Source organism: Bos taurus, chromosome 21 (assembly GCF_002263795.3).
Source record: "Bos taurus isolate L1 Dominette 01449 registration number 42190680 breed Hereford chromosome 21, ARS-UCD2.0, whole genome shotgun sequence".
Classification (NCBI taxonomy): domain Eukaryota; kingdom Metazoa; phylum Chordata; class Mammalia; order Artiodactyla; family Bovidae; genus Bos; species Bos taurus.
The window spans coordinates 25581446-25653534 of NC_037348.1; the positions used below are offsets into that span (position 1 = coordinate 25581446).

The 72089-nt window shown below is 45.0% G+C and overlaps 1 protein-coding gene across 1 annotated transcript; it reads left to right on the forward strand.

Annotated features, from left to right (window-relative positions):
- The first annotated feature begins 8387 nt into the window (after nucleotides 1-8387).
- MINAR1 (membrane integral NOTCH2 associated receptor 1) lies at nucleotides 8388-45627 on the forward strand. Its single transcript, XM_015459232.3, has 4 exons — nucleotides 8388-8608; nucleotides 31849-34208; nucleotides 36131-36385; nucleotides 41379-45627. The coding sequence occupies exons 2-4, from the start codon at nucleotides 31908-31910 to the stop codon at nucleotides 41574-41576; spliced, it is 2754 nt and encodes a 917-aa protein (XP_015314718.1). The 5' UTR covers nucleotides 8388-8608; nucleotides 31849-31907; the 3' UTR covers nucleotides 41577-45627.
- Nucleotides 45628-72089: the final 26462 nt, after the last annotated feature.

A 72089-nucleotide genomic window follows, 5' to 3' on the forward strand; every position in this document is an offset into this window, starting at 1 on the left:
AATGGACATGAGTTTGAGCAAGCTCTGGGAGTTGGTGATGGACAGGGAGGCCTGGCATGCTGCAGTTCATGGGGTCACAAAGAGTCGGACACAACTGAGCAACTAAACTGAACTGAACTGAAATCTGCACAGTGGAATATTATGCAACCATAAAACAGAATAAGAGGACTGTATGCAAATCAATATGTATCTCAAAATAAAGTTTGCTTTTAAGAAAGAAGGCAGGTTTATAGATGGTGATATAGACTGATCCCCCAAATATCTTTTTCATGATGAAAAAAATTAATGTATAAAGTAACATGTATAGAATATTCAGTTCAGTTCAGTCACTCAGTCGTGTCCAACTCTTTGCAACCCCATGGGCTGCAGCATGCCAAGCTTCCCTGTCCATCACCAACTCCCGGAGCTTGCTCAAATTCATGTCCATCGAGTTGATGATGCCACCTATGCCTTCATTCTTTCCCAGCATCAGGGTCTTTTCCAGTATGTCAGTTCTTCGCATCAGGTGGCCAAAGTATTGGAGTTTCAGCTTCAACATCAGTCCTTCCAACGAATATTCAGGATTTCCTTTAGGATTGGCTGGTTTGATCTCCTTGCAGTCCACGGGACTCTCAAGAGTCTTCTCAAACACTGCAGTTCAAAAGCATCAATTCTTCTGTGCTCAGCTTTCTTTATAGTCCAACTCTCATATCCATACATGACTACTGGAAAAACCATAGCTTTGACTAGACAGACCTTTGTTGGCAAAGTAATGTCTCTACTTTTTAATATGCTGTCTAGGTTGGTCATGGTTTTTCTTTCAAGGAGCAAGCGTCTTTTAATTTCATGGCCTCAGTCACCATCTGTAGTGATTTTGGAGCCCAAGAAAATAGTCTGTCACTGCTTCCATTGTTTCCCATCTATTTGCCATGAAGTCATGGGACTGGTTGCCATGATTTTTGTTTTTTGAATTTTGAGCTTTGAGCCAGCATTTTCACTATCCTCTTTCACTTTCATCAAGAGACTCTTCAGTTCCTCTTCACTTTCTGCTATAAGGGTGGTGTCATCTGCATATCTAAGGTTATTGATATTTCTCCTGGCAATCTTGATTCCAGCTTGTGCTTCATCCAGCCTGGCATTTCGCATGATGTACTCTGCATAGAAGTTAAACAAGCAAGGTGACAATATACAGCCTTGACGAACTCCTTTCCCAATTTGGAACCAGTCTGTTGTTCCATGTCCAGTTCTAACTGTTGCTTCTTGACCTGCATACAGATTTCTCAGGAGGCAGGTAAGGTGGTCTGGTATTCCCATCTATTGAAGAATTTTCCAGTTTGTTGTGATCTATACAGTCAAAGGCTTTGGCATAGTCAATAAAGCAGAAGTAGATGTTTTTCTGGAATTCTCTTGCTTTTTCTATGATTCAATGGATGTTGGCAATTTGATTTCTGGTTCCTCTGGCTTTTCTAAAACCAGCTTGAACATCTGGAAGTTCATGGTTCATGTACTATTGAAGCCTGGCTTGGAGAATTTTGAGCATTACTTTGCTAGCAAGTGAGATAAGTGCAATTGTGTGGTAGTTTGAACATTCTTTGGCATTGCCCTTCTTTGGGATTGAAATGAAAACTGACCTTTTCCAGTCCTGTGACCACTGCTGAGCTTTCCAAATTTGCTGGCATATTGAGTGCAGCACTTTCACAGCACCATCTTTTAGGATTTGAAATAGCTCAACTGGAATTCCATCACCATAGATACTGATATAGACTGATCCCCCAAATATCTTGTTGATGATGAAAAGAATTAACATATAAAGTAACATGTATAGAATGTTACTATTGTGTAAAAAAACAAAAGGGGGCACTACTTTTATTTTCATAGTCTATCTTTGAAGGGACAAGTAAGAAACTAGTGAGACAGCGATCTCCAGACAGGGTAACAGGTTGGTATACTGTATATTTTGAATATTGCATAATTTTTCCCTGTTGTGTGTATTACTTATTTAAAACAATAATTAAGCTTATTTACCAATAAACAAATAATTAAGTTTATTTACCAATAAACAAAGTACCACTCCCATGACTGCTTGATTGCCTTGCCACCTTGGTGTTCCCATGCCATTCTGCACTCACTGATCACTCTGAGCTGTAAGGACTTCTTGGCATCTGCCTCTCCCAGTGGACAGTGAGACTTCTGAGGGCTGGATGTCACTCGTGTGTGCTCAGTCACTCAGTAGTGTCTGACTCTTTGTGACCGCATGGACTGTAGCCCTCCATGTTCCTCTGTCCATGGGATTCTCCAGGCAAGAATACTGGAGTGGGTACCATTTCCTCCTCCAGGAGGTCTTCCTGACCCAGGGATTGAACCTCGTCTCCTTCATCTCTTGCCTTGGCAGGCAGATTCTTTACCCACTGAACCATTTGGGAAGCCCATATATTACTCATCTCAGTATAAATAATCAAAACATCGGTTCTAGAGTTAGACTGCCTGGGCTCACATTCCTGGTCCAACTCTGTGACCTTAGGGAAGGAACTGAACCTCTATGTGCCTCCATTTTCCATCTTTAAAATGCAAATAATAGTATTAGCCATCTTATAGGATTCTGGTAAGGATTATGTAAGGTAAGTCTCAGAACTGATCCTTGGAATGTAACAAGTTCCAACTGACTGACAGGTCTTGGTGACATCTCTGCATTCAGGTGCCACTAACAGAGGGCCTGGCACATGGTAGCACTCAGCATTTTCAAGTAATAAATAGATGCATACCCACTCACCTCCCTACCATGACCCAGTGCTAACAAAGCTGTCTTTCTTTTTGCTTAGCCAGTAGATAATTCTGGATGATTCAACTTGTCCAGCAATCTGACATCTCTGACATGATAAAGGAGATGGTTATTTCAGTAGAACTTGGATGCATGCCCATTTGTGCCAACCCTAAAAATATTTTTGTTTATCTCAGGGATCCAGATAACTCCAGGAAAATAATGGAATCTCAGAATGAGGCTTAGTTACCAGACTTTCAGTTAGAGATGCCAGGCTTTATCTGCTCACAAAATAGCATCTGAAACGCCAGCAACCCAAGTCTAGCATAAATGGATTTTTCTTAAGTACTCTTCTCCATCGAGTTTCCCTTCATTGAACTCCTCTTTGTCAGGAAATATTATTTGGGTTCGCTGAATTGAAATCCAATTTCTTTTTGAAGTTCAGTCTAGTGGAGAAAATGTTAGGTCAGCATTAGAGAATTCCTCCTCGCCGGATGACCTTGGTGAAGTCATTTCATTCATTCATAGTGCTGTGGCTTTGTTCTCCTGTCTGTTGAGTCATGATAAGACAATAAACATATAAACCAAACCCATGCTCCCTGATATCATGAGAATATTGGGAGGTTAACGTCGAGCTCGGGCTGGGAGCTGCCTGGATAAAACATGGTGGAAATACAGAGCTGATTCTACAAACAGGCTGAGCACCTACTTGGGCTTGGATTTAGGGGTTTAAAAATGAAGGAGATTCATGTTAAATAAGTTTTTCAAGAACACCTAAATCATTTGACAAATATTTACTGAGCCCCAAGCTATGTTTCAGACTTCTCAGGGGGCTCAGTGGTAAAGAACCCATCTGGCAATGCAGGAGATTCAGAAGACATGGGTTCGATCCCTGGTTCAGAAAGATCCCCTGGAAAAGGAAATGGCAACCCATGCCAGTATTCTTGTCTTGAGAATCCCAAGGACAGAGGAGCCTGGCAGGCTACAGTCCATGGGGTCCCAAAGAGTCAGACACAACTGAGTAACTAAGCAACAACAACAACAAAGCTATATTTCAGGCACTGTTTTAGTGCTTGGGATACATCCGTGATTAGAATCCACAAAAATGCATTCTTCTGCTTTCCAAGACACTTGGATGCTGTTGAATAATTGGGTGCTGTTGAAATAGAAAAAAGGCCTAGTTCTTTCTCTCTGGGAGGATTCGTGTTTCAATTCTCATCTTCTAACTTAAGCAATAACATCTATGGATTGTCTAAATTTTATTGTGTAATTGCAGTCTCAGAAAAGACTCATGCTTTTCCTGTAACAATGCATGTGGCTATTATGTATCTTGTTCCTGCAAATCAATAGGCAATTAGGAGGCTCTGTGTCCCCTAGACTGCCATGCCCAAAAGTTATTGATTTTCCCACTCACCTTTGTACCAGGGTACCTTGTCTCTCCCCTCTCCCATATCACACATGAACTGAAAAAAAAAAAAAAGGACAAATCTCCTTTTCCCTTTACACCACCTTCCTCCCTTGGTCCTGGAAGCCTCACTCATCAGGAGGTTGATGCTAGTAGCTAGGATGGTGCTCAGGGACTCCCCTCAGTGCACCCCAGCATCTTTGCAAGCGTCTCATGGACCAGCTGAGGAAACCAAGGATCAGAGACTGCAAGTGCCTTTGTGTTAAAACTATATCATTTGTGTATCCAGCTTCATGACTCATCTCATCCTTCTCGGGGCTTGCACATCTATAATCACATGAATCAATTCCTTATACTAAATCTCATTATGGTTCAGTGGTAAAGAATCCACCTGCCAATGAAGGAGACTCAGGAGATGCAGGTTTGATCCCTGGGTCAGGAAGATCCCCTGGAGAAGGAAATGGTAACCCACACCAGTATTCTTGCCTGGAAAATTCCATGGATAGAGGAGCCTGGTGGGTGACAGTCCATGGGGTCACAAAGAGTCAGGCATGACTGAGCATATACCATGACCAATACTGTATACATCCTATTGGTCTATTTCTCTAGAGAACACTGACTAATTTCCAACCGGGCTTGGAAAATGCCCTGAGGGAAATCAGGGGTGGGGTGAATTTGGAGTCCGTCAGGGGCCCTGCTATTCCCAGTATTGGACTCAGGCCATTGCACCCTAGATGTCACAACCCCAAAGGGTGGCACAATTTAAAGACTGTCACCAGCTTCTTTTCACCATTGCTGGCTTCAGTTTCACAGCTTCAGGCAAGAGCGCTGGGCTGGCCAAGCTTTGACCCTATCTGCAGGGGGTCCGCAAGGAGAGAGGGTATCGAAGTTTCACAAAGTATTGATTTCCTCCAAGATAGGAAGAGAATTCAGGATCTGAGCAGACAAGAAAATAAACAAATGTTCTTTGTGCCTTGTGGGCTTCCCTGGTGGCTCAGACAGTGGGGAAGGGCCCCTGGAGGAGGAAGTGGTAACCCACTCTAGTTTTCTTGCCTGGAGATTCCCATGGACAGAGGAGTGTGGCAGGCTACAGTCCATGCAGTTGCAAAGAATCAGGCATGAATGAAGGAATAATACACATACTTTGTGCCTGGCAAACATCCCACCGCAACAGCTTCTGCTTGGAAAAGGCCAAGTGCAAAGCTGAAGAGTGGAACCCGAGGGTTCATATCTGATTGGGGTGTGTCCAGCCAAGGGCCCGGCCTTCAGAAGATGACCTTGGTGCTGATAGACTCACCTTGGTCTAAACAGGCCCCTGGTCTGCAGGATATTTGAGTAGCAACCCAGGGACGGGGAAGCCTGGTGGGCTGCCATCTATGGGGTCACAGAGTAGGACACAACTGAAGTGACTTAGCAGCGGCAGCAGCAGCCACTGTGAGGATCCGGGGAGAATTCACAAGACCTCAGTCCCCGTTTCAGATGTGTTTCTGATTCACATCTCCTTCCAGGCCTCATTTCATGACTGGCAAGCTGCTGACCCCAGTCTCTACCCATGTAACTCACAGGAAAGGAATTGGGGTTCGGAGTTGTTCTGTACCCCACTCCCACCTCCAATTTGTATTATAAACCTATGACTGTACCTGAAACCCCTGCCACTGCTGGAAGTTCACTGGGAACAGATATTGTCAGAAAGAGAAAAACAAATGTCATATATTAACTTATATATGTGGAATCTAGAAAAATGGTACAGATGAACCTATTTTCAGGGTAGAAATTGAGACACAGTCTATGGCCCACCTGAACACTCTCAATCTCATCTGATCTCGAATGCTAAGCAAGGTCGGGCCTAGTTAGTACTTGGATGAGAGAAAGAGAGACAGATGCAGAGAACAAATGTATGGATATTAAGGTGAGGAAGAAGGGAAGTGGGATGTATTGGGAGATTGGGATTGACATATATATGCTATTGATTCTGTGTATAATAATGAGAACCTGTGTATAATTAATGAGAACCTACTGTACAACACAGGGAACTCTACTCAATGCTCTGTGGTGACCTGAGTGGGAAGAAAGTCCAAAAAAGAGGGGATATATGTATATATATGGCTGATCCACTTTATTGTACAGCAGAAACTAACACAACATTATAAAGCAACTATGCAAGTGAAAGTGTTAGTTGCTCAGTTGTGTCTGACTCTTTGTGACCCCATGGACTGTAGCCCACCAGGCTCCTCTGTCCAAGCGATTCTCCAGGTAAGAATACTGGACTGGGTTGCCATTTTCTCCTCCAGGGGATCTTGCCCACCCAGGAACTGAAACTGCGTCTCCTGCACTGGCAGGCTGATTCTAAAGAATTCTAATTCTAAAGAAACGGAAGCCCCCTCCAATATTTTTTCTGGGAAATCCCATGGACAGAGGAGCCTGGCAGGCTGGCTACAAGTCCACGGGGTGACAGTAGTCAGATACAACTTAGCAACTAAATCATATATATACAACAATGTTGTGTTAGTTTCTGCTGTACAACCAAGTGAATCAGCCATATGTATACATTTATCCCCTCTTTTTTGGACTTTCTTCCCATTCAGGTCACCACAGAGAGTTCCCTGTGCTATATAGTAGGTTCTCATTGGTTATCTATATATATGTATATATTTTTGCTTAAGTCTCAAATAATTATCCTTTGAACTCTAGGGTCACTGAGGATTCTGGGAGGCTCAGGGTCACTTAAGCTATCACTGAACTTCTTAGTCGACACCCTTTACACTAAGGAACAAGTGGATGATAAAACTCGGGCAGGGAGGAGCTCTGAAAACACCAAGCAGTCAACAGTTACCATCCCGATCAGGCATTATTTAAAGTATCCATTTATTAGCAGGTTCACTTTTAGAGCGCTGTCACCAATTGCATCCAGGCAGCGCGTGAAGGAAGGCTGAGTCGGCTCCTCGTTGCCCCCGGGGCCGGCGCTCAGACCACAGGTAGCAGACGCCTGAGGTGGTACCCTGGCTGCGCTCCGGGAAAAGCCGCCCGCCGACTGCAGCCCTAGGAGGGGGCTCTGTCCCTACCTAGGCGCGCTCCGCAGCAGTTCTGTTCCGCGACTCGGTAGCGGGCTTGGCTTTCCTTCTGCAATGGGATCCTTGATTCTGAAACTACACTCTCTCTGCGCTATTCTGGCCGAGCGTACCGAAAGTGTGTTCGTGGGCGCTTCCCCACCGCAGGGCCAGGATCTGTAGAGATGGTGGCACCAGAGCCAGCTGCAGCGCTTCAGCCCCACCGCAGCGCGCGGGAGGAACTCGCGACAGGCCTCCAGTTCTGAAGGCTGTATCCAATTTGACTTTTGGAAACCCACCCTGGCTAGTTTCACTGGGCTTGGCGTTTGTGTGTGTGTGTGTGTGTGTGTGTGTGTGTGTGTGTGTGTGTGTGTGTGTGTGTGTGTGTGTGTGTGTGTGTGTGTGTTTGGGGAAGGGGTGGTCATGTGATCGCCAGTCGCTCCAATCTGGGTACCAATTAAGCTCAGACCAGCCAAGAGGGAAAATCAATGAGCGAAGTGACCACTCTGCCCTGGTCTTGCAAAGGATTGCGGAACTGGAGGCCGGGGAAGGGCGAGCCGAGTGCACCCGGGGAAGAGGCGAGGCGAGGACGCCGTTCGCCGCCCCGGCTCGGCCGCTGGGGGCCGCAGTCACCTTCAGCATAGGGGAGCGGGGAGACGCGAATCCCGGCGGTGGCTTCGGCCGCCGGGCTCCCTCCAGCGCGCAGCCTCTGCTCGCTCTTCCCCAGCGCTGCAGCTGCGACTCGGGACCGAGCGGACGTCGCCTTCTCCGAGCTCTGCTGGGGCCCCCATCCTGCCCTCCGCGGTCGCAGCTTCCAGCCAGGCAGCCCCTCGGCGCGTCCGCCGCGCCCCTCCCGGGCCCGCCCCCTCCGTCCCCCGGGGGCGCGCAGTCGCCGCCAGTGCGCCCTGCCTGCCAGCGCGCCCCGGGCGGGCGATGATGGGGAAGCCGAGCCCAGCTCTTTGCCGCCTAGGGCTTCACGGCCCGCGCAGCTCACCGCCCGCCAGCCCGTGACGCGGCGCCGCCGGCAGAGACACAAAGACCGCGGCTGGGGCCGCCCAGGGGGCGAGGCCGCGTCCCAGAGCCGCAGCCAGCCCGAGCGCCATGAGAGCCGGTGCCGGCCGCCGGCTGCCCGGGAAAAGCCCGAGCGGCCGCCTCCCCCGCGGTGCGCTGGCCCCGGCTGCAGCCCTGTGGGCGCAGCGCAGGTGAGGGCAGAGCCCGACCCGGGGCGCCGAGGCCACGGCCGCCCCAGACCCCGGGGTGCCGCCGCGAGTGCGGATCCCGGGGTGCCCGAAAGGAGGCGGGGACCGGCGGGCTCCGGAGCCTTCCCCGGGCGCGGCGACTGAGATCTGGCGGACCACGGCGGGAAAGAAGTGGGAGCCTGCAGGCCCGCGTGGGCCCGGCGCCGGTGGAGCCTCGGAGGTAACTTCGGAGAGCCAGCGACTGGCGGGGGGCGGGAGCGCACGCGTGCTCGTGTGTACCGGTGCGAGGTGTGTGCGCCGTGTGCTCGTGGCTCGCCGCACACGCGCGCGGGATGTGAAGTCCCGGGCCGCGGGCACCCCTCCCCGCCTCCCCTCGGCTGCCTGCGGGGTGCCGCGCTGGGGGCTGTGATGGGAAAGGTGTGTCTGTGGTGTTGGGCTTGACCAGACCTGGTGGAGAGATCAGGGGTTCAGGAAGAGAGTCGACGCGAGAGGACCATGCGGTTTGGGTCAAGTTTTCATGGCTGAAAATTGAATCTGGTATCTTGAGGGTTAAATAGTCCAGCACTAATGTACAAAAAGCCCGACACATCAGAGGCTCCAGGTACCCACCCGAGCCGGACCGACCAGTGGATCCAATTCTTAAATTGAGATTTTCGGTCATGTCGACGTGGGATGGGATCGTTGGTTTTCCCGAGGAGATAAGATTGTTCAACTTCACCTGCCAGACGACACAGAAGCCAGGCCTGGCGGGCGGGGAGCGCGCGCTCACACGCGGCCGCCGCCGTCTAACTCGTACGCCTGCAGCATTCCTTGCCTGTTGGTCCTCTGAACGCGAGCGTTCCTCCGGGCTGACACATCCAGCCATCCAGCCAGAGTGATTGTTAGTCCACTCTCCCCAGTGTGTCGGGAGCTCCCTGTGTTTGAGCAGCTTCACTGTAACAGTGCCCACTCCAGCACCGTTGTGCTGGAAGACTGTAGCAATGTTCGACTGTTGTGTGCACGCTAGGAAGATGGTTGGTTCAGGAGCGCTTTTCAGGGGAAATTAAGGATCCTGTGGGGAAGACCTGAGCTGGGGGATCGAGAGTCTCTGCGATAAACAATAAAGATTTATCTCAGAGGTTTCCAAACCATTTCTCTTGAGGAAGTGGTGGTTTCCAGAGAGAGAGCAGAGTCCGTGCTTCTGCCCTCATGGCTGTGATGGGGACGGGCGGGTCCATAAGCTGCTCTCAGACAACTGGCAACTCTTGATGCCATGCATAAGACCTCAAGCTGTCACCACCGCCTCGCCCAGATGGAGATGTTTGGTTAATGACCCTTTTTTCCAGTCCTGTGACCACCACCATCCCTGATCAGGATGCTCTGCAGGTAGAAACTGGCAGGCTGCTGTGACCACAGTATATCTGTAGGAATGGCACCCTCACAGCAGTATTTTGAGGACAGTTGAGATAAGAGAAGGACGTTAAAGAGAATGGGGTGCCTGATACTCTGATGCTGTAGGGAGAGTTGGACACCCCCCTTTTAGGGGCATCAGAGGAAGGAGGTGCAGGAGAGAGAAGGAGGGACCTTGCAGAATGAACAGATTGAGAGATTTTCTTAACTGGAAGGAAAACCTTGACTGTCTAGTAAAAAGAGTCTGATTTTTACTGTACTTGTCTGAGAGGCTTGTATAATTCTGAGACTATGTGCAAATAAATTGCCAGGCAAATAACAGATCAAACAGTGTATTTGCATTTCTGATGAGTTTGGTGAGGAAGTGTTGTATAGCACTTAATACTTGGAAGACAGACAGAGGTTTCTTTGTCAGTGATGTGTTCTTTTTGAATTTTACAAATATAATATTCTACACCACCCCCCACCCTCCACTCTAGCCAATGCCAGAGGCAAAATTGATGTGGTTTTCCAGCTTCCAAAAGCCTTTGCCGCTTATTAACTCTCTGATACTCTCTCTGAAACATTCAGTCGCTCCTGCGAGGTTAAGATGTCTGTCCTCTCTGTCCACTGCACACAGAACGGGTCTCAGGCCAGCAGTTCTCACTCAGGAGCCCCCAGATAAGTCCTTTCTTAGATCCTGAAAAATGTGAAGCAGAAAGCAGTGTTGCAGCTATGGCTTGGTGCCTGCTGAGCTGGGACTTGATGACCAGGAGAAGAAAGGGGAAGGCCCTACTATCTGCTTCTGCCAGGTGGTGATGTGTGTTCTCAAAGTAGCCGGGAAAGATTCCAGGTTCCCCTGTGTCTGTGCCACTAAAGCCCACTGATTAGCTTTCCCCATTGACATGGGGAACTTAGCTGCAGACTTGGTATAAATTGAAAAATAAGGGGGTGGGGGTGGGTATGGAGTTTAGAGACAGGCAGAGGCAGTTGGCAGGCAGCCTCTGGCATGCATCTAACTCATGATATGACCTCAGTAAGTTACTTAAGTTTTCTGCGTGTTTCTATAAAATGAGAGAGTATCAGACTGGACCATCTATTTTTCTTTTGGACTGTGCTGGGTCTTCACTGCTGCGCTGGCTTTCTTTAGTTGTGGTGAGCAAGGGCTGCTCTTCGGTGCAGTACACAGGCTCCTCATTGCAGTGGCTTCTCTTATTGTGGAGCAAGGGCTCTAGGGGGAGTGGGCTTCAATATTTGCTGCACATGATCTCAGTAGCTGTGGCTCCTGGGCTCTAGAGCACGGGCTCAGTAGTTGTGACACATGGCCTTAGTTGCTCTGCAGCATATGTGATCTTCCCAGATCAGGGATCAAGCTCGCTTCTCCTGCATTAGCAGGTGGATTCTTTACCACTGAGCCACCAGGGAAGCCCCAGAAGGTAGGTTCTTAACCACTGGACCACCAGTGGCTAATGGTCCCATAGACCATTAGTTTTTTTCCCCTCTTCTAAGAGTAGAACTCTTTAAGTTGAATCTTATATGAAAGTTAAGTACATGAAACAGATTATAGATGAAAGACTGACATGACAGCCTGTTCACTTCCCAAGGTAATTTCTAAAGCACTCTCTTGGAACCCCTAACAGCTCCAAGAATACAGTTTGAGAACCCCTAGAAGGCTTCTTTCTAGAATGTGCATATCCCCCCTCTGAGTGTTGGAAATGAAATACTGTGGTTCCCTGTTATTGTCGTTCAGTCGCTCAGTCATGTCCAACTTTTTGTGACCTATGAACTGCAGCATGCCATGTTTCCTTGTCCTTCACCATCGGAGTTTGCTCAAGTTCATGTCCACTGAGTCAGTGATGCTATCTAACCATCTCATCCTCTGTTGCCCCATTCTCCTTTTGTTTTCAATCTTTCCCAGCATCAGGATCTTTTCCAGTGAGTTGGCTCTTCGCATCAGGTGACCAAATATTGGAGCTTAAGATGCTTTTGAACTGTGGTGTTGGAGAAGACTCTTGAGAGTCCCTTGGACTGCAAGGAGATCCAACCAGTCCATTCTGAAGGAGATCAGCCCTGGGATTTCTTTGGAAGGAATGATGCTAAAGCTGAAACTCCAGTACTTTGTCCACCTCATGCAAAGAGTTGACTCATTGGAAAAGACTCTGATGCTGGGAGGGATTGGGGGCAGGAGGAGAAGGGGACGACAGAGGATGAGATGGCTGGATGGCATCACTGACTCGATGGACGTGAGTCTGAGTGAACTCCGGGAGTTGGTGATGGACAGGGAGGCCTGGCATGCTGCGATTCATGGGTTCGCAAAGAGTCGGACACGACTGAGCGACTGATCTGATCTGAAGCTTTACCATCAGTCCTTTCAATGAATATTCAAGGTTGATTTCCTTTAGGATTGACTGGTTTGATTTCCTTGCTGTCCAAGGGATCCTCAAGAATCTTCTATAGCACCCCAATTTGAAAGCATCAATTCTTTGGTCTGAGCCTTCTTTATAGTCCATCTCTCACATCTGTACATGACTACTGGAAAACTGGAGCTTTGACCATATAGACCTTTGTCAGTAAAGTGATGTCTTTGCTTTTTAATATGCTCTCTAGGTTTGTCATAGTTTTCCTTCCAAGGAGCAAGCATCTTTTAATTTCACAGCTGCAGTCACTGTCCACAGTGATTTTGGAGACAAGAAAATAAAATCTGTCACCTTTCCCACTTTTTCCCCATCTATTTGCCATGTAGTGATGGGACTGGTTGTCATTTTCATTTTTTCAGTGTTGAATTTTAAGCTAGATTTTTCACTTCCCTCTTTTATCCTCATCTAGAGTCTCTTTAGTTGCTCTTTGCTTTTTGCCATGAGAGTGGTATCATCTCCATATCTGAGGTTCATATTCCTCCCATCAATCTTGATTCCAGCTTGTGACTCAACCAGCCTAGTATTTCATATGAGGTAGTTGCATAGAAGTAAGCAGGGAGACAATATACATCCTTGATGTACTCCTTTCCCAATTTGGAACCAGCCCATTGTTCCATGACCAGTTCTACCTGTTGCTTCTTGACTTGCATACAGGTTTCTCAGGAAGCAGGTAAGGTGGTATGGTATTCCCGTCTTTTTGAGAATTTTCCGCAGTTTGTTGTGGTCCACACAGTCAAAGGCTTTCTTGTAGTCAATGAAGCAGAAGTAGATGTTTTTCTGGAATTCCTTTGCTTTCTCCATGATCCAGTGAATGTTGGCAATTTGATCTCTGGTTCCTCTGCCTTTTCTAAGCCCAGCTTCTGGCCTCCTAATTCCATGTCATTGACATGTCACCCACCTTTCCTGATCCTGGTAGCTGATCCTCTTTGATGTCTAGTTAACCCCCTACAATGTGGACTCCTGAAAGACCATGTCCTCTTCAGCCTGAAAGCTCCTGAAATCTAGCACTGTACCTGGCAGGGAATTAGGTACTCAGTAAATGCTTACTGAGTGAATGAGACAACAAAGGAGTAAAGTTATTTTGACTCAACAGGAGCTAATGGATGGAACCACTACAGTGTACGTTGTAGGACAGGGACTTTGGTTTATTTGTTGTTGTTGTTTAATCACTAAATCCTGTCCAACTCTTTTGTGACTCCATGGTTTGTAGCCCACCAGGCTCCTCTGTCCATGGGATTTTCCAGGCAAGAGTACTAGAGTGGGTTGCCATTTCCTTCTCCAGGGAAATGTGGTTGTATATCAGTGCCTAGAACATGGCCTGGCACAGGCAGATTTTGGCTCATTGCAAGAAAAACCTTTAAATTGGTTAAAGTTGGGAACTGATTGCTCCAAGAGGTCATCAGCACCATGTGTGTGATGGTTATTCTTCTGCTAATAAAGATTCTCACTCTCCCTCCTTCTGGGAAAGTGGTGGATTTCAATTCCCTGAAATTGTTATTTATTTTACCTTTTAAATTAATTTTTTATTGGGGTGTAGTTGCTTTACAATGTCATGTTAGTTTCTGCTGTACAGCAAAATGAATCAGCTATACCTACACATATATCCCCTCCCTTTTGGACTTCCTTCCCATTCAGGTTCTGTGCATGCGTGTGCTCAGTCGTGTCTGACCCTTTGAGACCCCTGGACTGTAGCCTGCTAGACTCCTCTGTCCATGGAATTCTCCAGGCGAGAATATTTGAGTGGGTTACCATTTCCTCCTCCCTTGTCACCAAGGTCTTGAGCCTTGTTTGGCTGGGAGCTTTCAGAGTTTTGGCAGGTGCCTCACTTTTGGTTCTTCCTTCTCTTCTGCTCCAGTGACAAAGCTCCATGGGAGTTCCCTGGAAGTCCAGTGGTTAGGACTTGGAGTTCTCACTGCTGTGGCCCTGGATTCTACCCCTGGTCAAGGAACTAGCATCCTGCAAACATTTCAGGGCCTGCCCCTCAGCCTGGGTCCTAGGCTGAAGGTGGCAAGGAGCAGAACCCCTGGCTGACTCACACTGGTCACATCTGTGGATAAGAGATAAACTATTGGGGTTTTAAACTCTTGGAATCCAGGGATAGTCTTGCTACAGCATAACCTAGTCTGTCCTGATGGATGCAGCATGTAAAAGAGCTTAAGACAACACTGGTGTGTGATCAGAGCACATTGGGATCGAGTGTTATCCTCAAAGGCTAGAGGTTGCTGAGACAGAGCTTCATGAAGATTTGAACCTTGGTGTGGTTCCCACATTGAGGTGTGTAGCTGTCATTTTTGCTAGCTGGAGTGTTCCTTTGCTGATATACCCAGGCCAGTCTTTCAGAGAAGGACCCATGGTTAACCAAGGCTTCCTGGGTGGCTCAGTGGTAAAGAACCCACCTGCCAATACAGGAGACCTGAGTTCGATCCCTGGGTCAGAAAGATCCCTGCAGGAGGAAATGGAAACCCACTCCAGTATTCTGGCATGTTCAGTCAGTGGGGTCCCAGAGAGCTGGACACAACTGAGCACACATGCAAAAGCATGATAACCAGAGGCCTAATGCATAAGACACAAAGTGCTGGCTTAATAGTTTAGTGCAAATAAAGTGAATCTGATAAATGTGCTCACTGATCAGGGAGAAATGCCCATTAGAAGCTATTTTGTGAGCTTGGAGTGAAATGTAGGGGAGTCAGTGGAATGGCTGGTGTCCTATGGCTGGGACACGCAGGGATCCTCCCAGACGAGGGATTGAAACCGTGTCTCCTGCATTGGCAGGCGGATTCTTCACCACTGAGCCACCAGGGAAGCCCTGATGTTTCCTTCTTTATCCAAGTTTGAAAACTACTTGCTGAATGCACTCCATACACAAAGACACACAGATACGACCCCCCCGCCCCCCGCCATTTAATATCATCCTTAGCACGTGACTTGTCCAGCATGAATACTGTGTGATTTTTCTGGGGCTCTGTTGCCCGTGTTCTCAAGTGGGAACTTTCCTGGCAGCCTTTTTGACTGGCTTGGCCTGTGAGAACAGAGCACTATGGACGCTCCCAGCCTGCAGCCCTCCGCCTCCCCTCTGCTATGCATGTCTTCCTTGGTGTTCCTCTGTCTGCTGTGATCTTTCTTCCTGCCTCTTCCCTCGGGTCCTGGAGAGCAGTTCTGACTCCCAGAGGCTGATGTGCTGTGATGACCACGCTGTGGCCTCTGCAACATCACTGGGATTTTGAGAAAGAAAAATTTTAAGCAGGATGCTAAACATGCCTGTTTTATGGTTACTTAAGGAGACTTCAAGTAAACAGCTGAGAAAACAAACCAAAAGTCAGTAGGGATTCATGGGAATGTGAAGGGCTCTGGACCCTCCTGGAAGCCTGGAGAGTTGACAGCAGCCGTGAGAGGCCAGCTGAGACTCAGCAATGCAGCCTGTTTCTGGAGCTGGGGTTGAAGAGAATGCAGAGTCGTTTATCATTGTGGGTGCAGGATGGAGAGCAGGTATTGAGTGGGTGGGAGTGAATGGGGAGGGTAGTGAGTGGGTGGGGGTGGGGTGGGTAGTGAGTGAGCAGGAGTGCATGGGGGTGGGTAGTGAGTGGAGATGGACACTGAGTGCCCTGGGTGGTGGGCTCTCTCCCGCTCTGTCCGACGGCCATGGGCGCACTCTCTGCGCTGTGCTGTGATAGACCAGTGCTAGTCTGCACTTCCCTCTGATCCCTGAGCCCAGAAGGAGCGGGACAGTATCTTGTTCCCGTCTTGGCCATGGCCGGCAAGGAGCTGGCACGGAGCTGGGCAGTGCAGTAGCGCTGTTGTGTGAAGCAGGGACTGGGTGTCACTTCGGATGATTCAGAAGGCTCTCTGTGGGGCCGGGAAAGCCTGGCTCCAGAGCTGCTGCGTGATGGAAGAGTGGAATGATTCAGTGTCCCATCACCTCCGTGTGAGTCAACACTACGGCGTGGCCACCGGAAAGAGGCTCAGCTTAAGGACGGCATGGGGAAGGAGGAGGGGACTTGCGCTGTTTTCTGTACTTCAGTGTAAGTAGGCTTAGCTGGAGGAGCTCGTGAGCAGATTGAAGATTATTAAAAGTATCAGGGTCATCACTGCTAGGATACATCTAGTCCAGCATTCCCAAGCCACTGTCAGTGCCTCGAGGGTACCAGAGGCTCTTGGGGATCTTTATACAAGTAAATTTCAGGTTTTGCCCCACTCTGCCCGATCAGAATGTCTGGGCTCCAGTTTATTCTCCACATTTACAAGTGCTGTTTGGAGTTGCTAGAGGAAGGGGAAGATCCGAGTCAGAGACCACATCCCCATCCACAGGAAGAATTCCGGGAGTCGCAGCCAGGTCCCGGATGGCTGAAGGACCTGGGCTGGACCAGTTCTTTGTCTTGGGTGCCCAGGCAGGCATGGGTCAGGGTTGCTGTGAGCTCAAAAAATGTGGGGTAGGGACATGACAATGTGGCCTTCCATGTGTCCAGGATTTTAGGATAAATTCCAGGATTACAGTACAAGAGAGTCCTTATCAACATCACCAGTTATCTTTATCCTCAGCTGCTGGTCAACAGAGGGTTCTACCTGATAGGCTGGGCAAACCAGATCTTGTTTTATCAACTAGAGCAAAGCATTTGTCTTCCAAGAAGGACTGCCAGCTGTGTCTACTCTAAATATGAGAAAGTGAAGAGGACAGACCATCCTTCTTACTGCATGTGCGCTGGTTGTCAGGGGTTCAGGCCCTTTGCTAAAGAGGTTAGCCTTCACCCCACCCCCTGGATGGCCATGTCCTAATACCCAGGAACCTGTGAATATATGACCTGTCCTTTGCAGATGTGATTAAGTTCAGATCTTGAGATGGGGAGATTATGCTGGATGATCGAGGGGTTCAGAGCAAACACAAGAGCCTACAGATGGGGAAGAGGATTCAGAAGAGTTAGTGAAGGAGGCGTGGCCACTGGAGTAGAGCTCAAAATGATGTAATTGCTGGCTTTGAAGATGGACACAGGGGCCATGAGTCAGGGACTGTGGGCAGCTTCCCGGAGCTGAAAAATGCAAGGAAACAGATTGTCCCCTAGAGGAGCCTCTGGAAGGAATTCAGCCCTTGCTAATACCTGGATTAAAAAGTCCATTTGGACTTTAAGACTGTAAATCTGTATGGTTCTAAGCCACTATATTTATGGTATTTGTTATAGCAGCAATAAGAAGATCCCATATACGGGACTTCCCAGGTGGTGCTAGTGGTAAAGAACCCACCTGCGATTGCAGGAGACGTAAAAGACATGGGTTTGATCCCTGGGTTGGGAAGATCCACCAGAGAAGACAATGGCCCCCCGCTCTAGTCTTCTTGCCTGGAGAATCCATAGACAGAGGAGCCTGATGGGCTAAGTCCATAGGGTCGCAAAGAATCAGATATGACTAAAGCGATTTAGCACATAGGACAGCAATAAGAAACTATTAATAATACAGCACAACCTCTGAGATGATGAGTATTTGCCACCTAAGTGTCGAGAGGCAACAGAATGTTGCAGACCCAGCGGCATAACTTTGACTTCTTCCGGTGGTAGTGGACTTTCTGGGCAATCTGATCAGATCTACACCTTGGTCAGTGTTTCTTGACTCCTAAAACTCTTCCCTCTCGGGGTTTCCCTGGTGGTCCAGTGGCTAAGACTCTGTGCTCCCAAAGCAAGAGGCCTGGGTTCAATCCCTGGTCAGGGACCTAGATCCCATGTGTTCCAGCTAAGACCTGGTACAGCCAAATAAACAAATAAATATTTAAAAAAAAAACCTGTATCCTTTCTAAAATGAATCCATGAAACCCAAAGTTTCCTCTTAGACTGCAGTTTTGGAAACACAGTGATAAAATTTCAACATTGTCCCCACAGTGCGTATAGTCCCTGAGACCACATAGCTATACCCAGTTATGAGATGACCACATGCAGGATCTAGAATATGCATTTACATTTATCACTGAAATGAAAACAAACAGTTAAATTAAAACAAAGTAGAAAAATGACATACCATTTCCCCCCCCCCGGCCCCCCGCAAATGTTATATATAGGAAAATACATGCAAAGAGGTTTGGAGAAAGTTTCCTAAATGAGAAATGAACCAGAGAGTTGTTTGTTTTTAATTTTTGGCTATACTGGGTCTTCACTGCTGTGCTCTGGCTTCCTCTAATTGCACCAAGTAGGGTTACTCTCTAGTTGTTGTGTTTGGGCTTCTCATTGTGGTGGCTTACGGGCTTTAGAGCATGAGGGCTTTAGTAGTTGTGCATGCCTTTAGTCCAGAGAAGGCAATGGCACCCCACTCCAGTACTCTTGCCTGGAAAATCCCATGGACGGAGGAGCCTGGTAGGCTGCAGTCCATGGGTTCGCAAAGAGTCAAACAAGACTGAGCGACTTCACTTTCACTTTTCACTTTCATGCATTGGAGAAGGAAATGGCAACCCACTCCAGTATTCTTGCCTGGAGAATCCCAGGGACAGGGGAGCCTGGTGAGCTGCCGTCTATGGGGTCGCACAGAGTCGGACAGGACTGAAGTGACTTAGCAGCAGCAGCAGCAGCAGCAGCATGCCTTTAGTCGCCCTGAGGCGTGTGGAATCTTCCCAGACCAGGGATTGAACCCATGTACCCTGCATTGGCAGGCAGATGCTTCACCACTGGACCACAGGAAAGCCCAAACCAGAGGGTTCTTATCCTGTTTCCTGTCAGGAAACATTGTGACTTCCCCTCAGTGATATTTGTCTGTCCCTCTCCATCCCAACAGTCATCATCTGGTCTAGGACCTCATCTCTTCCTAGGAAGTCAAAGGTTAGGAGGGAGGCTGACAGAGGGATGGTTTTAGGTGGAGAGAGGAGAAGTTGAGGGAGCTCCCAGGTCTCATTATTATTTCACTCTAAAATGAAATGTGAGAGGTGTCTGCTCTATTTTGGGGGGACATTTTGATAAAGATCATAGTCACCTTAGAGATAGATATTGTATCATTGACAGTAAAGTAATAAATATTGTTTATTTGCACGTCATAATGTATAAAATGCCTTCCTGGCCAACCAAACACACCAATCATGCTTCAACCTCAGGACCTTTGCACTCACTGTTTGCTCTGCCTGGGACACTTGACTTCCTCTTCATGAAAGGCAGCTAGGCATGTGGTTGGCTCTGTTACCTACTTGGGGACTCCATTTAGATGCAATCTCTCCCCTGAGGACCTCTCTGAACATCTTTTAAACAATTGCAGTCCCTACCCCTGGTCCCCTACTTTCTAAAGTGAAGTGAAGTCGCTCAGTCGTGTCCGACTCTTTGCGACCCCGTGGACTGTAGCCTACCAGGCTTCTCCGTCCATGGGATTCTCCAGGCAAGAATACTGGAGTGGGTTACCATTTCCTTCTCCAGGGATCTTCCCAACCCAGGGATTGAACCCGGATCTCTGGCATTGGAGGCACACACTTTAACCTCTGAGCCACCAGGGAAGCACCTACTTTCTAAACCCTCCTCTATTTTCCTCCATAGCATTTTCTACCATCTAATATACTATTCATTTTATTTGTCTATTTTGCTTATTATATGTCTCCTCACTAGCATATAAGCTCATGAGGGTAGTTTGGTTTGTTTTTTTTTTAATCTGCTTGAATAGCCTGCTATATTTCCAATAGTTATAGAAATAAAACCATGCCTGACACATGCCATTTATAAGATTTTTGAATGAAATCATGAATGTCTCCTTTGACCGTGTTAGAAATCCCAGGAAGAGGAATTGATATCTTCCTTTTCTAGCTGAGAACACCAAAGATCGGAGGTAATAATTTACTTCCCCAGGTTCCCCTTGCTGGGATTTCCTGCAAATCCTTGTTTCATTATTTTTTTATTAGAAAATCACATATTCAAAGCATTTAAGTAATACAGACCTAAAACAAAGGGAAGAAAAAAGCACCAAGGGATCATTTTTAATAACATTTTGGTATATAAGGTGTGCATATAGACAATTTTATATCATATTACAGTATGCCATTTACTGGCACACTTTTTAGCTTAAGAATACATCATTAAAAATTAAACATATCAATACATTTATTTCTTCAACATGGCTTATAGTGGCTGCATGATATTTCATCATGTTGAAGCACTACAGTTTTATATAACCAATCGTTAGCTACAAAGGTTATTGCTGATATTTCTCTTATTATAAGCAACATTAAAGAGAATGTATTTGTAGCACTTTTTTTACACGTATTTGACTGTTGCCTTGAGATAAGTACTTAGAAGTCTGGATTTATTTAAAGGATATGTGTGCTTCAGGTTTTATGCAGATTACTTCCTGTAATGATCACACAAATTTCCTATCTCTCCTTCTTTCATAATGCCTAGGAGTGCTCACTTTTCCACATTCTCCCCAACAGTGGTATGAGTCTTCTTAACCCATATCAGTTCAGCAGGCAAAACAAAACAAAAAAAGCCATAGTGTTTTGGTGCTTCTCCACCTTAGAAAGAAAATATCATTTTCCTTTTCTTTACATGTATACATCCTAAGGCAGTCAAACCCATGTGGTTTTAGTTTGCTTTCTTTGATTATCATGAAAGTGAAAGTCGCTTGGTGTGTCCAACTCTTTGTGACCCCGTAGACTATAGAGTCCCTGGAATTCTCTAGGCCAGAATACTGGAGTGGCTAGCCTTTCCCTTCTTCAGGGGATCTTCCCAACCCAGGGATAGAACCCAAGTCTCCCACATTGCAGGAGGATTCTTTACCAGCTGAGCCACAAAGAATTTGTTTATTATAATTCTTTATATATTTATATAATATATAAATTATATATAATTTATATTTACAGAAATTATATATATAAATTATGTAGTAAATTATATAATTGTTTCTTATAATGTTGCCCATTTTTTCCTTTGCCTTTCTCTCTTTGAATATTGTCTCTGGGACAGTTCATTCTTTCTTACTGATATTTAGAGTTTTCTATGATATGCAAAAAATTTTTGCACTCTATTTTTTTTTCAATTTCTGTGATGTTTATTGACATGGTAAGTCATTTTCATGTATCCACATTGATCAATCTATTTTATCATGGTTTTGGAATGTTGTGTGAAAATATCTTTTCCAAACCTCACCTGAGTCCTGACTCAGATTTTATTCTTTTCATTTAATCTGTTATTTATTTTTGTATATGGCAAGGAATGAATGCTAACTTAATTTTTTACAGTTGGTTAACCAATGTTTTTAATAATACTTAACTATTGACACATTTTACTGAATAAACCATTATTTTCTCACTGACTTAAAATGCCACCTTCATCATGGAATGAATCCTTAGCTACATTTGTGTATGCCTTTTGTTGGGAAGATCCCCTGGAGAAGGAAATGGCAACCCACTCCAGTACTCTTGCCTGGAGAATCCCATGGACCAAGGAGCCTGGTGGGCTATAGTCCATGGGGTTGCAAAGAGTTGGACACGACTGAGCAACTTCCCTTTGTTTCTTTCCTGTCTTTTTATCTTGCTTCATTGATTTATCTGTCAAATTATGGTTATAGGAGCTTTATAGGAAACTTTAGAATTTGTCCATCCAAATAGATCCAGAATTCTTAATTAATTAAAATAAAGCAAGTAACTATTCAGTGTTCCTTCTAAGACACAGACTTCTCACTGTAAAAATTCAAAAACAGCAAAACATAGTAACAAAAACCGGTTAATTAGTAGTTACCTTTTACAGCCTTATTTATGAAATTTTCTGCTCCATTTTGACAGGAGGTCTAAGTGGGAACTTATTTTTCCAGTTTTTAAAATTGACTTTCTTTTTAAATTAGTACCTGTTTTTAAAAATGCAGAAACGTACAGACAGTAACCCAAGAGACATCCATGTACCATTGAGATTAAATAGGCATTAACATTTTGTCATCTTTGCTTGTGTGCTAGTTTTTTTTTAAAGAATCTGTGGTAGTTCAAGATCTACTTGTTCATCCTTTTGTTTAATTGCCAGCTATTCACCCCACTGGAGAAGGCAGATTCCTTCTCTAGGGTTATGGATATGGGCACCTGACATCTGACTCTGGACAGAGAAGATTGACAGCAGCTTATTTTTTTATTTTTTGTATTTATTTATTTTTGGCCACACTTCACACATGTGGGATCTTAGTTCCCCTAGGAGGGATTGAATCCATGCCTTTTGCATTAGAAGCACAGAGTCTTAATCCTGTGCTTTCATGATCCCATGAAAGTTCTGACAGCAGCTTAATTTTTTTCTTTAAATTTATTTATTTTTAATTGAAGGATAATTGCTTTACAATATTGTGTTGGTTTCTGAGTCACCCATAGGTACACATTTGTCCCCTCCCTCTTGAACCTCCCTCCTACCTCCCACCCCTTCCCACCCCTCTGTGCTTAGTTACTCAGTTGTGTCCAATTCTTTGTGACCCCATGGACTGTGCCCACCAGGCTCCTCTGTCCATGGGATTCTCTAGGCAAGAATACTGGAGTGGGTAGTCATTCCCTTCTCCAGGGGATCTTCCTGATCCAGGGATCAAACCTGGGTCTCCTGCATTGTAGGCAGATTCTCTACCATCTGAGCCACCAGGGAAGCCCTTTACATATGGCAGTGTATATATTTCCATGCTACTCTCTCCATTCATCCCACCTTCTCCTTCCTTACCCAACCTGTGTCCATAAGTCTGTTCTCTACCAACAGCAGCTCATTAACCACATAGTTCATAGTCTAGGGGGAGGACGCAACACATCATTCAGGGTCACACAGGGATTGACTCAAGAGCAGAGTGAATTCGCATGGTCTGTTGAGGGCAGGCTTCATAGTAACAAAGGGCTGAGGGGACCCCTGGATTCCATGGGAGGCTGTGATTGGCTTATTTGAATATCCTTGGCTTGCAGGGTACCAACACTTGCTGCTTGGGGAAAAGTAGAAACTGCCAGATCCCCTTGACGAGGAGAGATCCTATCTGGGAGCAGAGTGGGGAGAGGAACTTGTGACTAGATCCTTAAAGGCCCTCCAGGTGTCACCAGATGTCAGGACAGCTCTTAACACTGAGATTTAATTTTAGACCTTAAACTGCATTTTTCCTTCCCCTTCTTTCTCTCCAAAGGAAACCCTCTGCTAAACATGGTATGAATCATTTCCATATATGTTTGTGTACCTTCCTTTTTATATAAAATGTTAGTTGCTCTGTCATGTCCTTCTTTTTAGGGACCCCATTGACTGTAGCCCACCAGGCTCCTCTGTCCATGGGATTCTCCAGGCAAGAATACTGGAGTGGGTTGCCATTCCTTTCTCCATGGGATCTTCCTGCACCAGGAATTAAACCCAGGTCTCCTGCGTTGCAGGCAGATTCTTTACCGTCTGAGCCACTAGGGAATCCCTTGTTTAACTTGAACCTTACCACTATTGCCAAATTGCTTAATGTTCACCAGACACTAATACATATAACCTCTTGATGAAAGTGAAAGAGGAGAGTGAAAAAGTTGGCTTAAAGCTCAACATTCAGAAAACGAAGATCATGGCATCTGGTCCCATCACTTCATGGGAAATAGATGGGGAAACAGTGGAAACAGTGTCAGACTTTATTTTTTTGGGCTCCAAAATCACTGCAGATGGTGACTGCAGCCATGAAATTAAAAGACGCTTACTCCTTGGAAGGAAAGTTATGACCAACCTAGATAGCATATTGAAAAGCAGAGACGTTACTTTGCCAACAAAGGTCCGTCTAGTCAAGGCTATGGTTTTTCCAGTGGTCATGTATGGATGTGAGAGTTGGACTGTGAAGAAAGCTGAGTGCTGAAGAATTGATGCTTTTGAACTGTGGTGTTGGAGAAGACTCTTGAGAGTCCCTTGGACTGCAAGGACATCCAACCAGTCCATTCTGAAGGAGATCAGCCCTGGGATTTCTTTGGAAGGAATGAGGCTAAAGCTGAAACTCCAGTACTTTGGCCACCTCATGCGAAGAGTTGACTCATTGGAAAAGACTCTGATGCTGGGAGGGATTGGGGGCAGGAGGAGAAGGGGACGACAGAGGATGAGATGGCTGGATGGCATCACTGACTCGATGGACGTGAGTCTGAGTGAACTCCGGGAGTTGGTGATGGACAGGGAGGCCTGGCATGCTGTGATTCACGGGGTCACAAAGAGTCGGACACGATTGAGAAACTGAACTGAACTGAATACATATAACAAGAGGTAAATACTATTAACATTCCCCTTTTATAGCCGAGGAAACTGAGACAAAGAGAATTTGTTCAAGTCACACAGCTAGTAAGTGGAAGAGCTTTAATTTGAACTTGAGCAATTGAGCTCCAGAGCCTATGACCTTTAACTATTATGCCAATCTGCCCGTAAAAGCTACCAACTATATTCTGATTTGGTTTTGACTGATATTTTCTTATCCCATTGGCATACTTGCATCCTTCCTGTGACAGCATTTAGGTATGCCTGTTATAGGTAGCATTTGACTGCAGTTGTTTGTTTGTTTGTTTGTTTTAATTTTAAAAAATCCACTTTGAGAGTCACAGTCTCTTAACCAGTAAATTTTCATACTGTTCATACTGTTCACAGGGTTCTCAAGGCAAGAATACTGAAGGGGTTTGCCATCCCCTTATCCAGTGGACCACTTTTTTGTCAGGAAAAGGACCACGTTTCACTGGGAAAGATTGAGGGCAGGAGGAGAAGGGGAAAACAGAGGATGAGATGGTTAGGTGGCATTACTGACTTAATGAAAATGAGTTTGAGCAAATTCTGGGAGATGGTGAAGGACAGGGAATATTGGCATTTGCAGTCCCTAGGGTCACAAAGCAACCTAGTGACTTAGCAACTGAACAACAACAACAAAACCAGTAAATTTAGCATGTTTACATTTATTCTGTATGATGTATTTGGAAACATTTCTGCCATCTTATTTGTAATTTTTACTTGCCCTCATTAGCAGTTTTGTGGAGGAAAACTGCCATGAAGGGAGAAAGGGGCCTTCTTTCAGTTAGAAATTTATTGCAGGTGACACAAGGGAGGTAGAAATTCCCATCCATAAATTTTAGATTCCTAGATGAATGCCTTCTTTTAATAGTTTCATTGAATCCAGAGTTTCACTGAATCACAGTAGCATCCATCATCCTGGGGAAAAAAAAATACAAAAATCCAAAACAACAAGCCAGGCCAATACCCAGATGCTGCAGAGAAATTCTCTCTGTCGTGCTTTTCATGAGCGTAAAGTGAGGACACTGTGCCCACACTGCATCTTGGCACATTATTTCAGTGTTAGAAAGATCAATATATCATTGCATCTTGGAAAACATTAATAAGAACACCTTATAACCAAGTTTCGCTCATCCAGCTCAAGGTTTGTATCATTAGTCCTCATCAGACTTTTGGAGTGGTTGGCAAAAGGGAAGATGAAAGCTTTAAGGGAGTTGGTGGAGATGAAATTCAGAGAGCTTGTCTTCTGTCCGAAGATTCATGTGGCTGTTCTGCAAGTTATAGTCCTAAATCATGTCCTTTTCTTCTTCTCTGTTTTGATCAACATCTGATGTCAACACTTTGAGCAGTTACAAATGCATAAGATTATGAAAAGGTGGACATTCATTTGAGCCTGGTAGACTGGACAGCTGCATTAGTCAAGCTGGAGCACAACATAAGAATCACACATGGCATCATGAGGGAGTGGGGAAAAGTCCAGAATCTGGTTCCAGCCCTTTCTGAAGCTGTAGATGTGTAGTGGAAATAGCCATGTGTCTGGAGATGGAAAAGCCTGGAGTTCTTCTCCTGGCTGTGTGTATACAGGAGGAGTTGCAGACAAGAGAATGTGGGCCCCAGTCTGTGCATCCCGTGAGCAAATGCTCATCTGAGCTGCAGGTCCGGCCCTTCTGGCACTGTCGCTGCTCCCAGCTTCCACTGCCCACAGAATCAAGTCCAGACACCTAGCCCAGATTGAGCATCCTGCCTTCTCTGGATGCTCCCCTGCTTATCCTGACCACATAGACAGACTCTACCATGTCACCCCTTCATGCCTCTGCCCTCTGCCTTGGAATCTTCCCTCTGTCTCCTTCCTCCAGACCATCACACACCCTCCCCTCTCCAGTCTTCAAGGCCATTGCCGATGGTGCCTCCTTGGGAAAACGCCTTTCCCAGTGGCTGCGACTCATCTCACTCTCCCGAGGTCCCCAGCCTCTGGTTTCTGCTTCTCTGAGGCCTGACAGTTTCTACACAGACACTTGTGAAAATGGCAAGGTGTCAGGAGCCCTGTGACCTGGGGCTGATTATGCCACTAGCTCTCCATGTAGTTTTGAAAAATGATGGTTGCTTGCTAAGTTGCTTCAGTCGTGTCCGACTCTGTGCGACCCCATAGACGGCAGCCCACCAGGCTCCCCCGTCCCTGGGATTCTCCAGGCAAGAACACTGGAGTGGATTGCCATTTCCTTCTCCAATGCATGAAAATGAAAAGCGAAGTCGCTCAGTCATGTCCGACTCTTCGTGACCGCACGGACTGAAGCCTACCAGGCTCCTCTGCCCATGGGATTTTCCAGGCAAGAGTACTAGAGTGGGGTGCCATTGCCTTCTCCGGAAAAATGATGATGCTCAGCCCTATTTTCCAGTCTGTAAGGGGGAGGGGCTTGGCCTGGGGCTCACCGTGGTCCCTTGCTCAGTGTACATACTATTGCTCAGATGACTTGTATGTATGAATGTGTGTGAATGCATGAATGTGTCTCTGTGTGTGTCTCTGGGTGTGAACATGTGTGAGTATGTGAGTGTGTCTGTGAGTATATGTATCTATGTGAATGTGAGTGTATGAGTGTGTCTCTGTGTGTCAACATGTATGATTGTATGAGTGTATCTGTATGAATGTGTGTTGAGTGTCTTGGGTGTGTGTCTCTGTGTGAATGTGTGTGAGTATATGGGTGTGTCTGTGTGAATGTGTGTCTATTAGCATATGTCTCTGTGTGTGAACATGTATGAGAGTGTCTGTATGAATGTGTGTGAGTGTATGAATGTGTCTGTGTATCTCTGTGTGTGAACATGTATGAGTGTGTGTGTGAGTGTATGAGTCTGTCTGTGTGTGTCTCTATGTGTATGTCTCCGTGTGCACACACATGTGCACCTGTGCACCTTCCACGGCAGATTCGCTTAGCCCCCGGAGATCTTGGGCTGATATTTCCTCCTTGCTCTGTCATTGCTAAGAGAAGCATCAAAGATCCAGCATTCAGCAAATTTGGCTTCAGACCTGGCATTTCCTTCTCCCTCTGGCCTCATTTCCGTCATCCTCCCGCACAGGTGTCTGAGTGGTGGTGCTGCACTCTCCAGGCTGCTGTGGACATTCTGTGTGAAGCCCCAGCACATAGTAGGTGGTCTGGCTGCAGTACCCGTCCTGCTCAGCACCCCACCACCACCAATTCACTTCTGTCCCTTGGCAGTGATGCTTTCCCTCCTCCTGGCACAAGACAGAGCCTGCTACTCTGCCCATAGCATCCTCAGCCCAGGCTGTGGTCCATTTGGGCCCCAGGCAGCTCACATTCCCTCCCCTCTCTTCAGTTTCCTCATCTGCTAAATGGGAGCACTCTTTCCACACCGCAGAGCTGTTTTGTGACCTGAGGAGGTAGCTGCCAGGGACTGTGTGCTGCAAGCCAGATCCTATTGCACTGTCACAGAGCCTAGAAAATGTTTTTCCATTGGCCTCTCTTTTGCTCCTTATTCCTCTCTGGCATTCATTGGCACATTGTAGAAAATCTACATGGGTTTCTCTGTGGTGATTAATCATCTTAAGCACACAGCAGGCATGTGTCCATTGGCACAGGGGCACCTGCCTACCCTGCCAGCCGTTCATAATCCCCTAAATTTCAGTCTTAATAGAAAACAAGTCAGGTTTAGACAGATCCCACTTATGTTGCCTTTATTCACTTCAGGAGATGCTGGGGCTTGATTTTCCAAGTTCTTATTTGACCTGGGATTAGTAAAATTTTCACCACAGAAAGTAGAATAGAAAGTTGAGACAGTCTCGCAGGAAAGTGGGGTCTTGGGTTTGGGGGAGGTCCATGGGGTTGGACTGCAAGTCCAGCTCTGAGGATCCTTGCTCCCGCTTGCTACTTGCAGGGCTCTGAACTTGTTTGCTGGTCTGTCAGAAACTGATAGTGAAAGAAGCCTCCTAAGACTGTTACAAGAATTCTAGAAATCTTTGAAATAATTCTAGAATTTCTGAAAGTGCTTTGTGTCCCCTGTATATAAAATCTGATGTGCCTGAGTTGTAATTGCTCTTCCCTCAGTATTTATATTCATTTGTCCTCTGCTCAAGTTTCTGTGCTTGTTTTCTTGAAGACTGAGCTTGGCAGGTTGTCCCCACCTGGAACAAACCAGAACATCCTGACACACAGCACTCTCATCAGACGAAGTGGGCAGATGGGGCAGGGAAGGAGAGCTGTGTGGGAAGATGGGGGTTTCCCTGTGACTTGTTCTGGGCAGGAGCAGAGCCTCTCAGGGCTCAGCTACCTTTTCCATACAAGAAAATCCAGGCCACTCATCTCTGCATGTCCCTGCAGACGTTCATGGAGAGAGGGTATAGATTCTCATTGGGAGCACTGCCTTCAGGATGGAGAGAGAACCCGTGGTCCAGAGCAGCTGAAAGTTAACCCCTATAAAAAACACTGTTCCCCTAGAAAACAGGCTCTGTGTGTGTGCTCTCAGTTGTGTCCCACTCTTTGTGACCCCGTGGACTGTAACCCATCAGGCTCCTCTGTCCGTGGGATTTCCCAGGCAGGAATACTGGAGTGGGTTGCCGTTTCCTTCTCCAGGGAATCTTCCTGACCCAGGGATTGAATCCATGTCTCTTGCCTCTCCTGCACTGGCAGGTGGATTCTTTATCACTAGCGCCACTTGGGAAGCTCTGTGGCTGTGTATGGGCCAAGTCAACTTGACAATCTATAAGTCAGTCGTCAAAATGCCTTTGCTAAGTAGTGACTGGCAAGGTTCCCATGTGTAATTTGATATTTCCTTATAAATCTCAGAAATTGGGTCCAAATTTATCCATGAGAAGTTCACTTTCTCTTGTAATGCTTTGTTAAGCTTTTGGCTTGATGTTTTTCATTTTTCCATCCGAGTTCATTAATGGAGATTTTTCTTTCCACTTCAAAATAAGATTAATTATTGTTTGTATGTGTGTGTCCTAAATCGCTTCAGCCATGTCTGACTCTTTGCAACCCTATGGACTGTAGCTCTCCAGGCTCCTCTGTCCATGGGATTTTCCAGGCAAGAATACTGGGGTGGGTTGCCATGCCCTCGTATAGGGAATCTTCCTGACCCAGGGATCGAACCCGCGTCTCTTAACGTCTCCTGTGTTGATTTGGTGATGGCAAAAGATAATGTGTGGTCATGGTAGGAATTTTGGAAAAGAAGGAAAATAATGAAGAAAATATTAATGTTACCTATAAAAAATAAGAACTGTCATTGAATGGGAAGGGATATGAGGGACTTTGGGGGCAATGGGAACATTCTAGATCTTATAGAGGTTTTGCTTTTAACACGGGCACACACATTTGTTACAACTTCAGCAAATACACACAAATTTTGTACATGTCATTGTATGTAAATCTTATTAATAAAAGAGAAACTGTAAACAATTATTGGACTTAGGTTAATTATAGGCACAGTGAAATCTTTAGGAGGAGGTGCACAAATGTTTGCAATTTGTTTTGAAGTGCATTTAAAAAAATAAGATGGCTTCATGAAGGGTAGATGGATAGATAAGTGATAAAGCAAATATAGTAAAATGTTAATGGTGGAATCCAGATGGTGGTTATATGAGTGTTCACTGTAAAATTCTTTCAACTTCCCTGTATGTTTGAAAATTTGCATAATAAAATATTGAGAAACAAAGATGACTAATTCAGAATGAAAATCTATATTTGCAATCCAAAGGTAACAGCCATTAACATTTTAGTGTATATTATTTTCTTTCAGTTTCATTTCCAAGAAGATATAATTTTATATAATTAAGATCTTACTATAGATACAGATTCATTTTTACATTTTCACTCAGAATGTCATTCCTCAGTTTTCTTTTGTCATCAAAAGTCTCCAATGTGTAATTTTATAATTAAGATGTAATTTACATAAGTAAAATTCACACGTTTTAGCACACAGTTCTGTGAGTTTTGACAAATGCAGAGAGACATGTAACCACCACTCCAATCGAGATGTGAAAGAGCTCCATCATCCAGGATGGAGTTTTGTCTACACCTTGCCATTTCGCCTACACCTAGCTTCACATCCAGTGTCTGGCAACCACGGATCTGTTTTTCAGAATATAATAAAAATGGAACCGTATAATAAGAGGGGCTTCCCTGGTGGCTCAGTTGGTAAAGAATCTGCCTGTAGTGAAGGAGGTTCGGGTTCAATCCCGGAGTCAGGAAGATCCCCTGGAGGAGGAAATGGCAACCCACTCCAGTATCCTTGCCTGGGAAATCCCATGGACAGAGGAGCCTGGCAGGCTACAGTCCATGGAATCACAAGAGTTGAACATGACTTAGCGACAAAATCACCATATGCTAGGTAGCCTTTCAAGTCTGGCTTCTTTCATTCAAGCACCATATATTTCAGATTCATTCATGTCATTTACTACATATATTAGTAATTTGTACCTTTTTATTGATGAGTTCACATTCACTTGTCACTTTCATGCATTGGAGAAGGACATGGCAACCCACTCCAGTGTTCTTGCATGGAGAATCCCAGGGACAGGGGAGCCTGGTGGGCTGATGTCTATGGGGTCGCACAGAGTTGGACACGACTGAAGCGACTTAGCAGCAGTAGCAGCAGCAGTATTCCATTGTAAGGATATACATGAATGTAATTTATTTACTTTGGGGCTGCCCTGGGTCATTGTTGCTGTGCACAGGCTTTCTCTAGTTGCAGTGAGCAGGGTCTATTCTGCATTGTGGTGCACCGGCTTCTCATGCAGTAACGCCTCTTGTTGCTGAGCACAGTCTCTAGGGCATGGGGGCTCACTAGTTGTGGTGTGAGGGCTTAGTTGCTCCACAGCATGTGGAATCTTCCCGTACCAGGGATCTAACCTGTATCCCCTGCATTGATAGGAGGATTCTTATCCACTATACCACCAGGGAAGTCCTACATTAATGTAATTTTAATGTTTGTAAAAAATCACTGTATATCGTAACCTGCTTTATTTATGCATTACCCTAATATTCGGATATTTAAGATGTTTTATTTTTCACTATTGTTACCATATAATGAGCATCTTTTTATGATTGTAACTATTTAAAAGAATATTCTAGGAGGGCATAGTTGATTTGCAATGTTGTGTTTCAGGTGTACAGCAAAGTGAATCAGTTGCACATATACACAGTGAACATTTTTATGCAAAATCAAAGTCATTCTTAATTTCTTTAGGTAGATTCCTTTAGTCATTCATAATTTATTTAGGTAGTTCCCCAGAAAGTTGAAAGCCTTTGCCCAGCATCTAAGTGCTAATCAGTAGGTTAAGATGAAAATCTAGATTTCCCAGTTTCCATGTCCAATGTTCCTTGGAAGGGAATTATGACGTGGTATTTATAAATATTTTTAAAGCATTTACAACATTTCTAAGTATTAAAAAGTCTTTCCTTGCATTTCTTTATGTGGTTCAGGACCAGCTTGACTTAAAACTCCACTGATGTTTCTAATCCTCTTTTCCCCTCCCTACTATTTTTCCATATTATCAGTCCCACAGAACTGACTTGAAGTTTCCAGTGTCGCCAGCTAGCCTGTAAAATTCTAAGCCATGGAGACCAACCAGGAAACGTCCCTCTTCTTGGTGAAGATCTTGGAGGAATTAGACAGCAAGCAAAATACTGTCTCCTACCAGGACCTCTGCAAATCCCTGTGCGCCCGCTTTGATCTGTCCCAGCTCGCCAAACTGCGAAGCGTGCTCTTCTATACGGCCTGTCTTGACCCCAACTTCCCAGCCACGTTATTCAAAGACAAGATGAAATGCGCTGTAAACAACCAGCAGTCCAAGAAAATCATGGTGGCCGCGGACATCGTGACCATATTCAACCTGATCCAGATGAATGGGGGTGCCGCCAAGGAGAAGCTGCCAGGAGGCCGGCAGAAGATGCGCAAGAAAGATGCCTCTTTTGACTCGTGCCGCTCAGACACGGAGATCTGCAGTGCAGCCGAGTGTGAGCCCCTCAACTGTGAGCTGAGTGACCGGCCTTTCAGCCGGGGCTACCCCACCCGCCAGTCATCCAAGTGCAGAAAGGTGGACTGCAAGGACTGCCCGCAGTTCATTCCTGCCTCTGAACCCAACTTCCTGCTGGGGGTCAGCAAAGATGTGAAAAACCGGGCAGCTTCCCTGGACAGGCTGCAGGCTCTGGCCCCATACTCCGTGGCCAGCCCTCAGCCCTGCGAGATGCAGAGAACCTACTTCCCCATGAACCTCGAGAGCGAGTCCATGTCTGATCAGGACTCCCTGCCTCTCCCCCAGGGCATCAAGCAGACCTTCATCTCCAACGACGAGCCCTTCGTGGTCCAGTCCTGTGTCCAGAAAAGGAACATCTTCAAAGAGGACTTTCACAATCTGATGGCTGTGTCCCCTGGGTTGGCCAGCCCAGCCAACAAGGCTGAGGGTGAGCACAGGAAATCCCAGGGCCGCAAGGAGTCCCACAAGACGCCCTTCCCCCATCACAGCTTTGAGATGCCCTACAGCAGCCAGTACCTGAACCCCGAGTACTCCCCGGTTCCTGACAAGAGGCGGGCAAAGCATGAGAGCTTAGATGACCTTCAGGCCTCCACATATTTTGGGCCCACTCCAGTGATGGGGCCCCAGGAGGCCCGGCGCTGTCCTGGCAAAACAGGCAAGCAGACCCCCTGGCCGGCCAAAAGCTGGAGCCTCAACACCGAAGAAGTTCCTGACTTTGAACGTTCCTTTTTCAACAGAAACCCCTCCGAGGAGAAGCTCCGTTATCCAAATTCCAATAGTCAGACACCCAACTTCCCAACCCCGGACAGATGCCCCGCTTACCTGACACCACAGGATCAACAGCCCATCCTCCCAGTCGGCTACTCAGCAAAGCCCAATGGGCTCAAATCTAAAGAGATTCCATCCCCTGTGGACCTGGAGAAGCATGAACCAGTCAAAAAGTTTAAAGACAAGAGCATCAGCTGTACCAGTGGGCAGCTGAGCTCAGACACCAGCAGTGTGGGCACCCAGACTGACCTGCACGTTCTGGAGCCCAAAAAAGGCAAGGACCTGTGCACTCCCGGGCAGGGCAAGTACAGTGACCGGCATGCAGTGAAGCATTCCGATGATGATTCGGAGGTGGTCAGTGACGACATCAGCGACATCTTCCGGTTTCTTGACGACATGAGCATCAGTGGCTCAACGGGGGTCATGCAGTCATCCTGCTACAACAGCACAGGGTCCCTATCTCAGCTTCACAAGTCGGACTGTGACAGTTCGCCAGAGCACCACCTCACCAGAATCGCCAATGGGCTCCCCAGCAGCCAAGGGGAGAAGGGCAGCCGGCCAGAAAACAGCCACCACTCAGAAGAGGAGCTGAAGACCAGCGTGTGCAAGCTGGTGCTCAGGATCGGGGAGATTGAACGGAAGCTCGAGTCACTATCGGGTGTGCGTGAGGAGATCTCCCAGGTCCTGGGCAAGCTCAATAAACTAGACCAGAAGATGCAGCAGCCCGAGAAGGTAAGCGTGCAGATAGACCTCAATTCTCTGACCAGTGAGGCTCCATCTGATGAGAGCGCCTCGCCCCGGATGTTCCGTGCCCACAAGGGTGCCCATGGGCCCAAGCTGGAGAATACGGCTGACTGGTGCTGCTCAGATGCCAGTGGGAGCAACAGCGAAAGCCTTCGTGTCCAGGCCTTAAAAAAAAGCCTCTTCACCAGGCCGTCTTCCAGGTCCCTGACAGAGGAGAACAGTGCCACAGAATCCAAGATTGCCAGCATCTCCAACTCACCCAGGGACTGGCGCACCATCACTTACTCCAACCGCATGGGCATCAGTGAGGAGGAGATCAAAGAGCGAGGTCCTGGAGACAGTAAAGACTGGCATCGGAAGTCTAAAGAGGTAATGCCCACTTAAGGTCACATAACTGGGTGCCAGCTTTGTTGTTTTTCTCAGTGTTTAGTTGCTCAGTCATGTCTGATTCTATTTGGCTCCATGGACTGTAGCCTGCCAGGCTCTTCTGTCTATAGGATTCTCCAGACAAGAATACTGGAGGGGGTTGCCATTCCTTTCTCCAGGGAATCTACCCAGCCCAGGGATCGAACCTGGGTCTCCGGCATTGCAGGTAGATTCTTTACCTCTATGCCACCAGGGAAGCCCCGACACTGGAAAAGATTGAAGACAAAAAGATAACGGGGTGGCAGAGGATGAGATGGCTGGCTAGCCCCCAGAATTAAGGCCTCTTAATTCAAAAGCCTCTGAAAGCTTCCCAGGGGCTTCTTGCTGGTCTCTGATTTCCCTCCTTTAGTCATCTTTGTGCAGAGTAGATACCAGCTTTTATTTTTAAACTATCTTAGGTATACATATGAACTGCCAGATTAGAACACAAGCAGCTCCTTGGTAGGAGCAGTGGGGGCAAGTGTGGGCAGTGGGTAACTTTCCAGGTCAGAAAAGCTTGCTTGCATTATGTACTCAGTTGTGTCCAACTCTTTGCAACCCTCTGGACTGTAGCCCACCAGGCTCCTCTGTCATGGGATTCTCCAGGCAAGAATATTGGACTGGGTACCTATTCCCTTCTCCAGGGAATCTTCCCAACCCAGGGATTGAACCCATATTTCTTACATCTCCTGCACTGGCAGGCAGGTTCTTTGCCACTGGCACCACCTGAGAAACCCCATAGTGTTTGTATCCATCCCTTTTATAAAGCTTGGAGCGCCTTCTCCTTAGTGGTGTGACTTAGTGATCAGGATAGTCCTCTGCCCTTGAGGAACTCACAGTCCAGTGGAGGAGACAGTCAGACAGACAGACAGGCCATTATAGTTCAGTGGGACAGTGCTGGCTGTGAGCTCCGTACACAGTCTGAAGGGGTCTCATAGGTAGGCACTGACCTGGTCTTGGTGGGTCAGGGAGTGCTTCCTGGAGGAAGTGACATGTGTGTGGAGATCTGAGGGCCTGAAGTTAGAAGGTATCAGAAGGCCTGGGTTATAACAGGGTTCATGGAGAGCAGAGCCCCGGGTTCATAACTAGGGACTGAGAGCATCAGTGATGCCAGCGGTGTCAGGCAGGTTCCTGCCTCCACACTGTGATCCAGACCGTTCCCTGTCTTGGAGGCTGAGCAGATGTTCCTGAAAACCAGTGGAGGCTCTCACCATGTCCTTTCCGACTTGGCTTCCTCCATCCAAAGAAGCAGTGTGTCATCCATGGTTTCGGCCAGTTCCTTGGGGAAAATACCCGTATCTTTTACTCCTCAGGACCAGGTAGAAATTGGTAATAGAAAGAGGGGGCAGGGACTTCCCTGGTGGTCCACTGGTTAAGATTGCGCTTCCAATGCAAGTGGCATGGGTTCGATCCCTGGTTGGGGAGCTAAGATTTTGTCATACCACATAGTGTGGCAGAAATAAAGAAGGAAGGGAAGAAAGAGGGGGCGGCACTGTGCAGTGGTTAAGCAAGGCTTTTCTGAAGCCAGATGCTAAATTTAAATTCCGGCTCCCTGCCATTAGCAGCTGTGCTCCCTGGGGTAAATTACTGAGTCTTTCTGGTCTCCTTTTGCTTACCAGAATAATGTGTGTTAATAGTAGTAGTCATGGCATGAAGATTAGATAAAATCGTCTCTCTCTGGCACAGAAATGTTGGGTCGTATGAGTAGTATTAATGTCGTAAGCTTTTCCTAGTAAATGTCCCCCGGTACAGGCAATCTTATTTGCTCATGAATAACTGCATGTTGCTACCTGAGCAGCACCTAGTGATGAAAAGCTGGGGTCTGCCCAGTGTGACATCTGACCACATCTGTGTGGCCTCCCGGACTTCTCTGTGCCCCTCTGCAGGCAGACAGGCAGTACGACATCCCCCCTCAGCACCGCCTGCCCAAGCAGCCCAAGGACGGCTTCCTGGTGGAGCAGGTGTTCAGCCCTCACCCCTACCCCGCCTCTCTCAAGGCCCACATGAAGAGCAACCCTCTGTACACGGACATGCGGCTCACGGAGCTGGCAGAGGTGAAGCGGGGCCAGCCTTCCTGGACCATCGAGGAGTATGCACGCAATTCGGGTGACAAGGGCAAGCTGACAGCCCTGGACCTGCAGGTGAGCCTCTCTGCCCAGGGTGGGGTGAGGTAGGGGAAGCCTGGCCACACCCCGGTGGATGCAGAAATGGATGAAGGATGCCCTAGCCACTCACTCCCTCCCCTTCAGCCCCCTTGGTCCCCACCATGGAACACCGAACATGAATACATCATAAGGCAGAGATGTGTAACCAGGGGATTGCTATGTTGCTTATTGGCTTGTAAACATTTAGCAACAGGAATGCTTCATTGGTGGACTGACCTTGGGCATCAATTTGCTAACGTTGCATTTAAGACTCCGTACCAAGTGCAGATTCTCATGCTTGCTCCTAAGACCTGATCCCAACTGGTTAATGGAACACAAGCCTGATTTCTCCTTCCACATGTAGCCCGTGGGATAAGCATGTTTGTGGGAGCCAAGCTATGGATTATGTTTCCGTATGGAGCAGCCCCAGGTAAGCGCCACCCCTGGAAACTCTGTGAATGCAGTTGTGGCTAGAGGGTGTGTTTGCTGTTCCACCACAGGCAGGGCTGGGTTTCGGTCACGCTTGCATCTTGGTGGTTCCATCCACGCTGCGTCTATCTGTGTGTCTGCATCATCTTGGGAGCAGGGAAGCACCTTGCCTTCACCTGCTGGTTAGATCTGTGGGCAGCGAGGTTCATTGTCTTATTGCTGCCAGTCACGTATGTCCAGGTCCCTGAATGTCCCCACCACTTAAAGGGCAGCTGGGGAGATGCTGGTGGAGGCTGGTATGGCAAGGTATCCCTTGACATTGCCTTGCTCTGAAGCCAAGAGTCTGCAGGAGGGCCAGTACGGTGGTGAGAAAAGGAATGTGTTTTCCCACAGTGGAGGTTCTCATCCACTTTGCTGTGCAGCCTGGAACATTCACCTGTTTGAGCTGTGGTCCCCTCACCTGTTAACTCTCCATGATAACTTCTAATTTGTGGTGGTGGTGTGAGACATGAGAAGAATGTATTTCAAGTACCTGGCATTAATCAGGGACTGAAAAGGTATTTAGGCTGATGAAAGGATGCTGAAATCAATCAACTCCGTATGGTGTTTTTTTTTAATTATTTATAATATATATAATTATTTATAAATGTATTTTTGGCTGTGCTGGGTCCTTGCTGCACAGGCTTTTCTTCAGTTGTGGTGAGCGGGGGTTACTCTCTAGCTGTGGTGTACAGGCTTCTCATCGTGGTGGCTTTTCTTGTTGTGGAACCTTAAGTCAAGGGTTTGCAGGTTTCAGTAGTTGAGATGGGTGGGCTTTAGAGCACAGGCTCAATAGTTGTGGCACACAGGCTCAGTTGCTCCGCACACATGGGATCTTCCCGAACCAGGGATTGAACCCACTTCTCCTGCATTAGCAGGTGGATTCTTTGCCATTGAGACACGAGGGAAGCCCCTGTGTGGTGCTTTTTTTACCACAGTCTCTCAGTGGCCTGCAGGCAGGAGTGATGATGTTCATCTCAAGCAGGTAAATGAGGAAATCAAGGCCCGAGAAACTCAAGAACTTGCTGCAGGTCCGACAAGTCTGAATTCCTGTCGGACTCTCCAGCAGTAATACTTCTGTTCTTTCATCTTATGTTGCCTCGTCACCATTTCATTTTTCTGGTGATGAGAGTATAGTGGGGCTTCGTGTCACTAAAGTGACCGCAATGACATTGGTTTATGTTGGTGCCTAACTGACAGCAGTTATGGGGAGGAGCATCTCCGGCCAAATCCTGAGAGTCAGGCGGGTGGTGCTATCAGGATGACCCTGGAGATATCGTGGCCCCTGTCCCCTCCCGCACCTTATGTCCGCGTGCCTGCTGCTTATCATTTGACCCTTCAGGCCACGTCCTCTCCTGTCACCATCCTGCTGGCAAGCAGGCTATATAGGATTCTTTTCTCCTGGAGGTGGTCCTAACACTTTGCTGTGGGTACCACACTGTGCTCTGTGAGTATTAGGATGCCACGAATCAGGGAAGACTTGGAGGTATGAATGGCTCACCTGGAGGAATAATCAGTGTCTCACCAGTATCATGGGATGACCTTGACATGGTCAGATTAACTGAATGAATCATAGATTGAGAAACATCTTTTTAACGTCTGGAAGGCTGAGTCTGAGAGAATTGCTCTTACAGATATATGTGATTTTGAAGTGGCAATATTTATAAGCACTAACGGTGAAATTATAAAAAGTTGAAGATCTTTAGAGAGCTTCAGGTGACATCACTTAAAAAAGCAGAGGATAATATATCTAATCTCACAAAATGTAAGACAGCAAGGAGTTTCATAGCCTTTCGAGGGTGTTTGCAGCAAAGTAGAATAGGTATCAGAAACTTGGTAAAGGCAGAAAGGCACCACCCTCCTTGTTTCCATCACTTTGCAGAGATCCAGGTACTGTCTTAGGGCAGCCTCAGCATCTGGACCATCTTCTTGCTGTCTCTTGGCTTCGAGATATAAATTCACCAGCAATGGCGCCTTGAGGATACGTCAAAGATACCATTTCCATTTCCAGTGTTCAGCAGGTGCAATTGTCAATCAAAGATGCTCCCTGAGTCCTGGGAAACCTTGGCATCACCTCTCTGCTACTGGGTGTCATGAGAGCTTACAGTTATTGAAAAAACTAATTACAAATAGTTTATTTCACTGACTGAATCGCAGTGCATAAAGCATATCTATTCAGGAAAGGGCTTCCCGGTTGGCTCAATGATAAAGAATCTGCCTGCCAATGCAGGAGACATGGGTTCTATCCCTGGGTTGGGAAGATCCTGTGAAAGAGGAAATGGCAACCTACTCCAGTATTCTTGCCTGGGAAATCCCATGGATGGAGGAGCCTGGCAGGCTACAGTCCATGGGGTCACAAAAGAATGGGACATGCCTTAGTGACTAAACAACTGAATAGACTAGAACAAAGGTTGGCAAACTCTCCTCTAAAGGGCCAGAGAGTAACTACCTTAAGACCCAGAAGTCCTTACAATCTCTGTCATCACAACTGCTCAGTTCAGTTCAGTCTCTCAGTCGTGTCCGACTCTTTGCGACCCAATGGACTGCAGCACCCTAGGCTTCAACTGCTCAGCTCTGCCCATGATAGTCTTGAGCAGCCATGGACAATTTGTGTTAAATAAATGACTGGACATGGTTGTGTTTTGATAAAACATTCTCTTTTGATGCTGCGATTTGAATTTCCTATGATTTTCACGTATCCCTGACTGTTGTTTTTCTTTTCTTTTTTTTTCAGTGATTAAAAAATGTGAGGACCATTCTTAACTTGTACGCTGTACAGAGGCAGGTGTTGGGCTGAATTTAGCTCCTGGGCTGGTGTCTGCTGGCCCCAGTACTAGAAGGCCATTAGCAGCAGGAGAGCAATAGAGATGCCAGAGGGGTCCACGGCGTATGGACTGTCAGCATCCCATCAGGAAGCAGCTGGTGGACTCATGGAAGGATGGGAATGGGAGGAGGGGGCTGTTGGCATCAGTGTAGGTGGGGTTTAAAGCCCAGCAAGCACCCAGGGACCAGCATCGGTGAGAGGCTGATGCTGCCCTTGGATCTGAAGGCCCAGAGATGGGAGCTATTTATGAAACCCACCAGGACCCACAGCTGTGAAAGCAGGTGCCAGATAGAAATGTAGTCCATCAGAGACGGAGCCTGAGGACTGGTGCTCCACCAACTGAACCCACCAGTGTGTATGTTAGTCACTCAGTCATGTTGGACTCTTTGTGGCCCCCATGGACTGTAGCCTGCCAGGCTCCTGTGTCCATGGGATTCTCCAGGCAAGAATACTGGAGTGGTTAGCCATTTCCTTCTCTGGGGATCTTCCTGGCCTAGGGATCGAACCCACATCTCCTGCATTGCAGGCAGATTCTTTACCATCTGAGCCACCAGGGGACCCACCAGGGATGCGTCCATATGGACCAAGACCTGGGGGGACCACAGAAAGGTGGAGAAGAACAGAGAACTGCTCTGGAAGGACAGCTGGAGAATGACTAACGTGGATGAGAAAATCATCAATATTCCAATAACCTAGAACCACTGAGGGTTTTTTTTTTTTTTTTTTTAAGTTTTGGAAGTATTTGTTTTGTAATCCTCTGTGTGTGTGTGTACATAATTTGTAACACACCCATCTTTATCAACATTGACCAATCTGAGAACATCTTCAAAATGGATATTTTGCTTGTGTTTCAGAGATTTAGGAGACCTCAACTTGGAATTGCAATGTGTTGCCGCTTTTATGTGCCACTCACATTATTAAATGCTTGCTGTAAAATGAGAACACTGCTTCTCTTTATGGAAATAGATTATAGCCATCCATGGAGAACAGGATTCATGGGCAACACAGGTTAAATACGATATTTCTCTCACAGACAATCGTTAATCTCAGGAGGCCAGGAGACAAAATGTCAGGGAGGGGCCTCCCACTGGGGATGCTGCACCTGGCCTGGGGGTGGTCTGCCGACAGTCTGTAGACCTGGCCTTTGAGCAGTGGCCTGACCTGCTCAGACAGATGTTTGAGATGGAAATATTTTATGTTTTGTTTGAGCTGCTTCTGTGGGACATGCCTTTGATTTTTCAGTAGAGGCTTTTTCTGAAGAACTGGGAAGTGAATCAGAGTAATAGAACAGCCTTGCTTCAAACAGCTCTGTTCTTAGGGACTGTAAGTGGAGAATATCTGTCAGTGACCCTCCCTGCTTCCCCGACAGTGAGGCCAGCCCGTTCTTGGCTGTGCGCCCTTGAAGTGTAGACTCTTGCTTATCTCGGCCCTGTTTTGCTTGTCCCCAGAAAACCTCTGGGTTTTCCTGTGTTGAGACCATCATGACCTTTGTAGTAAGAGGGGGAAGGTGCAATCTGGGGTGTGCAGGACACTGAGTCCTTGGTGGTCCATCTCAGGAGGAGCTGGTGGGCAGCTTGGACACCACTGCCAACTGCAGACAGCTTCAAGGTGCTTCAAGCACCAGCTGAGATGCTTCAAGGGTGATGAACCTGTTTACAAATATTCACCATCTTTCTAACATCTTCTCTTCACTTTTAGACTCAAGAATCTTTAAATCCAAACAACTTAGAGTACTGGATGGAAGACATTTATACTCCGGGCTACGACTCGTTGCTAAAACGGAAAGAAGCTGAATTCAGACGAGCCAAGGTCTGCAAGATAGCGGCTCTGATTGCTGCGGCTGCATGCACAGTCATTCTGGTGATCGTTGTGCCCATCTGCACGATGAAATCATGAGCTGCTGGAGGCGATGTTGCCAATGGCTCGTGACCTCTGACATCTTTCTCTGTAGTCTAAAATCACGTGGCAGGTCAGGCACCACTTGTTAAAACAGGAATCATGGAGGCTTTTCTGCAAATGCTGATGATGGTCTTCGGAAAATATTCATTCTAGAAAGATGTCTACCTACCTATTAGCTTTGACTTAATGACACAGATGAATTTTAAGAAGTGCAATATCTTTTCCTACCGAAAGAATGTAATGGATGACCAGTAGATACAAACTGAATTCCAGGAAAAAAAAAAAAAAAAAGGAAGAGGAAGATTAATTGGTTGGATTCTTTCCATTTCATGGTGGAGAATATGCTATAGAGGAGATGGTTAATACATACTTCTTTAAAGGAAAGCTAAGAGAGAGCAATATGAGAAAGAAAAGCCTGGGTTCTCTCTTCCTTAATGTTCCTAGACCATAGCAGGTGAAGTAACAGGGTATGTTTCCATAGGGGGTTACTGTTTACTTCTCTGCTGACTGTAATCAAGGGCTACTGACTTTTCATACTTGCCCTTCTGTCATCATGATGCTCTTTGTTGGAGATCTTCATGGAAACATTCCGGACCTTCTTCCTGGTGCCCAGGGTAGGAAGGTACTGGACTGCCAAGTCAGCCATGGCATAAAGTGACCTCTCTGCTTAATAGGCCAAGGTCTTCAGGCTAGGAGACCTTCCAGTGGCCACCCCAAGCCATGGGAGGGCTGCTCACTAATGATGTATGCTCAACATCTGAAAGTCAAGGTATCCCAAAGGACCTCCCATCCTTGCCTTGGTGTGTGGGTCATCTCCTCCATCTTCTATCTCCTGGTAGTACGGATACTCCACCTTTTACCATGAGTTGATTTTGGAACTTGTCCTTGTGCCTTGAAGAGTAGAGACAATGGCAGAACTTTGACCTTCCAACTATAAACCGTGGTTGCTGTGCACCAATAATACCAGCCATTTCCAATGGCTTTAAAAAGATTTTGAAAGCTTGTCGATAATATGATAAAGGCTCTGAGGTGTTCTCAACTACTCCAGCATCTACTCCATAGTTTCAAATATTTGTCAGCAGTGCAAAAAAATAATTATCTATTTAACCGTTTATCTATCTATATGTCTATCTAAATACCTGATTTTGGTTTATTGTCTTCTCTGTTAATTAACTTGAGAGCAAGATTTCTCCCGTGTAAGGAAGCCATTGTCATTCATGAGAATTTGATCTCAGTTTCCACCTGTTGAATGGTGCTTTGACATGAATGGACAGAAAGAATCCTGTTCAGTGTCAGATCCTAATGTCTTGTTATAGGATAAAGAAAAACAATGGACAAAAACTAGCTACCTTAGTTCTTCCGAAAACAAAGTGGAATATAAATAAACGGTAGTAAGAATCCTGTCACTCCAGTGAAAGAAAAGTGAAATTGTTAATCACTCAGCTACATCCAACTCTGGGATCCCATAGACTCTAGCCCGCCAAGCTCCTCTGTCCATGGAATTCTCCAGGCAAGAATACTGGAGTGGGTGGCCATTCCTTCTCCAGGGGATCTTCCTGACCCAGGGATTGAACCCAGGTCTCCAGCATTGCAGGCAGATTCTTTACTGTCTGAGCCTCCAGGGAAGCCTGATGATAGAATAAATTCCTAAAAGGGAGTTTTGGGAAGCATCTCAGATTTTAAAGCAATAGAAATTCAGCATCCATCCTAAAATCTTCCAAATACTGCTTAGCTTGCTGTGTCTAATTCTCTTGTTCCCCCAAAGGGGAGTCAGAACATTTTGTGTTGTTAATAAATATAGGATGGATGCTCTCATCTGTAGTAAACCTTCGTTTTTAGAGGTCTTCATGTTCTCTATTTATAGTCTCATGTTTATGTATAGATTTTCAGCTAGGTGACTGAAATTTAAGCCTTAGTATGGAAACCTGAGGATTTATAATTGAAAATGAAAAATATATTAATATATATTACTGTCTATTGTCAGAATTTAGTCTTTTGGTGCTCTGTTTTGGGTTGGGCACATTAAATAAGGTTGTTTCTTTCAGCCCAAAGGGGATTCTAGATTAATACCCTCTGGAGTTGTGGGTTCCCAAGTCTCCTCCCAATCTATACCACTCAAGAAAACACCCTAGCCCTGACGCTCTCCCCTTTATCACAGGTTAAGCCATGAGAACAGCAGAGGTAGGTAGGTTGCCAACCTCTTGCCCTGTGATTTGCAGAGAAGTGGAGATGCAGTCACCCAGGCTAAGAAAAATTTGTCAAATCCCATTCGGACTCCTCCGTTTGCCAGGTAGGATCACGCCGGATCGACCAAACCACTATGGCCACTGCCCTTGGGTGAGTTTCTTCTTAAAGGGCCCTCTTTGGGCCACGTGCCTAGCTCCCTGGGGAGGGCGTGAGTATAAGCACCCTCCCAATGCATAGAAGTGAAGAATTTTCTCCTACACTTTTCATATCTGGGAAGGTAGTCAAAGAAATTTAGTCTTGCTCTAAGTCCAGCATAGCTTTAAAATTCAGCTCCACTCATTGCTGCATCATGGAAACATCCAGACCTGGTCACCCCCCTGGGAGACCACACAACCATGACCCCCAGGCAAGGGGGTTTCCTCTGGAAAGCGATTGTCCTTAGCTTGGTAGCTCTGAGTCTGGTGTCAAGTTATGCACTTTTGCCATGGCGTGAAGCCTGATGGATGCTTGGAGTCTTGGGGTCTAGAGAATGTGAAGTTCATAGTTGGCTTCTTTCTCTCCATTGATCCCAAGCTTGTTACACTTTCTTTCTCTGGACCTCTAGACTCACTCCAGCTCCTCCATCCCTCTGTTTGCAGAAAGGGTCAAGACCAGAGTCTGGATGGGAATGAAGCATCTACCTATTCCTCTAAAATTTGCCTCTCATCTCCTGCTGCTATGAGCTCCCTGTGGGCGACCTAGGGTCAGGCCTGACTTCTGTAGTAGGCAACAGCCTCTACCACCATATCTGGCATATTCTGATGAAGTACCATTTCTTGTGCCTAAACTGAATATCATTATATTATCAAAATTCACTTCAGTTCTCTTGCATTTTAAAGAAATGAACCATCGGACATTATCAAGGGATTATTTTAAAATTAGATCTCTTTATCCAAATAAAGTCATAATCATCACATCCTCATTTTCAGTCTGAATTTGCTCTGAACATAGCCTTGCAGAGAAGCAAAGAGTATTTCCCAGCTCACAGTTTTCAGATATTTTACGCCAGTACCTTCTTTAAATGGAAAATATAGTAAAGCAAATCATACTTGTATCACCCATTACTAGCTGATCATAAATTGTTAGTATTTTAGGGCATGCAGCTATGTGGTTTGTATCTGCAAGGCTGGCTTAATAGATGTGCTGAAAGTCACTGTTTGGAACCTGCATAAGCTCTGATACCCTTATTGTAATCAAGGCAGTGCTGTCTTTGTTTATAGTTTATCAGTTTAAGAGCACGGCACCTCCTTTTTCTTAAAAAAAGCTCTGCCGAGAATACACAATTCTGTTAAGTCGTATAAAAATGTGTGAACGTTGAAATCCAACCTGTTTCATATTATAACCAGCCTGCAAGAAGATTGTGCTCAATTGTGTGAATACCAAATCAGAGTATACTGTATATTGTACATTGGAAATTTGTATTTAAAGGCAACAATGTTAATAATAGTTGGTATAACAGGGGAAAAGGGTATTCGATATTTATTAATAAGGAGAAATGCAACAAACTTCCTTATTTATGCCTTATGAATAAAGGGGTATGAAATATTAGGTGAAGTTTTATGTGCACGACTCTGAACTTTAGAGTCTAAAGGAGTGGGGATCCTCGAAGGCAGGGACTGTCTTTTCTATGTTTGTTCTAAGCTCTCAGTGCACTCTTGGTGCTTGATCAATGTTATATAATACCAATAACTAAGCACATTTTTAGATCTTTTTTCAAATGGCTTGTGTAAAATTTGGTTAACGTATAATGGTTGGTTTGAAGCTATCATGTAAAATCTGCCTCTCCAAATATAATCGAGAATAAACTGGAAATGATGAAGTAGCATGCTGTGGGGTTTTGTTATATGCATGAATTATAAGCAGTTAATTTCATGCACAAATCATACGTGACTGGCTGGATGCTTTTTCACAAATGGAACACATTCATGTAATTAGCATCCTGATTAAAAAAAAAAAAAACAGGACATACAAGCACCCCAGAAACCTCCCTCAAGCCCCCTTCCAGTAAAAATCTCACAAAGAAGAATGACTATCCTGACTTTTTAAAATTAATTTTTATTGGCAATATAGTTGCTTTACAACGTTGTGTTAGTTTCTGCTGTACAGCAGTGACTTAGCTATCCATGTGTGCATGCATGCTAAGTCGATTCAGTCGTGTCAGACTCCTTGTGACATGAAGAATACAGTGGGTTGCATGCCATCCTCCCAGGGCATCTTCACAACCCAGGGATTGAACCCGTGTCTCTTATATATCCTGCATTGGCAGGCGGTTCTTTACCACTAGTGCCACCTGGGAAGCCCGTATGTATGCATGTATCCCCTCTTATTTGCGTTTCCTTCCCATTTAGGTCATCACGGAGCATTGAGTAGAGTTCCCTGTGCTGAACAGTAGATTCTCATTGGTTATCTATTTTATACATAATGTCAGTAGTGTATGTGTGTCAATCCCAGTCTCCTAATTCCTCCCACTACCCCTGTTCCCCTTAATACTCATATATTTGTTCTCTATGTCTGTGTCTCTATTTCTGCTTTGCAAATAAGGTCATCTATACTATTTACCAGGTAGCTTAGTGGTAAAGAGTATGCCTGCCAGTGCAAGAGATATGGGTTCAATCCCTGAGTGGGGAGATCCTCAGAGGTGGAAATGGCCATCCACTCCAGTATTCTTGCCTGGGAAATCCGATGGACAGAGAAACCAGGTAGGCTACAGTCCATGGGGTTGCAGAGAGTTGGATATGACTGAGCACTCATGTGCACGTACACACACACACACACACACACACACACACTCTTTTTCCAGGGCATATATTAGTTTGTCCTGTTTTCAAGCTTTGTGTGAATGCATTCATACAGTATGTACTCTTGTGTCACTCAACATAATATTGTAAAAAAATATCCACGCTGTGGTGTGTGTTTGCAGTTTTCTCCTCCTCATTGCACTAACTGATTGCAAACATAGCACAACTTAGTTATTCATTCTGGACTTCCCAGGTGGCGCTAGTAATAAAGAACACACTTGTCAATGCAGAACACGTAAGAGATGCAGGTTCAGTCCCTGGGGTCGAGAAGATCCACTAGAGGTAGGCATGGAAACCCACTGCAGTATTCTTGTCTGGAGAATCCCATAGATGGAGAAGCTTTGCAGGCTATAGTCCCTTGAGTCACAAAGAGCTGGACACAACTGAAGCGACTTAGTTCTCATAATGTTCATTTATTCATGCTACTGTTGATGGACATTTGCGTAGCTTCCAGTTTGTGGCTATGAATATGCTTGTATGTGTCTTTTGGTGAGTGCTCTTGTTCAGTCGCCAAGTCATGTCCAACTCTTTAAGACCCCATGGACTGCAGCACTCCAGGCTTCCCTGTCCATCACCAATTCCCAGTTTACTCAAACACATGTCCATTGAGTCAGTGATGCCATTCAACCAACTCATCCTCTGTCACCCTCTTCTCCTGCCTTCAATCTTTCCCAGCATCAGGGTCTTTTCAAATGAATCAGTTCTTCACATCAGGTGGCCAAAGTATTGGAGTTTCAGCTTCAGCATCAGTCCTTCCAATGAATATTCAGGACTGATTTCCTTTAGGATGGACTGGTTGGATCTTCTTTCAGTCCAAAGGACTCTCAAGAATCTTCTCCAACACCACAGTTCAAAAGCATCAATTCTTCATCACTCAGTTTTCTTTGTAGTCCAACTTGCACATCCATGCATGACTACTGGAAAAACCATAGCCTTGACTGGACAGACCTTTGTTGACAAAGTAATGTCTCTGCTTTTTAATATGCTATCTAGGTTGGTCATAACTTTTCTTCCAAGGAGTAAGCGTCTTTTAATTTCATAGTGGCCATCACCATCTTCAGTGATTTTGGAGCCCAATAAAATAAAGTCAGCCACTGTTTCCACTGTTTCCCCATCTATTTCCCATGAAGTGATGGGACTGGCTGCCATGATCTTAGTTTTCTGAATGTTGAGCTTTAAGCCAACTTTTTCACTCTCCTCTTTCACTTTCATCAAGAGGCTCTTTAGTTCTTCACTTTCTGCCATAAGGGTAGTGTCATCTGCATATCTGAGGTTATTGATATTTCTCCTGGCAATCTTGATTCCAGCTTGCACTTCATCCAGCCCAGCATTTCTCATGATGTACTCTGCATATAAGTTAAATAAGCAGGGTGACAATATACAGCCTTGATGTACTCCTTTCCCGATTTGGAACCAGTCTGTTGTTCCATGTCTGTTTCTAACTGTTGCTTCCTGATCTGCATACAGATTTCTCAAGAGGCAGGTCAGGTGGTCTGGTATACCAAGGAGTAAAATTGCTGAATCATGAGATGTTCTTATGCTCTGCCAAACACTGCCAGACACCGCCAAAAAGTTTTCCAACACAGTTCTACCAACCTACAGCCCCACCAGCAGTATATGTATAGGAGTTCCAGTTACTTTCTATCCTACTGAAAATGGATATTTTCTGTCTCTCATTTGAGCCGTTCTGTTCTGTGTGTAGTGGTATCACACTGTGTATTTAGTTTGTGTTTTTATGGTCACTAATAAGACTTGCTATCTTTTTGTGTGTTTATTGACCATTTGGATCTCATATTTTGGAGTGCCTGTCCATATTTTTGCCAGTTTTTGCTCTACTTCTGTCTTTTTTCTTACCAATTTGTAGACATTCTCTGCAAATTCTGGAAATGAGTCATTTGTCATATATACATCACAAATATGATTTTCCATTCTGTGAGCTGCATTTTCTACTCTCTTAATGGTGTCTTTTTGATCAATAGAAGTTCTTTATTTTAATATAGAAATGTATCATTTTCTTCTGTTATGATTGGCAATTTGAGTTCTGTTTGAGAAATCTTTACAGACTCCAATGTCATGAACATGATGTATGCTTTCTTTAAGAAACTTTATTGTTTTATATTTCATGGTCATATCTGTACTCCTTTAAAAATTTTTTTTATTTTATATTGGAGTATAGTTGTTTAACAATAATTTGATAGTTTCAGGTGTAGAGCAAAGTGATTCAGTTATACATATACATCTATCTATTGTTTTTCAAATTCTTTTCCCATTTAGGTTGTTACAGAATATTGAGCAGAATTCCCTGTGCTATGCAATAGGTGTTTGTTGGTTATTTAATATAGCAGTGTGTACATGTTCATCCCAAACTCCCTAACTATCCCTTCCTTGTGATAACCATGAGTTTGTTCCCTAAGCCTATGAGTCTGTTTCTGTTTTGTAAAATAAGTTCATTGCAATATCATACAATATTTCTCCTTCTCTGTCTCACTTAATTCACTCAGTATGACAATCTCTAGGTCCATCCATAGTGCTGCAAATGGTATTATTAATAATGTATTCCCTTTGGAATTGATATTCATACCTGACGTGAGGTCAAGAGTTAAGTTTTTTCCTCCCCATTTGTATATCTATTGATTGATGCCACTTATTAGAAAGATCGTCTTTCCCCTTTGACATTAGTCCATTTGAAAGCACATATGGTTTTCTAGACCTTCTATTCTGCTTCATTCATCTAGTCATCTGTTCTTGTGTAACAACATCAACATCATTTTTTTCATCCTGGAGACATTAGGCATTCCTGGCCATGAAGTAAATGAATAATAGCTTACTTTGGCAGAAGTCTGAGCTTGCCAAATCATATAATATCATTGAGAATGGTGAAGAGATAATTCACCTAGCTTCTTTCATCTCCTTCAGCCACTCACAGATGTCACTGAGTTCCCTGCTAGAGTCATTAAAGAAAACTGATTAAACCTGGGTCACAGCACTTTGGAAAAAGCAATTAATATCTTGACACCTAAACACCGAAAGAAGTCTCTGATGAAATCTTGGAGAATATTAGAGTAATTATACCATGCTGGGTATAAGTGCTTTTTTAGTTTTACAATAAAATATGAATTAAGATCCACAAATCCAAAGTTTGCATATAGACAGACTGGACCTGGATTGAATTTTGCTAAGTGTTCTAAAAAAGTGAATTAAGAAAATAATAGAAGTAATCTTGTAGGGGGAAATGTTTACCCTCCCTAAGAGGACAAATCAATTGTAATATGCTGTTGTAAGTCTTTTTAATCTGACATTCATTTAGAGTCCTCCCCGGCAAGTACTAGCAAAAGTCAATACTTAGTTAACTTACTTTACACTATCAAATGTATCTTTTTAAGAAGCAGGCACTGCTCTTTTTTTGTCTTTTGAAAATGTTTAAAATTAATTAATTTATTTTAATTGGAGGCTAATTAAAATATTATGTGGCTTTTGCCATACATCAACATGAATCAGCCACAGGTGCACATGTGTGCCCCCATCCTGAACCCCCCTTGTACCTCCCTCTCTACTCCATCCCTTTGGGTTGTCCCAGAGCACCAGCTTTGAGTGCCCTGTAAAAAGCAGACACTACTTTTGGTGACTGCTGTTGTTCAGTCATCAAGTCACCAGTATCTGAAAGTCTTAGAACTCAGGTTTTGCAACAGGGTCCCACTGGCTTTCCCCATCATGAGCCTGAATTACTGAGATCTTGCTCTACCTGGAATTAGTTTTATATCTTCACTAGTTTTTCTAATGAAAAGAAGGGAGAGAAGGTACATATGACTTCACATAGAAGTGATAATAAAGGGAGACTTCCCTGGTGGTCCAGTGGTTAAGGATCTACATTCCAGTGCAAGGGGACATGGGTTCAATCCCTGGTCTGGGAACAAAGATACCACATGCCACAGGGCAACTAATCCTGCCTGCCTCAACTACTGAGCCTGCACACCCCCACGAAGATCCAGTGCAGCCAAAATAAAATTAAGAAAAGAAGTGATAGTATGTTATGTGAAAAATTACCAGTATCTGAAAGCAGAAGAACATTGGAGTTTCTGGCTGGAACCAGCCACTGCGTTTCAACCCATGCAAACACAGTTGCTTTGCTGTCTCAAAATTGACTTCAGCTTGTTGTAGTCTGAAATTCCTGAAAGATTCATTAAATCCTGGACACAAAATTATTGTTAGAAATCAGCAGTGCAAGTGTGGTTAATTACAATACAGTTTCCTTTCATTTGTCAGGGAAAGCACTTAATAAATTATTCCTAATAAGTTACTGTGTGGTTATCCTGCTAATAGAAGAACTGTGGATGGTATTTTCATGCTGGTTACTCACAGTCATGTTCTACATTTTAATGATTTTTGTATAATTTCAGAAGTCCCAAAGAGGTAGCCTTTCCCAGTTCACTTTCTCTGGGACCAATGCTGTTTGATCTGGGATGACTCAGCCAGTCTAAATTAGCATTTTGTTGCTTTATTATTAAAGTTCAGTTTTCTCATTAGCAATGTATATGTGACCTATATACCTCTTTCGTATTCAATCTTTTTTCTACCCTTCGGTTTATTCATTTATTTCTTTAGTCAACTGATATCTATTAAGAAACTTGCATGTTCAAGGTAGTGGCTTATGGCTGAAACATGAGCTTTCCTGGTGGCTCAGCAGTAGAGAATCTGCCTGCAATTCAGGAGATGTAGGAGACACAGGTTTGATCCTTGGGTTGGGAAGATCCCCTGGAGGAGGGCATGGCAACCCACTCTAGTATTCTTTCCTGGGAAGTCCCACAGATAGAGAAACCTGGCAGGCTACCATCTGTGGGGTCAAAAAGAGTTGGACACAGCTGAAGAAGCTTAGCATACATAGCACAGCACATGGTTCCAAGAAGCAACAGTATTTTGTATGTATTATTTTCATGCTTAATAAGTAATTGTTGAGTCAATGAGTGAACACATGAGTGCATGAAAGTTTTAGATCTGATGTCATGGAACTTCCATTCTAATGAATATGTAGATAGCAATCAAGTGAGCAAATAAAATAATTTCCAACAGCTATAGGCATAATGAAGAAAGATTTTTCAACTCAGAGAGGAACAGAGGTGCTGCCTGAGTTAGAGTAGCCAGGGAAGGGTTCCTGAGGATGTGGTGAGTGGAGAACTGAGGAGGAACATTTCTGATAGAGGGAACATGCAGTGCAGGGGAAAGCCAGGGTGGCTTGAACTTGGTGAAATATACTAGGGAATTCTGTCCAAGTAGAGATCAGTGTAATAGGCAGAGGCTAGATTGTGGAGGGATTATTGGCCACAGTAAGGACTTTTGGTTTTTATCATCGGTATAATGGGGAGCGTGGAAAGGTTGCAAGCAGAGAGATGACCTAATCCATAATCTGACTGATATACTTTTATTTTGTTTAATTAGAGGATAATTAGTTTACAATATTGTGATGGTTTCTGCAATATATCAGCCTGAATCAACCATTAGTATACGTAGGTCCCCTCCTTCTTGAACCTACCTCCCACCTCCCACCCTATCCCACCCCTCTAGGCTGTCACAGACCACTGGCTTTGGGTTCCCTGCATCATACAGCAAATTCCCATTGGCTATATGTTTCACAAATAGCAATGTATATTCTAAAGGAAATCAACCCCAAATATTCACTGGAAGGACTGATGCTGAAGCTCTGATACTTTGGCCACCGGAAGCAAACAGCTGACACATTGGAAAAGACCCTGAACATCGGAAAGGTTGAAGGCAGAAAGAGAAGAAGGCAATAGAAGAAGAGATGGTTGGATGGCATCACTGACTCAATAGACATGAGTTTGAACAAACTCCAGGAGATAGTGAAGGACAGGGAGGCCTGGTGTGCTGCAGTTCATGGGGTCTCAAAGAGTCAGACACGGTTTAGCAACTGAACAACAACAACAATGTATATTCTGATTGATATTTTTTAAGAGCTCACTCTGGCTGCAAGATAAAGACTGGACCACAGAGAAGCAAGGCTGGAAACAAGGAGACTGGTCAGGAGATGCTGTTGCTCTAGGGTGAGGAAGTGGAGGTGGAAAGGACTGAGCTTGTGTCTGTAGATGCAGCCGACCAGACATGCTGATAAGGGGGTGAGAGAATGACACAAGTGGATCCGGGACGACTGCTGAATTTTCGGCTCCTGGAGCAGGGTAAGTGATAGTGCTGTTGAATTGATTGGAGAAGACTTTAGGAAGAACAGTTTGGGGGTAGGGGATGGTACCTAAGGCTCTGTGTGCGGCATATTCTGTTTGAGATTTTCTCCATCTAGTCCCTACAGGGTGAAATTTGACACTTGAGATTCAATGGCTTGATACCTGCTTACCTCTTCCTCCATTTTCTTTCTTTTTTTTGAAGATTTTTTAATGTGGACCATTGTTAAAGTCCTTATTGAATTTGTTACAATAGTGCTTCTGTTTCTTTCTTTCTTTATGTTTTGGTTTTTGTGCCACGAGTTATGTGGGATCTTAGCTCCTCAACTAAGGATCAAGCTGACAGTCCCTGCATTGGGTGGCAAAGTCTTAACCACTGGTCCACTAGGGAATTCCCTTGAGAACTGTGTTTTATAAAAGATCAAGGGCTTCAAGATCTAAATTCTTGGAAGTCACTGTCTACACCCATCACTTATCTCAGTTCATTAGTAGAACTTGTCATTGTTGTTGTTTAGTCACTAAGTCACGTCTGACTCTGTGCGACCCTACGGACTGTAGCCCACCAGGCTCCTCTATCCATGGGATTTCCCAGGCAAGAATACTGGAGTGGGTTGCCATTTCCTCCTCCAGGGATCTTTTGGACCCAGGGATCAAATGTCTTTTGTGTCTCTGCATTAATTGGCAGGTGGATTCTTTACCACTAAGTGACCTGGAAAGCTAGAGCTTGCCATTATGCAGACAATTAATTAATACTAGGATGAAATCTCCAAAACACTGTAGTTTAAGCACCCAAAACAGTCAGTGCTAAGCCCAGAAATATTCAGAATAAGCCAGAATATTCAGTGAATATTTCTGGAAAGAATGAATGGATGATTTCTTCACATTTGCATTAAAAATGAAAAATCATACAAATTGCCTTTTTTAAAAGAAAGGAATCCACTATGAAAAGGATATTATTAATGTGGGGTTGGAATGCTCAGTGAACGTACAAAATCCTGAGGCTAGACTTCCGTAAATTAGCTGGAACATCCTCTATTTGTAATAGAAATGAGCATGAGATAAGATTTTTTAAAATGATACATGCAGTAATTATAATGGTCCTTTCCATAAACACAGCATGACAAAATCTACAAACAGTTTCATTCTGTTGTTAACCGTTTTCTCTGTATTTCAAGGCGGAGATTTTAGTTTCAAGAAAGTGTCTTGTGTTAGGCTCGCAGGAAACAGACAAGGGGGCAGAGATTTGTTTGCAGGGTTGACTGGGAAGTGTCTGTAGGGTCAGCAGCCTGGAGGAGGGGGGACTGATCAGGAGGAGGATGCAGACCATGGGTCAGCTGCAGCAGAGGCCAGTCAAGGGGGACTCTGAAGGTGGTGTCCTATCTTGAGGAAAGGGACTGGTCTCTGCCTCTGCTGGAATGGAGTTCAGAGATGTTGCCTTTGGGGAGGCTTCCCAGGTGACTCAGTGGTAAAGAATACTCCTGCCAATGCAGGAGACTCAGGAGACATGGGTTCGATCCCTGGGTGGGGAAGATCCCCTGGAGGAGGGTGTGGCTACCCACTCCAGTATTCTTGCCTGGAGAATCCCATGGAGAGAGGAGCCTGGTGGGCTGCAGTCCGTGGACTCTCACTGAGCAGGCATGCATGCCTCTGGGGAAATAGTTTGTCTTTGGAAGAGAAGCCTTTCATCACTTGAAAGTGACTCCCAGAGAGCAGCTCACCTGGGAGCCTCAGTCACCGATGCTCTAGCACCCAGAGCGGGGGCTGCGGTTTCCCTGCTTGTCTAGGGCAACACAGCCCAGCACCCACCACTGACTGTTTCAGCCTCACCTGCGAATCTGTGAGATACACAACCTGAAATGCCACCTCAGGCCAACTCTGAATTATAACAAGCCCGCTCAAATGATGCCGGCGCACGTGTCATCTGGAAAACCACTCGGCTGGAGAGGCAGCCGAGGGCTTTGGTCCCTGTAGAGGACACGAAGTTCCACTCACTTCTCATTCTGTATGATGCCATTTGAAAGCTGATGACTTTCCTTTCAGGGGACCTGAATGTGACACTAGCTTGGCTCTCAAGGACCTAAACCACACTTGGGGTCAGTTTGTAACGGAAATTAAAACAGAAAAAAAAGAATTGATTTTCCTGGTATTGCACAGTTTCCCAAGACAGAAAGAAAGCAAGAAAATCAAAGGAAGAGATATGAATGTGTGTATGTGTAGGAAATGGATTTCCTGAGGTGTAGATGAGCAAAGAATAAATCACTGGGGAAGAAATAAGAAGCAGAGACATCACTTTGCTGACAAAGGTCCATATAGTCAAAGCTATGGTTTTTCCAGTAGTCATGTACGGATGTGAGAGTTGGACCATAAAGAAGGCTGAGCCCCAAAGAATTGATGCTTTTGAACTGTGGTGCTGGAGAAGACTCATGAGAGTCCCTTGGACAGCAAGGAGATTGAACCAGTCAATCCTAAAGGAAATCAAGCCTGAATATTCACTGGAAGGACTGATGCTGCAGCGGAAGCTCCAATACTTTGGACACCTGATGGCAAAGAGCTGAGTCATTGGAAAAGACCTTGATGCTGGGAAAGATTGATGGCAGGAGGAGAAGAGGACCACAGAGGAGGAGATGGTTGGATGGCATCACCAACTTGATGGACATGAGTTTGAGAAAACTCTGGGAGTTGGTGATGGACAGGGAAGCCTGGCATGCTGCAGTCCATAGGGTTGCAAAGAGTTGGACATGACTTAGCAACTGAACAATAATAGATAGAATGCTGTCTTGATTTTTGGTGCAATGCGCCTTCTCTTTCAGTTCAGTTCAGTTGCTCAGTCACGTCCAACTCTTTGCGATCCCATGGACTGCAGCACACCAGGCCTCCCTGTCCATCACCAACTACCAGAGCTTACTCAAACTCATGGCCCTTAAGTTGGTGATGCCAGCTAACCATCTCATCATAACTCCTTGCCTTCGTGCATCACTTGCAAGTTTTAACACTCATATTAAGTGAAGAAAGCTGTGTGCAAAAATAGTGTCTAGCATGCTACTATTTATATAAAAACAAAGGTGCAAAAATGAATATGTCAGTGTATTGTTATATGTATACATAAGACATCTTTAGGAGGGTAACTAATCACAGTGATTACCCTTTGCAGAGGGATGGGATTTGGAGATGGGAAATAGAGTGGAAGGAAGAGTTTTCATTACTTATCCTTTGTACTTTTTGAAGTTCTAACCATGTGAATATATTGTTCTTGTTCAGTCGATAAGTCATGTCTGAGTCTTTGCAACCCCATGGACTGCAGCACACCAGGCTTCCCTGTCCTTCACTATCCCTGGAGTTTGTTCAAATTTATGTCCATTGAGTCAGTGATGCTATCTAACCATCTCATTCTTTACCATTCCCTTCTTTTGCCTTCATTCAAAAAAAAAAATTTTTTTTTAATTTTGAGTGTTTTCCTGTAGCCTCAGGAACCACAAGAAATAGATATTGCAGTTTCTTATTTTACAAAGAGTTGCATACCTAGGAGAGATGGAACTTTAACTGTGGGCTTCTCATTTCTGTAATGGTATTCTTTCTGCAAATTATTTTGTCTCCAATTTCACCTAAATCTGAAATTGCTGGGTGCACTGTCATATCTTGGCAGCCACTTGTGCTGGGTTTCCTCAGATGTAAACTCAGGCTCACTGAATCAGTAGTTGCATTTTTACACTATTTTTATGGATCTGGAAGTCTGTTTCTTCAAAGAAAGTCCAAGCAAAATCTGTTTCATGAGCAAAGGAAAATTTCCTTGAAATTATCTCATACTATCTGTGGAAGATTGCAGTAAAGCATGGAATTCACTAGGTTATGAAATATAATTCTGCTTTCTTGGTTTGAAGCATTCTTGTAATTGGCCTAAAAGAAATACAGTCTAGAAGTCTAGGTTTCTCCTAAAGGATGGGTTTATTCCCAAATAAGGAATACTGGAGGAGGGCATGGCAACCCACTCCAGTATTCTTGCCTGGAGAATCCCATGGACAGAGGAGTCTGGTAGGCTATAGTCCATGGGGTTGCAAAGAGTCAGACATGACTGAAGTGACATAGTGCTAGCACATTCCCAAATTAAAAGTTGAAAGGATTAAAAAAAAAAAAAAGGCATGATGGGAAGGACTAGGAGAGGCTGGAGATTCAAGGTTCTGGAGTGAAGATTTGAAGGGTCAGAATAAGAAGAACGACTGAGAGAAGGGAGGCTCAAGAGTAAGGGGAGAATACTGGAGTGGGTTGCCATTTCCTTCTCCAGGGGATATTCCCAACCTAGGGATCAAACTGCACAAATAAATAAAAAGAGATAATGATGATTGAGAACTTATTACTTGGCAAACATCTAGCACACATCATCTTGTATAGCTCTCACAGCCACTGCCCAGTACAGCAGGTGTTCCTCGAGGCCCTATTTTACAGATAGTGAAACTGAGGTTTAGAAAGTAAGTGTGCATGACCCAAGGCAGAACGGCTGGTGAGGGGCTGAGCTGGGCTTGGAAGTCAGGCCTCTGCTCCGGCCACCCCCCACTCCACCCCACCCTCAACTGAAGGGAGCATGCTGGAACCGGAACCAGGAGGCTGGAAGGGGGTGCAACTGACTTGGGTATGAAAGACCCCATAAGAGCCATGAGCAAGTGTCATTTAAAGAGGCAGGAGGATTTGCCTGGTGGTCCATTGGCTAAGACTGTGCTCCCAATGTAGGGGGCCCAGGTTCCATCCCTGGTCCGGGGGACTAAATCCCACATGCTATAACTAAGACTGGTGTGACTAAATAAATATTAAAAAACAAAGAGACTGGAGGTGGAGTAGGTGCAAGTTCACTGTGATGTATGGGAGAGGAAGAAGCAGATGAAGGGCAGTATTGTAAATATCGTATTAATAATGTAAATGAAGAGAAGGGCTGGGCGATGGAGGGGTGTCGTCAAGAGGGATTTCTTTAGAAAACAAGAGACTCTTGCATGGTGACAGATCCAGGGGCAGAATCCCAAGGAGAGCGAAGTGTTCATGGTTTTTTCCTTTCCTGCTTTTTTCATCTCAGAAGTTTATTTTTTCCAAATTTTAAAATTCCTGCCCATATCCACATATACTTTATATATAGTCTTAGCCAGAGTTCATAAAATTTCAATTTTTCAAAGTTATTTACTGATAGTATTCCAAAATCTTTTTAATTATCATAGTTATTGGTGGCACCTGTGTGTGTGCTCCTTTGCTCAGCCATGTCTGACTCTTTGCGACCCTATGGACTGTAGCCCGCTAGGCTCCTCTGTCCATGGAATTCTCCAGGCAAGAATGCTGAGGTGGGTTGCCATGCCCTTCTCCAGGGGCTCTTCCCAACCCAAGTATCGAACCGGGTCTCCTGCATTGCAGGCAGATTCTTTACTGCTGAGCCATTGGGGAAGCCCGTTGGTGGCATGCTGCTACTGCTAGGTCACTTCAGTCGTGTCCAACTCTATGCAACCCCATAGACGGCAGCCCACCAGGTTCCCCCATCCCTGGGATTCTCCAGGCAAAAACACTGGAGTGGGTTGCCATTTCCTTCTCCAATGCATGAGAGTGAAAAGTGAAAGTGAAGTCTCTCAGTCGTGTCCGACTCTTAGCAACCCCATGGACTGCAGCCCACCAGGCTCCCGTCCATGGGATTTTCCAGGCAAGAGTACTGGAATGGGGTGCCATTGCCTTCTCTGATTGGTGGCATGACATGTCTTCAAATCTGTATATGTGGTGTACCTTGTAGGAGAGAAACCCAGGCCAGGTAGAGGCTCACCTGGGGAAGAGAGAGCAGAGTGAAGCAGTGGACAGGGCTGGAGTACCACTCCCTGCCCTCCGGCTCTCCTGCTCAGTCACTTACTGATTCCAGATCCCAGGGATCTTGTGCTGCATTCAGCATCAGGACAGGCTGAGGGACCCACCCCAATCTGTACAGACAGGAAGTGAGCAGGCGGAAGCCAGACTTGTCTCTGTGGACGACTCTGAAGCCTGTGTGTGTGCCTCCTTCCTGCGGGTACTGCTCTGCTTATCCATATTCTGCCGAGACCAGAGAGGTGAAGAGCTGGGGTCGGGTGGTACTGGGAGTAGGAAGGTCAGAAGGGGCTGCCATGGGGACTTCTGCTGGCAGGGACTGGGGAGGCCTGGCCATGATGCCCAAGGCCAGACTGACCTGGTCAACACTGGAGACTGCCTAATCGGAAAGGCCCAGAGACCAGGCAGGACCTGGGGGCCACACGTACAAGAGTGGGGTGAAAATCAGGACACTGTTTTCTCTTCTCTCTCTTTAGTCAGGACAATCACATGCAACTGTGAGTATATGTGTGGTTGTGTAAAGTGTACACAAGGTGTGGGTAGGTTTCTGTGTGGGTGTATATGTGTGTGTGGGTGGGTGTAAGCGCATGGGCGTGGAGGTGTGCATGCATGTGATTGGCCAGTGGAGAGGAGCCATCTTCCTGGCTGTGCGGCTGGAATGCAAACACAGCCTCTGAAATTAATCACTGTCTGCAGCCCTGGCTGTGTGACTCGGGCTGGCTGCACGCTACGTGCCAGGCTTCCTGAGCTCGGGCTCCGGCTGCTCACAGCTGACTCTCCATCTCCCCCCAGAGTGACCTCTGGGCACCAGGACGTTCTGTGCAGGTCTGGGGGGCACCTTCAGATGGGCCCCAACCGCGGATAGGGTCTCTAGATGCTTCCGTTCCCAGCTGGGCTCTTCAGCGGGCATCCTGGCCTAAGTGCACCCGCCTCCTATGGATCTGGGTCTACATGGGAAACCCCAGGGGCATGGGCTACACCTTCAGCTTTTATTGCTGAGATGCAAGTGGCAAGGATTGAATTAGAGACAGAGGCTGAGAAAGACAAAGAAGCACATTTGTGGCACAGCCATGTTGTGTGTTCAACCAAACATTGCGTGTTCATAGATTTTCCTTGTTTGCCTATGAAACTGATGCACTTCATTCCTTCTTTCTTTCCTCCCTCTCCTTTTTCCTTTCTCTCTTCCCTCCTCCCTCCCTTCCTTCTACAGATTGTTTCTTGAAGCTATCTGATGCACCTAGGATGATGCCAATGGCTGGGCCTAGAGCAGGGAAGAGTCAGACCTCAGCCTGAGCCTCTTGACCTGTCCGGAGACACACATGGAGCAAGTCACCACCCCCATGGCATGAGCATGTGGGAGAGCATGTCCTAGAATCTGGTAATAAAAGCCTCTGACTTAGCCCTGGGGATGGGGTGGTGTTCTCAGTGACAAAAGCTTTTAAAGAAGCACTCCCTGGGAGCGAGAATCCTTTTTGTGCTCACCGTGGTGCTCACTTTGGCCTGACACCTTGTGCCTTCAAGGGGGCCTTGTCCACAGGGAAGTTTCCTCCCCCAGGCCCACCACGGCAGTGGACCTGCAGTGGGCCTCCGGCCCAGGGTGTGACATGCAGGCCTGACACCCCCCAGGCCAGGTCTCAGATCTCGTCACTTTGGTTGGCAGTGACCTTTAGACCTCTATCTGGCAAGACCCCTGGGACTTGATGATTCCAGTTGTGTATTAGCCCTTCCTTGTGCTGGCTGACTCCATCCCTAGGCAGCTAAGAACAGTGGACTCCTACACTGAGCCAAGCATCACACCCAGGTTTACCACCACTCTTTGAAGTGGGTACTGTTGTAATTGCCAGACCAATTTTCACTTGAGACAGAGGCACAGAGCGGTCAAGTAACTTGCCCGAGGTTGGATGATGGGGAACCTGGAATTTCAACTTAGGTGTTCTGGAATCAGGGTTCACTTTCTTATTGACTCTACTATGCTGACTTTCAAAGTCAAATCTAAATTGGCCTCTCAAATCTCAAGACAAATATTCCTTCACCCATTCACTGAATTTTTGAAGGCCACTGTACCTTGAGATCTCACTATATAATGATAGATACTGTGCTACATGCTTTGTTCATCCAATCAATTTTAATAAAGTGTGATCTCTGTGCTGGACAGAGTCCTAGGTACTGAGAATACAGGGGTGAAAAAAACATACCGTATCCCTACTCTAATTATAATCGAGCGGGGATACACAAAAGAGGCCAAAGATTATATAATATTGGATGACATTTAATGACATTTGTCTCACTTAATATTTACCTCATCTTTAGAAGCAGGTATTGGGACTTCCCTGTGGTCCAGTGGCTAAGACTCCATGCTCCCAAAACTGGGGGCCTGGAGTTCCATCCCTGGTTGGGGAACTAGATCCCATATGCCACAACTAATATCCAGCACAGCCAAATAGATAAATACATATTTTTTTTCTAAAAGAAGCAGATACTGTTGTGCCCATTTTATTGATGTAGAAATAAATCTAAGGCTCAGAGCTATTTGTCAGTAGATGTAAAGTCACAAGTTATCAATTTTGAACTTCAACTTGATTTTGGATTTGAATCCAGATTTCTTCAACTTTGAAGATAAAGTTCTCAGCCATCACACACTCGAAGCATTGTCAAAGGATAGAACATAATACTACTTTTGCTTATCTTTGCTTCTCTCTTTCCATCATCTCTGCTAAAAAAGGGGGGGAGGGGACAGAATCTGAGGGCTGGAGGGACAAACTCAGGAGTCACCTCCAGAGGTCACCTGGCTAGGGAAGGGGTCTCCTGAGAGTCTATCTTGTCTTGTTCTAAACTAGAAAATCATGCAGAACCGAATCCATAAGAGATCTCTTTGACATTAGAACTTCTTTTGTTTATTTTTCTCTCCTCCTCTTGTGCTGACAGATGTGTTCATGTAAAGACAGGCGAAAAAAGCCAAGTCATTTGTCACAGTGATATCTTCCCTTCTGGCCTTCATAATGAATTGTAGCAGTTCTAGTTAATCAGTCATTCCCATAACTGCGCCTATGGATGCTTCTCTTTTAAAGGGCCCCCAGACTGCATGCTTGAATGGACTGTTCCCAAAGACTTTACATGCACACATGTAAACCCAAGTGTTCCTTGAGGGAACTAGGCATTCATGTCAGGCACCAAGCTGACTGCTGTGGACACATTGCCCCATCTTCTCCCAGCAAAACTCCCATATCCTGGGAGGTTGGATTTTCCTCCCTTTTACAGGTGGTCTTATAGGGAAGCAATCAGGTGTGTTCTGTAGGTTCAGGGTCACAGATTGTGGGAAGCAGAGCTGCAGTATGAACCTAAGTTTATGTCTAATTAACAGGTTAACCTTGCCTACTAAAGATGCATTCCATGTCCTTACCAGATGTTCACAAGTTCATTCTCAAAGGTATAAGCATGTTTGTTTTGCTGTTCTCTGAATCCCCCCAATCCTAATTTCTCATCTGGCTTTGCCCATATGCATGGGAATCCAACAACTCATCTTACCATGCAAGGCATTAGAATCATAGGTTCCATAGGCTCAGAGCCTGCCCCAAGCTCCCCTGAGTCCTCATACTGCAAAGCTTCACGTGTTCCCCCAAGTAGGAGATAGTGAGAAAATGTAAAGACTTGAAAAAATTCTACCGTGTGACATACATTCATCGATTGTGATGCTGCTGCTGTGGGGGAGATATTGAGTGGCTGCACCATGAAACCAGCCAGTGTTTGAAAGAACTTATGGAAGTATTTGTGTTGAGCATATTCATTACTTGTTCTCAATCACACAGTTGCCAAAGTGGTTTGAAGAGGACTTGGCCATTGTTCTCTCGTATATATTCATGTTCAACAAGGTTAAATACTGCCCTCGTGTCCACTCCTGATTTGTACAGGAAGCCAGAACAAAGGAACCCAAATGAATTGTCACACCTCACTTAATGTGGTTTTAATTCCGAGACAAATAGGATCACAGTGAACTTCAATGAACTGTCCAAATTCTTTTATGTGAGTTTGCACTGATGATGGGTGTGTGAAATTAGAGGGCTGTGGGCCGACGTTCAGCAATTGTTTCATTAGGCGAAAATTCTGGTTGTCATAGTGCTTAGAGCAGAGTCTGAATTGCATGTCACGTACTCTACACTAATGAAGAACAGAGCAGCACCCATCGATGCCAGCTAGAGATGGGTTGCAGGTTTCCTTGGAGTCTGTGGTTTTTAAATCTCCATCTCTATACCACATCTAATATTTAGCAGAAGTAACATCATCTTATTTTTTCATGATACCCCCATGCCTAGGGACTCTTACTTGGCTTCATGAAATCAATTGTAAGAATATCATAGGTTATAGCTAAGGGACTGGACTCCTTAATCTTTGAGGTTCTTTAGGTTCCAAAAAATCTGGGTTCATTTAAGATCTCAGTGATTCAGTTAGATAGGAAGACATGGCCCAATTATCGGCATAAGTCCAGAACTACCTAAACTTATCTATTCAACCATTAGATACTATTTTCTCACTCTGGGTTAGAGACTGAAGATACAGAGAAGAAACTTAGATGGTCCCTGCCCTACATCCCTCTGTCTAGTGAAAGAGATGATCATGGTGACTCCAGTAGGCTGTCTTATCACCACCTTGACTTTTCTGTATTGTCTGCTACAATATAAAGCTCCTTAAAGGCAAGATTACCTCCTATTAACAGATCTGTCCTCCAAACCCAGAATAGGGCTCACCACTTAGAAGACAATCAAACAAAATCAATCAGATAAATAAATGGATGAATAGCATTAAGGAACTATGATTAAAGTACATTAAAGAGAGTAGATTTTCTTTTTTATTGGAATATAGTTGCTTTACAATGTTGTGTTGGTTTATGTTGTACAGCAAAGTGAATCAGCCTTATGTATACATATCTCCCCTCCCTCCTGAGCCTCGTCCCCACCCCTCCATCCCACTCCTCTAGCTCATCACAGAGACCAAGCTGAGCTCCCTGTGCTATACAGCAGCTTCCCACCAGCTATCTGTTTTATCTGGTAGTATATGGTAGTGTATACAGTCCACACAGTAGTGTATATGCAATCCCAATCTCCCAATTCTTCCCAACCTCGCTTTCCCCTGCTGTGTTCACATGCCCATTCTCTAAGTCTGCATTTCTATTCCCACCCTGCAAACAGGTTCATCTGTACCATTTTTCTAAATTCTACATATATGCATTAATACATGATGTTTGTTTTTCTCTTTCTGACTTCACTTAGTATGACACTCTCTAGGTTCATCCATGTCCCTACAAATGACCCAATTTCATTCCCTTTTCATAGCCGAGTAATATTTCATTGTAGATACACACCATAACTTCTTTGGTTAGGACTTGGGTTGGAGATGACTTCCTTTCTTCTTTTGAACTGTGTCTCTTTTAAACACAGCTGCAATGGGACCTCACACAGTGATGTAAAATTGGTCTTTAATCCTCATTTTCCCATGAGGAAACTCATAAAGGGGCAGGAATTTGCTGAAGGTCACACAGCTAAGTAAATGACCCAGATGAAAAGCTAAATATCCAATACTTAAATGGAACTTGATTTCAAGCTTATTTGCTTCTATAGGACCCTTCACCATAACTTGCTTTAACCACTTAATGAAAATCTTAAACACTAGGTCCTTTAAATAAGTCACCATACTTGATTCCTAAAGGAACCTGCATAGTGGCTTTTGATCCTCTTCTTGTCCTCATCGCTTTTCTTCAACTTACTAAGGATTGACAATGACCTTGTAACTACTGACATTCTATAGATGAGAAAAGCAAAGGTGATCAGTCAGTAAATGTCAGATTATGTCAGTAAATGTCAGAACATTGGCCTCTCTCTTTTCGCACACACTCCACTGCACTTCTACACCGTGAGGGTGCCTTCAGAATCCAATCACTTGTTTACCTGTTAAATGTCCTGATGGTGCCTGAAGGAGATCAGCCCTGGGTGTTCTTTGGAAGAAATGATGCTAAAGCTGAAACTCCAGTACTTTGGCCACCTCATGCGAAGAGTTGACTCATTGGAAAAGACTCTGATGCTGGGAGGGATTGGGGGCAGGAGGAGAAGGGGACGACAGAGGATGAGATGGCTGGATAGCATCACTAACTCGATGGACGTGAGTCTGAGTGAACTCCGGGAGTTGGTGATGGACAGGGAGGCCTGGCGTGCTGTGATTCATGGGGCCACGGGGAGTTGGACACGACTGAGCAACTGATCTGATATGATCTGATTCTTATTAAAATTCTTTTCCCAGTTAGGTTCTTATAAGATATTGAGCAGAGTTCCCTGTAGTACACAATAGGATCTTGTGTGTTATCCATTTTAAATATAGTAGTGTGTACATGTAAGTCCCAGACTCCCTAGTTATCCTTTCACTTGGATCACCGTAAGTTCTTTCTCTAAATCTGTGAGTCTGTTTCTGTTTTGTAAATAAGTTCATTTGTATTTTTTTTCAGATTCCACATATAAGCCATATCATAAGGTATTTCTTTCTCTATCTGACTTACTTCACTCAGTAGGACATTCTAGGTCCATCCATGGTGCTACAAATGGCATTATTTCATTCTTTTTAATGGCTGAGTAATATTCCATTGTCTATATGTATCACATCTTCCTTATCCATTCTTCTATTGATGGACACTTAGGTTTCTTCCATATCTTGGCTGTTGTAAACAGTGCTGCAATGAACACTGGGGTGCATGTATGTTTTCAGATCATGTTTTTCTCCTACAAGGAGTTGGATTGCATGATCATATGATAGTGTATGGGCTTTCCTGGTGGCTCATATGGTAAAGAATCTGCCAGCCATGTGGGAGACCTGAGTTTGACCCCTGGGTTGAGAAGATCTCCTGGAGGAGGGCATGGTGTGGCATGGCAACCCACTCCAGTATTCTTGCCTTAAGAATCCCCATGGACAGAGGAGCCTGGCAGGCTACAGTCCACAGAGTCGCAAAGAGTCAGATATGGCTGTGCAACTAAGCACAGCATATGAGAATGTATATTTACCTTTTTGGACCTGGCTATAGGGCTTCATTGTTTTTTATGGTGAGGTGGAACATATCAGACTTGAACCAGCTCCTACAGTGTGGTCATCAGCACACTTTGTCCTGCAGAATGAGGAGTACAGCAGCCAAGCTCAAGCACACGAGAACTGAAGAGCATCAGTTCCTCACTCTGAGTCTCCCTGGCTCCTTGGGGAGGTGGAGGAGCAAGTTTCTGAATGACTGGGGAAAATTGTAGAAATGATTGATGACCAGAAAAATACAACTTGTATTTTTATCATTGACAATGGAGATAATGCCTTATCTTGGCAGTTTTCCTGGGTTCACCTGTCCTCAGCCTTTCCTGATGCGGGTCACCAATATTGGCAATCTAGACCCTCCCCCAGCCCCCATTCGCCTAAGCAGGCGATGTCCATGGGAGAAATGCCTACTGTAACTGGACTATGTCACAGCGTATGGCCCATGAGGCAGATACAACAAAGAAAACAGGAAACTTCCTCTCCTCCATCACTCATTCATCTAATTTACAAAACAGAGCATGTACGTAAGGCCACACACTTGCCATGGTCATGCTATAAGAGATGATCAGGGATAGGGCCTGCCCTCAACCATGCCCAGATGTTTTGGGACCTTGAGATTTCACCTCCTTCCTCTGGGCCTCAGCTTCTCCATTAAAAACAAACAAACAAACATACAAAGAAGCACCAACAAGATCCTCAAGATGACTTAACTTGATCTCCCACTTTGTCCCCCCGTCCCCTTCCCTCTCTGTGTCCACATGTCTGTATATTCTCTATGTCTGGAAACCTGCTATATAGCACAGGAAGCTCAGCTGGGTGCTGTGTGATGACCTAGAGGGATGGGTTGGGAGGGGATGAAGGAGGGAGGTGTAAGAACGAGGGGGTGTATGTACACATATGGCTGATTCACTTGGTTGTAAGCAGAAAGGAATACCACATTGTTAAGCACTTAAACTACACTTTAAAAAAAAAGATGATTTAACTTGATAATCATCAACTTCTTTCTAAATTTTTATATTCCATGAGAATATTGAATATGTCTATGTTAGAATTTTCCAGGAAATTTGAAGTCCATCATGAATTATACAGGGTGTCACATCCATTCTTGGGGAGATGGTGGTCCCATGGAAGACTCACACTTTCTAGTCAACAGACTTGGGAAGAGAAATATCATTATTGCACAGTGTACCCAAAGAACAGAGCTGCTGAAATGTGCAACTGTGCAGACTGCCCCCAGTGACACCCTCATGAAGTTTCTCACCCATTTCCTCACAGGGTTAAGACAAGAGGTTCCTGTGCACACATTTGAATAAGGAAAAGGCAAACACCTGAGCTGCTTAAATTCAGAAGCACTTTTCTTTTGTCCTCACTTGAATTTAATTTCCAAATCACAATATTACAGATTGAAAGAGAAGGTCCAGAGGTGCCAGGGCAGAGTAAAAATAGAAGCCAGAATGACAGAGGGGACAGTCCTCCAGGAAGTGGTAGCTGATTTATTAACGGAAAAGAAAATTGATGTATAAATGATCTTGGCAAGGTAGACTGCTGCCTACATTTTTAAATTAATGTGTGATTATATATGAAATTCTTAATTACATTTGTAATCCTTAATTACACAAGCAGTATAGGAATACATTTTTTCTTTGCAAAAATTAAAACACTCCAGATAAAACTGACGTCCCCTCTAAGCAAACCTCATTCTCTCTCCATCCTGAGTTTCTGTATGATGCAGATCCTTTCAGCTCATTTTCCTTGATTTTACATAATTTTGATATATATTGATAGATCCATAAAATCATATTATATCATTTAGTAGTACGATCACTGGGCTTCCCCAGTGGCTCAGTGGTAAAGAAATCTGTCTGCCAATGCAGGAGACTCAAGTTTGATCCCTGGTCCAGGAAGATCCCCTGGAGAAGGAGATGGAAACCCACTCCAGTATTTTTGCCTAGAGAATTCTATGGACAGAGAAGCCTGGTGGGCTACAGTCTGTAGGGCTGGAAAGAGTCAGGTTCGACTGAGCTCAAACACACATGCACGCGCGCACACACACACATTCAGCAAAGTTTCTTGTGGTCAAAAATCTGACGCTAAAATCATAACAGCCTTGTCTAGTGGAATCCCCTTCAAGCTTCTTCCTTTGTCCTTTTGACATACCCGCATCATTAAATTAATTTATTTTTTAAGCCTTTCATGACATTCTGGCACAAGATATTTCAGGCTCATATAGGACCTTCTCTTCCCCAGCTCAGAAGCAGTCATTTCTCCAAGAAACCTAGCTCCTTTAAGTGAAGAATAATATTGAGGGAAGTGAGTGGGAAATTCAAGAGAGCAGGGATGTATGTAAACACATAGCTCATTCACTTTGCTGTCCAGCAGAAACTAAGGCAACATTGTAAAGCAATTACACTTCAGTTTTAAAATAAAAATAAACATAAAATAAAGGCTAATAGTTTCACTAATACGTGTCTTGGAGTTGATCATTCCAGGTGAATTTTCCAAAGTATACAGTCATCCTTCTCAATATGTAGATTTGAGTTCTCTCTCAGATCCACAAAATTTTCTTAGATTATAGTTTTGAATTTTAATTCTGTTTCATTGTTTTGCTTTGTTTCTTCCAGGACAGAAATCATAGGTATATTGTATTAACTTCCATTTTAATCACTTTCTCTTTGACCCTTTTGTATGTATTTCTATAACTCAATTTTATTCTCTTGGCTATTTTTCTGCCTGTCTTCAATGTCCAATATTAAAATTTCATTGGACTTTATTACTTTTTGACTTTGTTCTCCCCTAGGCATTTTATGATTTATTTTTTATTTTTGAGAAGATCTTGTCTTTTTATTCTATTTCCCCTCAAGTTCTCACTGCCTATCTTTCTCTCGCTCTTACATTTCTGCTGTTAGTCTTTGAGTTTCTATGTGTTTTTCATTACCTCCAAATGCTAGTTTGAGGATTTTTGATTTAGTCTAAACTGAACTCTGTTGCATTGCAGTTTTACTTGGCTTCATGGTTTTTTTGAGGAGAATGATCATCAGCTAAAATCTTATGACTTATTTTTTGTCTTCTTGTTGTAGCTTTGTATAGGGTTGGTTTGATTTTTTAAAAAATAACTAGATATTTCAAGGAGAAGTGGCATAGTTCAAGAGAGCTTTGTCTTCTGTCAATATAGGAAAATGTGACTTTAACCAACTGTATTAATATGGGGAGAGGGATAGATGGGGCTGATTGGAATTATTCCTTCTTCATTCCTTTAGAATCTTTTATATGGACCATTTTTAAAGTTTTAGTTGAATTTGTTGCAATATTGCTTCCGTCTTGGTTTTGGTTTTGGGGGCTGCAAGGCATCTGGGATCTTAGTTCCTGGACCAGGGATCAAACCTACACCCCCTGCATCAGAAGGTGCAGTCTTAACCACTGGACCACCAGGGAAATTCCTCCTTTAGAATCTTTGCATCTTCTTCATTAGTTCCTTCTTCCCTTATCCTGCCACATCTCCTTCTCTGTGTAGTTATAAGCATCCAGAATCAATGTTTCTGCAAGCCTACCCCTTATGGTCCTACTCACTTTAAGCTCTGTCTCTGTAGCCTGTGTATGAGCCAGTAAGTCCCATTACTGTGCTCACTGCTTTAGCATTTAGGGCTGGGCTTTCTCTTTCTCAAGTGGATGATCTTTATACTTTATCTCTGTCGTTCATTCACTTCTCCTTCTTTCACAGTCTCTTCAGTTCAGTTCAGTCGCTCAGTCATGTCTGACTCTTTGCGACCCCATGAATCGCAGCACGCCAGACCTCCCTGTCCATCACCAACTCCCAGAGTTTATTCAAACTCATGTCCATTGAGTCGGTGATGCTATCCAGCCATCTCATCCTCTGTCATCCCCTTCTCCTCCTGCCCCCAGTCCCTCCCAACATCAGGGTCTTTTCCAATGAGTCAATTCTTTGCATGAGGTGGCCAAAGTATTGGAGTTTCAGCCTCAACGTCAGTCCTTCCAATGAACACCCAGGACTGATCTTCTCTAGGATGGACTGGTTGGATCTCCTTGCAGTCCAAGGGACTCTCAAGAGTCTTCTCCAACACCACAGTTCAAAAGCATCAATTCTTTGGCGCTCAGCCTTCTTCACAGTCCAACTCTCACATCCATACATGATCACAGGAAAAACCATAGCCTTGACTAGACGAACCTTTGTTGGCAAAGTAATGTCTCTGCTTTTGAATATGCTTTATAGGTTGGTCATAACTTTCCTTCCAAGGAGTAAGCATCTTTTCATTTCATGGCTGCAATCACCATCTGCAGTGATTTTGGAGCCCTCAAAAATAAAGTCTGACACTGTTCCACTGTTTCCCCATCTATTTCCCATGAACTGATGAGACCAGATGCCATGATCTTAGTTTTCTGAATGTTGAGCTTTTGGCCAACTTTGTCACTTTCTTCTTTCACTTTCATCAAGAGGCTCTTTAGTTCTTCTTCACTTTCTGCCATAAGGGTGATGTCATCTGCATATGAAGTTATTGGTATTTCTCCCGGCAATCTTGATTCCGGCTTGTGCTTCTTCCAGCCCAGCGTTTCTCATGATGTACTCTTAACTCTCCCCAAACCTGCTGGCCACATTCTCAGCTTTGCAGGGGTGATGGAGGACTCCATTGGAATGGTTCAGATGGTAAAGAATCTGACTGCAGTGCAGGAGATCTGGGCTCAGTCCCTGGATTGGGAAGATCCCCTGGAGAAAGAAATGGCAATCCACTCCAGTTTTCTTGCCTTGGAAATCCCATAGACAGAGAAGCCTGGCAGGCTCTAGTCATGGGGTCACAAGAGTTGGACATGACTTAGCCCCTAAACCTATCGACCTAATTCATTATTAGCTATTTTTAATAGTGTTTTATGTTAATCTAATGTACCATTACTTTCATAAGGAAACTGGAACATTAAAGGAAAAGTGACACTTGAGAGATGAGGTGGTAAATGTTTTGGATGCTAAGCCCTGCTTCACATCCTAATTCCCTCTTCCAGGCCCTGATAGATTCTGCTGTGTCCAGGCCTCCTGATCAGGTTAGGAAAATGAGTAGCAGCCTTGACAAGAAACAGTGCTGTGATTGATTAGCAATGTCTGGTTTGGGTGCAAGATGGTGTGAGAGGTGGTATACAGAACACAGAGTCTACCTACTCTGATGTAGCCTTGTATTTCCACTCTGTCCTTACACCTAATTTCCTTTAAAAAAAAAAAATTTCCATTGGAGTATAGCTACTTTATAATGTTGTGTTAGTTTCTGCTGTACAGTAAAGTAAATCACTTATATGTATACATATATCCCCTCTTTTTTTTTAGATTTCCTCCTCATTTAGGTCACCACACAGCAATGAGTAGAGTTCCCTGTGCTATTCTTATTCGGTATATGAGTCAGTGACTCAGTCGGTTCTCATTAGTTATCTCTTTACACCTAATTTCTTATCAGAATTCATACCAATATTAAATTGGAGCTCCCAACACCTATCCCTTTAAAAAAAAGTCAGCTTCTAGATTCTACATCTTCTTACCTACTGCCCAAGCTCCTTGACAAACATTCTTATTTGAGTTTACCAGATTGTTGAAGTCTTCTACATTTTCTAGTTTCTTTCATTTTTCTCTTTCTAATATTCTGTCACCATGAAGTAGACATTTCTAGGAATGCAGGAAAAGAAAATATCATTTTCCTGAACTGTATAGCCATCACATTCATCTACCCTGGAGGGTGTTTCAACCAGAGAAGCAGAATCATAGTGTTAATCCAACTCTCTGCGACCTCATGAACTTTAGCCCACCAGGCTCCTCTGTTTATGGGATTCTTCAGGCAAGAACATGGAGTCAACTGCCATTTCCTCCTCCAGGGGAATCTTCCTGACCCAGGGATGGAAGCTGGGTCTCCTACATTACAAGCAGATTCTTTACCGTCTAAGCCAGCAGGGAAGCAGAATAACAGGATACATGTAAAAAGAGAGTCCATCACTGACTCAATGGACATGAACTTGGGCAAACCATGGGAGATGGTGAGGAACAAGGAAGCCTGGCATGCTGCAGTCCATGGGGTCTCAAAGAATCGGACACAACCTGGTGATTGAGCAAGGACAACGTAAAGAGAGAGAGACAGAGAAACAGAGAGAAGGCGAGACTGAGATTTCCTGCAGGGAATTTGCTTTCAGAAATCAGGGAGTTAGTTAAGAGTATTTTTCTGCATAACCCATGCTCAAGCTGCACACCCACAGGGTACGCAATCCGAAAGTGTGATGTTGTGATACAATGAGAAAGAAACATTTGGTCTTCATCCCAGTGGTTGGCACAGAGCTTTTCTAAGACCCTTGGAATTGCTGGAGCTTTGTTTTCTATGCTAATGAAGGGAATCTCAGAGGGTGCAGGCTGCCTGCCAGAGGAGTGAAAACACGGGAGT

Excerpts from the sequence above, each read along its gene's own strand:
- MINAR1 (XM_015459232.3), top strand. The coding sequence starts at position 31,908 with ATGGAGACCAACCAGGAAACGTCCCTCTTCTTGGTGAAGATCTTGGAG. Across the intron at positions 34,209-36,130 it reads GGCATCGGAAGTCTAAAGAG|GCAGACAGGCAGTACGACAT; the intron begins GTAATGCCCACT and ends GCCCCTCTGCAG. Across the intron at positions 36,386-41,378 it reads TGACAGCCCTGGACCTGCAG|ACTCAAGAATCTTTAAATCC; the intron begins GTGAGCCTCTCT and ends CTTCACTTTTAG.